The 72,089-nt window shown below is 36.6% G+C and overlaps 1 protein-coding gene across 1 annotated transcript; it reads right to left on the reverse strand.

Moving 5' to 3' along the window:
* Nucleotides 1-24,898: 24,898 nt before the first annotated feature.
* On the reverse strand, nt 24,899-27,397 carry LOC149677869 (uncharacterized). Its single transcript, XM_089837395.1, has one exon. The coding sequence runs from the start codon at nt 27,395-27,397 to the stop codon at nt 24,899-24,901; it is 2,499 nt and encodes an 832-aa protein (XP_089693521.1).
* Between the last annotated feature and the right edge of the window lie 44,692 nt (nt 27,398-72,089).

The raw sequence follows: 72,089 nt of genomic DNA on the forward strand, positions 1-72,089 counted from the left end.
CTGGCCTGGAGTAAATTAACTGGTCCGTGGCCAATGACCAGAGCACGTAGTGTAATAAACTAAAGAAGTGGATAATTAAAATATTAGAATTTTATTGCTTGGACTCTGGTTACACTTGTATGTTCTTAGTAGTCTCGTGGACTACTGACCTCCCTCCAATTTTATTTTTGAACAGGACAAGGCAATTTTTATACCGGTCATTTGTCCTGTGTCACCGCCTTATTTCCCACGCTGACGCGAGTTGCTTTGCGCAGTGCCATCTTAAGGCATGGGCTATATGGGCCATAGCCCAGGGCCCCGCATGAATTAGGGGCCCCAATGTTCATCTTCAAGAAGTAGGAAATAAATAACTATGACCGTTACGATTCGAGGAAAAATTAAATTGTGAAAAAACTTTCTAACCAAAATCTATGCGAACCCCCATTTCAAATGAGGCTCATAGCCTACACTAGGTACCATGGCTAAATCCACCCTTCTCCGATAGACACATGTGTACAGAGAGTAACGTATGCCTAGCTCAAGCTGCAGCCATATCATCGTTCTTTTCTCTTACTCCGTTGATTTTAATTTGGGAGATATGAAGTTTTTAAGTGTTCCGACCGACTGAAAAATCAAAACCATAGTTCCCGTTCGTAACTTCAAAGAATGACTCTTATTAGTAACAGGTCACCCAATTTTGCTTTAGCCGAATTCAAACGGTTTATTAAGTCCAATAAACTCAATGTCTTACTCCTAACTGTCTTTTGACTTCACTTTACCTAATCTGTTAAATTATACGTTGCCTACGTTAATCAAGGCCTGTGCACGGTGCCGATTTTTATGTTTCGTTTGGGGCAATTGAAGTTGCCGAATTCTCTAACCCGAAAGCGCTGTTAGCTGGACTTAAGAAATTAGAAAATTTCATTTTAGCACGCTTGCAATTTGAAATGTTCATTTTAGCACGCTTGGAATTTGAAATTTTAATTTTTGCACACTTGGAATTTGAAATGTTCATATTCGGGCATGTTTTGGTCCAGTTCTTTATGCCATCTCACGGAAAATGGAAACATCTGGGTTTTGAAACTTTTTGGGATTTACACTTGGAAGTTGGAAACAATATTGTAGGGTTTGAAACAACTAGCATTTGAAACCAATTTGGGGTGGACATATTTGAGATAGTGTGATTTGAACAGTTTTTTTTTTGAGATTGCAAATAAATGCAATTTAAACTAGTGTTTGGATTTGGAATTATCCTGGATTCAAAATTGCTTTTAGAAAATGGAAATACCTGGGATTTGGAACCGGGGTTAAACACACATGCCGAAGCAATCAGAACTTAAAAATTGTCAAACGTGATTTATGGCAACTCTCTGGCGTCCAGGTTTCGAAGCGCGCATTTTGGGGTAAAATCATGTTCTATCGAGGTACCAGCACTTTATGTTTAAAAAAAAGGTGCTTCTCTGTCGGGCCGCCTTAGTTGCGGTCCACGTTAAGAGAGAATGAACTACAATATTTGCATGTAGTTGATGAGAGCCACAAAGGTAATTGAATAAATAAACTGTTTCAACTGAACGCGAAGAACGTTGGAACTAAAACTGTTATTATACTATGATGTGATAAACTGCTATAATATATTATTAGCAACTAGATATAAAGAATTCTCTTTTCCTGAAACAGATAAATTTTCGACCTGACAAAAATATACTTCCTTACACTGTAAAAAATAACCGTACTGTCTAGAACTTTTAAAGGTATTTTTCGATGCATCCCGAGTTGTACCTATAAAGGTACTACAAAATACCGTTGTGTAAAGGTACTCTGAAATACCTCCTAAAGAAGGTAGTTTTGAGGACTACAAGGTATTTTGTGATCCCTTAATGGGTATCATTCAAACCTCAACAAAGGTAAGGATTAAAACTTTAAAATTTAGAAATTACCGAGAGGGGTACCTGTTAACACTCAAAAAGGTTAGAAAATAAAGGTATTTTGTGCTACCGAATACGGTGTCAAATAAACCCCACAAATTAACAGGTCTAAATTATACTTTCGCGCCATCAAAAATATTCGCGGCACACTTGAAACTGGTAAGCTTTGACTTCATTACCCCGGCCTTGAATCATTTTCAGGCAAGGTAAGCAATAGACGACTTCATGTAAAAAGAACGAAAAAACACGAGAGCAAAATTTTGCGTTCCATCCCGCCTTTTAGTGTCTGCACCGTAGGCTTGCGGGATCGTGAGAGTTCGCATAGTAAGCAAGGGATTAACCACTCTAGATTTTGCTTCCCCTTGTTAAGGAAGGTGTGATACTGTTATAGTTTAAAGGTAATTCAGGGTCACATATACATGGATATTTTCTGAATAGCAACTGAACGCGCAAGCTCGGATTCAAACCTTTACATTAATTATGTATGCCTTATATCATAATTGTATTGACTTTAAATGATGTAACGTAAGCTAGTGTACATAACTGTCAAGGAAAATAATTAATATTAATTATATGGAAATAAATATTTAAGAAAAACCACTAGCTAGGAAACTTGAGATTGAAATTTGAATCTCGGGTAAAAAACCACCACCCAATTCTAACCTACCGAACCTATTCCTTATGTTTATCTATAATATTCCAATAGAGATTTCTTTTACGCTGCCATTACTAGTGCTAATGGTGAAGTAAACAGTCAGTTTTAGAGAATTTGGGATAGAAGTATTATAACATGTATTTTACTTCAGTAGTGATAGTTATAATCAGCACGCCGGAGCTAAACAATCTCTCTAAAGGAATCTGTTAAGTCCTTTTCTACTTGCAGGGTACGATAACATACCACCAGAAGCGCTGAAACTCTAAAAGGTTTCATTATATAACTTGTATTTCCAAAATACCTCTTTCGAAATCATTTAATACCCGCACTGTGAGACACCTGATAGAATACGTTCATGGGTATCAGGTCGTCGAAAATAAAGCTCCATCACAGCCCCATAAGGATATCATAAATAATTATTAATTTGTAAAATTGTATAATTTTATACCAGAAATGTTTTTTGTATAGTTTTTAATTTTTGTATTTTCACTAATTGGGGTTTTGTCTGCAGACATTTTTTGTGTATGTTAATTGTAATTAGTTTTATTACGATTAAAATAAATTTGTCAATAATAATTTTCTACTTTATATTATGGTCTTCCTTTATAAGCTTACAAAAACCTAAACAATCAATCAATTAAATATTGACAGGTTGTGAAATTCTCCAGAAAAGAGGAGACAGAACGTAAAAACCTGGCCCTCCGCCTTAACAGTGGCCGCCATCTTGGATCGGCATACTGGCGTACTACTCTCTGATTGAATGGAAACTGGTGGAATGAATAGTTAGTAACACTTTGTTGTGATTATATGTTAACTCAAGTAAAGTAATTTCTTGATAGTTCAAAAGCAGATTAATACTTTATTAATATTTTATTAGCTTGGTTAAAACTATAACGCTTGTCGTACTGTACTGTCCAAATCCTCACTCCGAAGTGCCCCTCTTCCTTCTCCCTAACCCCTTGGTCCCCTATCTTGCCAATCTCGTGTCGCCCTCTCGGGTCAGTCCTGGTAAACAGATTTTGGCGCGTTATACAATTTTATATACTTCAATACCTTCCCTCTAACAAATTTTTTTTTTTTTTTTTTTTTTTAAGTTATAACATTGTCAAAGCTGTACATAATTATTACTTAAAATATATTATAAAATTGTAACTTGTCATTAAAACATTTCGCTAAATACGACATGGTCAATATATTACATTAAATTAAATTAAGACATTATTATGTGGAACATTCGAGAGATTTTTTTTTTTTTTTTTTTTATAGTTCATAGTCCATATCTCTCCGGTGGTCGCTTGATTCGGATTGGCCTGGCAGTGCTCTGAGGCTCCCTAGTATCTGATAGTTGTACCAGACTTTTAGGTACATCACTGGCGTTGGACGTCAAAGTGATTGGAACTGTAGTGGATTTCACGGTGATAGGAACTGTAGTGGATTTCACGGTGATAGGAACTGTAGTGGATCTCTTGGTAATAGGAACTGTAATGGATTTCTTAGCAACAGGAACTGTAGTGGATTTGTTGTTGTCCGCCAACACTGGATCTGTGTTTGAATTTTGGCTTGACATATTGACTGAGGCGGTTTCCAACTGGTCAGTGATATGTCTCCGTGGATGTCGGGGGGTAAAAGTCAAATAACTCTCTTTAGGTAGTGTAATAGCCTTATGATTTCTGTTATTGGTCACGATTGACTCTGGTTGGTATTGTGGGGACGTCGTATCCTTCTCTTGTTGTAGTAGTCTAATTTGATTAAAGTGTCTTCTCCAAATTCCTTTAGATGTATCGATTTGATACATCATCTCCCCTAGCTTCTTTATAATGGTGCCGTGTATCCATTTCGGTTCTCGCCCATAACTTCTAGTTGTGACTGCGTCGTTGACTTCATATTGTTTCATGGTTATACTTGGGTCATTGATCTCCCGACAATTCTTCGAATTTTCTGATGTTGACGTGAATATGATGGGATTACATACATCTAACTTTGTAAGGATGTTTCTACCAAACATCATCTCGGCCGGTGATTTTCCGGATTTGTTGGGTGTGCGGCGATAATTACTTAATATTTTGCATAAGCGTGCCTCTAAGGAACCCTGTTTGTATGTGTTTAGTCCCTTATTGATCACATCAATTTCATGCGATGTGTCTCCCGTGATTTTCTTCAAGCTTGTCTTCATAGTGCGTACACTCCTTTCTGCCTGGCCATTAGACGATGGATGATATGGCGCGGTTGTTAAATGATTTATCCCGTTACATCTAGTGAAATCTTGGAATTCTTGACTCGAGAAACAAGTTCCATTGTCCGTTACCAATGTCGGCATGATTCCATAACGGGCGATATGTTGCCTTAAGTTTTGAATGACCGCTGCGCTGGATGTAGATTTAGTTACATCGAGTTCCATCCACTTTGTATGAGAGTCTACGGTCACGAGGATGTATTTATTTTCTATGGGGCCAGCAAAATCACAATGTACCCTTCTCCATGGTTCATCTGTTGTTGGCCATGGTTTGAACTTTGCTGGAGGCATAGGTGCGTGGTCCTGACATCGACTACAACTCTTCGCCGCATTTTCCAAGTCTGTATCTATATTTGGCCACCATACTTTGGACCTGGCAGTAGCCTTCATCGCAGCAATTCCTTGGTGCGTGCTATGCAACTCCATGATTATTTCCTTTCGGTGTTTCGCCGGGATAATAACCCTGTTTCCCATGAGTAGAATTTCGTCAATGTTGGACAGGTTTTCCCTTCTATGGTAGTAACCGTGTATCTCTGCATCCAGTTTTGATTTTTGTGGCCATCCATCTGATAAGTAATTGCGTATTTCTTGGAGAATAGGGTCCATTTTGGTAGTATCGGCCAAAGTTTTGATCGATATAGGGGAGTTGTCTAAAGATCCAACCAGAAACACATACTCCGCAGGCAATGGTGTCGCGGATACTGGCTTCACAGGTAATGGAAGGCGACTTAATGCATCAGCGTTCGCATTGTTAAGTCCCTTTTTGTAACGCAATTCGTAGGTATACGCTGACAGCTGTATAGCCCATCGTTGAAGTCTCGCGGCTGCTAGGGCCGGAATTGTTCTGTTAGCAGCGAGTATGTGTATGAGTGGCTGATGATCGGTGTAAAGATAAAATTTCCGTCCATAGATGTAATCCTTAAATTTCATGACTCCAAATATGATGGCCAACGCTTCCCTTTCCAACTGAGAGTAGTTCTTTTCAGCCTTTGTCAGACTCCTGGACGCAAAGGCAATTGGCTTCTCTCCTCCTTTCTCTGCGTGGGATATGACTGCTCCAATACCCCACGGTGACGCATCACATGCGAGATGGACTGCCTTGTTAAGATCGTAGTGGGTTAGCATGTTAGAAGTCTTCAGAGCTTGCTTGGCGTCGTAAAATGCCTGTCGTTGTTTATTTCCCCATGTCCATTTTGTCTTCTTGTGAAATAGGTCATAGAGTGGAGCTAACTTCGTTGCAGTGTTAGGAATAAACTTGGCATAATACATAAGTAGCCCAACAAAGGATCGTAGTTGTTCCAGATTTTCAGGTTCTGGAGCTTTCATAATCGCCGTCATTTTAGATGCTTGAGGTTGAATGCCTTCAGCGTTTAATACGTGTCCCAGAAACTCAACGGACTGTTGCATAAATTTACATTTATCTTGACGCAATTTTAGACCGTTTTCATGTAAAGTCTTCAGTACTTGATCAATGAGGGATAATAGTTCATCCTGTGTTTTTCCTCCAAGTAGGATGTCGTCCTGAAAAGGTGATACACCCTTTTGGTTTCGAAAGATCATTTCTATATGACGCTGGAAAATGGCCGACGCCGACGCAATGCCGAAAGGTAGCCTCTTGTATCGGTATAACCCCATCGTGGTGTTAATTACAGTGACATTCCTAGAATCTTCATGCAAAACTAACTGGTTGTATGCATCTTTTAAATCTAAGCGAGCGAAGTATTTACAGCCAGCGAGGGTTGCAAAAATGTCCTCAGTCTTTGGTAGGGGATATTTTTCGATGTCCAATGCTGGGTTCACTGTAGTCTTAAAGTCTCCACATATTCTGATCTTTTGTTTAGTTGTCGCATTAGTCTGTTCACCATTTAAATCTTGCTGTTTTACTACCGGCACGATCGGAGATGCATATTGTGAATGAGGTACGCTTTCTATTATGTCGAGGTCTTCTAGACGTTTGATTTCTTCCTCAACTAGGCTTTTCATTGCATATGGTACGGAACGGGCTTTGCAAAATGTGGGCTTATGATCCTTTTTGAGGTAAAGTTGTACCTTTACGTCTTTCAGTTTCCCCAAACCGGGTGCAAAGAGGTCCTTATACTTGTGTAGGATCATCTTCAGATCAGGCTTTGGTGTTGTTGAAACCGTGTTAATCCGTGGTGTTTGCGAACCCCTCTTATCAAAAACCGATGGTATAACATCTAGCTTGGAATACAACCATGTTCGGCCACAAAGACTTTCTTGCGTCCCATTAACTATAAGCAGTGATAACTGTTCCTCTTTGTCTTGATATTGTACGTGGACTTTGGATTTCCCAATGATGTTTAAGCACTCTCCAGTAACTGAGCGTAGTCTCTTTGAAAATGGTTCGATTCTTGCTTTATTTGGTATGAGAGCAAACGTAGCTTTCGAAATTATGGTATGACCCGACCCAGAATCAACTTCAAATGAAAATGTCCTGCCATTGACTTTACATTGGATTATCTCCCTTGGAGGTGTATCATCATCGCCAACTCTGTTGCAGTTGTGATTCTTGCTGTGATCTTGCACTGTCGCTAATACTGGATCTATATGTATAGCGTTGACGGAGTATTCGTCAATATGTACCGAATAGTCCTCATCTGTCGAATCATCATTCGTATCAAGGTGTTTTACATCAACTCTCGTTCTATTATTGTTGTGTCCTCGTAACTTGTCTCCCTCGGTGTGAGTTCTGTGTTTCGGATCTCCCTGACATGCGACCGCTAAATGTCCCGTCATTTGGCACTTGTGACATGTCGCATGTATAAACGGACACCTTGAGTTCTTATGATCCATTCTATTGCATCTTGAGCATGATTGTGGATCATTTCTTGTCATATAAGTGCGATTATGTTGAGGGGCTGTCGAGTGTTGATGATATTGTGTCCTCTGTTGATGAGCTGTCGAGTGTTGATGATATGGTGTCCTCTGTGGATGATATTGTGTCCTCTGTTGATGAGCTGTCGACTGTTGATGATATTGTGTTTTCTGTTGTCGATTGTGAGGGCTTATATAATTAACGCTGGCTTGCATCCCATTAGAAAGAGAATGAGCTTTCATCTGTTCCGCATTATGAGCGGCTAATTCAATTTTCTGGACTAGGGCAACGGCATCCTTTAATGTTATGTCGTCCTTTTCTTCTGATAGTCGATGACGCATATTATCATCGTTTATCCCCAAGACTAACTGATGCATAATCATTTCATCATTGTGTTTCCCAAATCCACAATGGATTGATAGATTCTTCAGTTCTGCGACATAATCTGCGATAGATTCTCCAGGGCTTCTATGTCTTCCATTAAATTTTAATCGTTCCACTATCTTAGACGGCTTAGGGTTAAAGTGCTGATTAAATAACGCAGATAACGTAGCATATGCTGAGGTCATGACAGTTTCCGGATAAACTAGACTATTCAATAACGTAAGTGTCGGTGCTGGCAATACTGATAGTAAGATTGCAGGTTTTTCCGCTTCAGTTATTTTATTTATTATGAAATATGCCTCCAGCCTTTGAGAGTATTGTGACCAGGGTTCGACTTCCTGATCAAAAAATGGTAACTTGCCCATCGTGTGTGTCCGTGCAGGTATCCCTGGTTCCGCAATAATGTGACCTGGAGTTTGTGAGGGATTCGGATTTTGGGGATCTTCTATCATTGATAAAATTGCTGCGTGGAATGTGGATCCGCCGTATTTGTTGACCAAGGCTTAAGTGTCCCTTAAATCGCTGCGTGGAATCTTGGAATGTGGATCCACCGTATTTGTTGACCAAGGCTTAAGTGTCCCTTGCCGTTGAATTAAATGTACGCACATCTCGCCTCCGTCGCCATTGTTGTGATTATATGTTAACTCAAGTAAAGTAATTTCTTGATAGTTCAAAAGCAGATTAATACTTTATTAATATTTTATTAGCTTGGTTAAAACTATAACGCTTGTCGTACTGTACTGTCCAAATCCTCACTCCGAAGTGCCCCTCTTCCTTCTCCCTAACCCCTTGGTCCCCTATCTTGCCAATCTCGTGTCGCCCTCTCGGGTCAGTCCTGGTAAACAGATTTTGGCGCGTTATACAATTTTATATACTTCACACTTATTATTAAAATATACGAATGTAAAATAAAGATGATTAAAGCTTTCTCATGTATCCATTTATTGACAATTTACTACGAAAATAATTCCAGAATTAAAAATAGTCTTCAAGCCCGGTAATCAAAGGCATTAAGTTCATACACACTAAAACCTGCGTAATTTTGCTATTAGTAACATGATACTTGATGTAAAGTAAATTTACCGAACATAGAGTACAACAGTTCTTTCTACATAAATGTTTTGGAAATTTGGTCGATTGAACACATTTGTGGGCTAAAATCTTACTAAGGTCATTGAATCTAAAAAATATCATCTAAAATTGCTATTTTGTTTAAACGAAAAAACTACTGAGTAGCTTTTGATTATTTCTAGCTAATCGTATTTTTCCAAAAAATCGATCAGAAAACCCAGAGCCCTAACAACAGACACAAACAGATAAACGACCGTGACAGAACCTCTTCGTGACATACGTGACCTGTAAAAGTAAAAATAACGATCAATATCGTCCAAATTGAAACTTATAACAGCGTTATTAGAATGATGTTTTGAAAGGATAATCGATCCACATCCAAGTATTATTCGCGCACCCTTGCGTCATTATACTGGGCTATACAAAGGTAAATAGATGAAAGTAAAAGGTATTAATATAGAGAAATATCTACCAATAAAAGGTGGAGAAATAAGTTCATTTAAAACCAAGACAATAAGAATACTTTTGAAAAAATATGCAGTGAGGAATTCGTTGCTCCGAGCTTGTTTCAGACAATTTCACTGATCATAAACAGGATTAAGTAGTTTTTTGTCAGCTTTAAAATTAAAACATTTAATACTTAAGAGCCAATGTTGTCCGGATGTTGAAAGAAACCCTAAAGTTTAGCTGGGAAAATTTTCTTGCCTATAGAGACACTAAACAATGAATATTTTAAAGTCCACCTCAATGAAATTTCTACAAGGAAGTGGTTTTTAATTATCTACCCTTCAAATTCAATAAAACTTTGCTTTTTAAGGTATAATCGTGAATCCAAAATGTTACGGGTCCAGAATACGACGTTCTTATGAGCCTTAATCTCTTGGGTTTCATCGATCCAATCTTGAGAAATTCTATTTAACCACTTTACCCCAGTTTTCATGATATCAACCGTGCAGATTTGTCAAATAAGAGATTTTTATGACAATATTCCATTTGTCAGAATGAATATATCTGTTCGTTATGTTATAACCTGAAAAGAACGAAACCTTTCAAATAAATTCTTTAAGCATAATTTAATTTTTGATAGAATACATAGATGCTAGTTCTGACACCTTGTTATAAACTAATTGCGATAACTACCAATTTTGAACAATTTTCAACCAATAAAAATTTTCTTTAAAATATGGTAAAAAACTGGACAGCAGCGAATGTTTTCACCCTATACAATTTCTAGTCGTGTCCATATAAGAGTATTTTTAAAGGAATGTGTCCCCATATTTATTATGATATAATCCCTTCTGTTAAACCCAAAACCAAGTTTTTAAGTTTTAGATTAAAAAAGAGTGTTTTTATATTAAATCGGTAGAACGGTTTCCATTGAGGGCCCTTTTTCTAAATATTGATAGCCAAGGCCAACATAGGCTAGCGTTCTTATCGGGTATAAAACCATATTCCCCACTAGATGTAACAATTTACATTCTTTTAGAATGCATTTTCAGAGAATTAATTTTGATTTTATTTAATAAATTATCATCGATGTATAAGAATATATCTTGGCAGTGAAGTTCAAAGGCAGATGAAGGTGGTGATGTCGATATGAAATATATTTTTAAGTGAAAAATGAAAAATATTATTAAGAATTTAATTTCAGCCATAACATTAACTTTACGAAAGTATTGTTAACCTTTTCTGGTAAAAATAAATTTATGGGTATACTATTCCTTTAAACTTCACCTTCATGTCTCTTATATTCTTATAGCTGAATAAATTATTTATTTTTGCACGGCATGAATTTAGCAAAATAACCTTGGAGCAAAGCCTTCATAGTTTTCAAAACATTTACTCTTGGCAATAAATTCAATCGGTCCGACATTTCGGAGAGATTTTTCCATTTCGCGACATAATCAAAAATCCGTAGATAAATAAATGTCTCGTGGTTTTCTCATCGACTTCGAATTTTATCATAGATCTCTAAATATATTTATATATTAACAGGATATTCTTTTTAACTCTGGATTTGTCTCCAATTCTCGACCTTGTAATTACTTCAAAGATTTCGAAATTTTTTGTTTGAAACATCACTCAATTTAACGAGAAACGTGTTGGATTTCGTGTAAATAACGGACTACTCACATAAAAGTCATTCAAATAGTATTGGAAGTTTTCAACGTCGTGTCTATCGTTTCCTTGCTAAATTACATTTTTTGACGAACTAAGACATCTTCTGGTAAGTGTGAAAATTTTAAAGATGAACAAGATTTCTTTAGAGATGGAATCGTATACGCGGATCCCATAGTAGCAGTCCTCATAAAAGCGTTTAATAGTGGTTTCCCGAAAAAGCAGTTTACCCCTTACGGCAGTTCCCTATACAGGGGTTCTCGTAAACGCGGTGTACTGTTACAGCAATTACCCAAGGAGCAGTACAGTCCCGGAAAACATTTCCTGGACATTTTTATTTGGCTGACACTTTGTTTCAATTTGAGCTAGAGTAACAAAATAGTACTTCTTATATAGGTTGACTTAACAAAGTTATTTAAAAAATTAGATAAGACACGGTGGTGGTCGCCCGTTTCCGCACAGTTTTATTTTCCTGATCATAAAAACCTAAATCCCCTTTCCGCTCAATTTGCAAAAAAACATTTCTATTTTCTTGTTGATAATAAAATTTTCGATGGTGTTAAAAGAAACATATTTATAACGCAGCTTCTACAATCGGAATTTAAAAATTAATATTTTCCTTTTATTTTTTAACATAAAGACACTTGTTTTAATGCTTAAGTCTATCAATGCATTTTTCTATATCGATAGTGATAATGCAATGGTCAAATCACAAGTTAAATGGCAAGCTTCTAATCTAACCCTAACCCTAACCCTAACGGAACCAAAACCAAACCGAACCCTTAATCTTTGCGGAAATGGGTTATGGTAAAAAATTGTGAACTAAAATTTTGAAGTAAAAACTGTACGCAAATGAGCCGTAAAAATTGTGCGGAATTGGGCTATGGTCATCCTCGGACACGGTGACACTGATAGAGCGTTAGCCCTAGCAGAAATAGTAAAGACCGCCAAAATGACGTCCCGAAATAATACCTCAAATAGCTCGACAAAGCTATCATTACAAGCGTCATGTCACGCAACTGTCAATCGGTTCAGAAAATCAAAATGTATGACACAAAATATGGCATTCAAAGCATTGGGAAATAAGCCTAACTATTATCTCTTTTTATCCATATCAACTTAGCTCCGTAGTAAAACATAACGATCAGAAAACATGATGTTCAAACCATAGCATAGTTTGAATCTGAAATTTCGAGAATTACGTTCAGTAATGGGGCGATTTTAAAGCTAATTGTCAGTAAGGACGATTGGATACCAACTTAGGAGGAAATATTTCGGATGGCGCTTTGGAAAGCAGAGATGTTGAATTTGTGTACTGGAGAGTGTTTAGGCAGTAAATTTGTGATTACTAAAGTTTGGAGAATTTTAGCAATTAAAGATTTTGAAAATATTCTATAAATCACGTAGGTTTCGTTAAATTCTTCTGTGATTTTCCGGTAGTAAATGTTTGTGGGGGTTTTGGCTGTCTTTTTTGTAGCAGTTTTTGGTTGAGTTACTTTTCGGTAATAAATGTTCGTGTGTCTTTTCGTTAGTTAATGTTGAGTGCTTGGAGAATAAATATCCTGGCAGATTTCCACTTTGCAGAATAGGTGTTCTGTCTACCATATAAGTGTAGCAGTGAATCAGGAATGAAAATTCACCATGACATGCATTAGAGAATTGTGTAACAACAACAAATTTTTGAAGAACGATGAGAATGGAAATTCTTATAACTCTCTGAGGGTTATGGTTTCAACTATTAGAGTATTTAAATATAGTATTTCACTTATTCTTATGACATTAAAATATTTATATGGTTAGGGTTCCTATACTTCCTCTTTTTTTATGAAAGTTTAATTTTCCACAACCTTTGAAATTAGACAACTATCTCTTTAAATTTTAGAATGCCACATATTTTTCGGTGAAATTTAAGTTTAATTGTGTAACGTAGTATTTAAAACAAAAGTCCCGATTTTCGAAATTCGAATGATTTTTCCTCCTTGAATTAATATCAGTCCCCATAGATTCAGTTACAACTCCGGACTCCGTTATAGGAACTGTGGCCAGAAAATTAAGTAATTAGACAAATTTTATAGATGTGACTAAAGTACTGAACCATCTGAACCGCTGAATTACTGAACTTGGTATTACAATCTCTACATGGGTGGAAAACTACCATCCACTCTCATAGAGAATTCAAATAGGAGCAATAAACAAACGTTTGAATCTCAGTGGACTGAATTAAAGTGAATATTTTACTAAACTCTGAACCGCTGAACCATACTTAATATTTCTATAGCTTAACATGGTCTGAACTGGATTGACTATTTTACTGAACTCTGAACCGCTGAACCCAATTTAATATTTCTATAGCTTAACATGGTCTGAACTCGAGTGACTATTTTACTGAACTCTGAACCGCTGAACCATACTTAATAGTTATGTAGCTTAGCATGGTCTGAACTGCAGTGACTATTTTACTGAACTCTGAACCGCTGAACCCATTTTAATATTTCCATAGCTTAACATGGTCTGAACTGGATTGACTATTTTACTGAACTCTGAACCGCTGAACCCAATTTAATATTTCTATAGCTTAACATGGTCTGAACTAGAGTGACTATTTTACTGGACTCTGAACTGCGAACCATATTTAATAGTTCTGTAGCTTAACATGGTCTGAACTCAAGTGACTATTTTACTGAACTCTGAACCGCTGAACCATACTTAATAGTTACGTAGCTTAGCATGGTCTGAACTGCAGTGACTATTTTACTGAACTCTGAACCGCTGAACCCAATTTAATATTTCTATAGCTTAACATGGTCTGAACTGGAGTGATTACTTAACTGAACTCTGAACCGCTGAACCCAATTTAATATTTCTATAGCTTAACATGGTCTGAACGGGAGTGACTATTTTACTGAACTCTGAACCCAATTTAATATTTCTATAGCTTAACATGGTCTAAACTCGAGTGATTATTTTACTGGACTCTGAACCGCGAACCATATTTAATAGTTCTGTTGCTTAACATGGTCTGAACTCGAGTGACTATTTTACTGAACTCTGAACCGCTGAACCCAATTTAATAATTCTATAGCTTAACACGATGTGTTTTCTGTGTGAGCCCCTCAGTATTTGTTTGGCTCAACTCGAGCTCGGGCTCAGTCAATTTAGTAAGCTTAAGCTCGAGTTGGCCACATATTTCCGGAGAATTCTTTTTCAAACAGTGTAGATGTTGAAATAAATAAATTTAGAGCTATTTTTTTCGCAATAAATGAAAAACTGGAATATTTATTTACCCTCAAAAAGTCTTGCAATGGTTTTGTATTAAAAAAACTTCAAAACTTCATCTATCAATAAGCTACACTAGTTTCTGTTTCCAATAAATGTGACGCTGAGCGCAGTCTCAAATCAGTGAGCCCTTTCGAAATGAGCGAGCTCATAGATTTAAATCGGCCTCGCTCAAGCTCAAGAAGGCCAAAAAATTTGTTATAGGGCTCGGCGCAAGCTCTAGTTAATTTTTCACTTATATCTGGGCTAAGGTCAAGTGTCACTTTTTTGTGATATATTGTGAGCCCCTGCTCAAGCTCAGAAATGTTTTTCATAAACTTTCAGGCTCGGCTCGGCCTCGTAAGCTTATCAATTATTTTGAAGAGCCTCGCTCAATTCGCTCTCGGGCTCGCTGAAAAAAGATGAGCGCGGTCAGCTATGCCAATGTAAGACATCAAGTTGTATTTTACATTGGAAATTTCAATTTAAATCGTAAGAACGTCTACGAAAAGCTCGGTAGCTAGGTTTAACATCTACAGTAACATTACTTACAATTTGTCTGGTAATCTACTACAGCTTTACCGAGAGATTTAAAAATTTTCTGGTACGTTAATCTTAAGTAGGAGGCGAACAGTTAGAAAAATATGTTTCAACCCCTCACTATCTTGAAATAAATGGCGGCCCGAAAAGTAAAAATCTTCTTCATAGAAATACGTCCACGTGTTTCAACCGAATCAGTAATATTTATTACTGGTTCCAATATTCTACAGGGCCGGTAGGCCCTTGTAGATATGACTTGATACCGTTTTGTAACGTTAAAGTAATATTCACCCGCTTTTGCTAATTTCCTATGGAGATAAACATGGGTTTTTCGTGATTTTTCCCCACCTATAACTTAAAAACTACAGCGAAGATACTTTTCGGAATTATCTTAAATTAGCAATTAAGTATTCAGGGTGTGCTATCGGTCAGCTTGATCAAAACAATTAAGTCTAAGTATGTTAATTTTAGTTAATTACAGAAGTACGGCTTTGACCATCGTGATTGGACATAATAATTAGCTAGATCACTTGGAAAACACAGTGTTATTACGTATCTGTAGTGTGGTGGTTATCACGTCCGCTTCACACGCGGAAGGTTCCAGGTTCGAGCCCTGGTAGATAGATGTATTGACCATCGTGATTGGACATAAGAATTAGCTAGATCTCTTGGAAAACTCAGTGCTATCACGTATCTATGGTGCAGTGGTTATCACGTCCGCTTAACACACGGAAAGTCCCAGGTTCGAGCCCAGGTAGATACATGTTTAAACCATCGTGATTGGACATAATAATTAGTTAGATCTCTTGGAAAACTTAGACTTACCACGTGTCTGTGGTGTAGTGGTTATAATAAATATTTAACAATTATTTCACTTCACTTGGTTTAATAATGTGACATAGGTAGCATACTTTTTTCCTACTTTTAAAACCATTAAACTAAGTAATATTAGAAGTTCAACAGATTATCAAAAAACGCAACCGTAAATGGTGCTTAAATGCCTAATATTTCCTTAATACTTGCAAATAATACTAGTAAATGGCGTGAATTGATCATAGAAATGGGGTTAAAGTACACCCTAAATGATGTCTTTTTTGGCACTGGAAAAAACAGCATATATGGTGTTTGAATGCACCATTATATTTTAGAGTGCAAATGTTTGACGGTAAAGCAAACATAATTATTCAAAATTTAATTACATTTAGACTGAAGTGACAGATATTATATAAAAACGTCTTGGTTTGGACCAAGGCCGAAAAAACAAACGATATGTGTGAGGTTTATCAATTGACTGAAGTTTCAGATATTGAAATGTTTTTCTAGTTATTTTTATCCACTCAATCCTTAATCAATTATATAAAAAAGACTTGGTTTGCCCAAGCCTTAAAAACAAAAGGATTAGAGTTTTTCCAGTTGTCTGAAGCGCGGATATTTTTTCTATTGAATTTTAAAGACAATCCGTATTTTACTACTCTTTAGAATTTAATTCAATCACCTGATTTTACTGCTAATGGACTAGTTTCCTAAAAATTAATTGAAATAAAATAATTACTTATCTCAGATTTTTAACAACAATTCCATTTTCCTGAAACATTTTATCATGAATTTTCTTTTCTTTTCAATGGAGAACGTACTTTAATTTTTAAATAATATTCTCATTAATTATGTATTATATGCGGTCTTTTCGAATACAAAAGGGGGCTGTTATCACCTTTCTTATATTTAATAAAGAGGTTCGTTTCTTCTTTAAGCACAGTCACAATTATTGAACTGTGTATATCAGTACTTGCGGGGAAGATTTTAGAAGTGTTGGTTGAGTTTACACGATATCCCTCAAAATAATAAATGCATGATTAAATGTTTCAGGAAAATGGAATTGTTGTTGAAAAATCTGAGATAAGTAATTATTTTATTTCAATTAATTTTTAGGAAACTAGTCCATTAGCAGTAAAATCAGGTGATTGAATTAAATTCTAAAGAGTAGTAAAATACGGATTGTCTTTAAAATTCAATAGAAAAAATATCCGCGCTTCAGACAACTGGAAAAACTCTAATCCTTTTGTTTTTAAGGCTTGGGCAAACCAAGTCTTTTTTATATAATATCTGTTCCTTCAGCCTTAATTTGTATTAATCTATTATAAAAATAATAATATGCTTGTCAAACGTCATTAATTCGATGTTCCAGTTGGCTCACTCCAAGTGCCTCTCATTATTTTATGGGAAAGATTAAAATTTTAAATCATTTGGCAGGGAAGTGGTAAATTAATTCACAATTGGTAGAAGGGTGGTAAATTAATTCACCATAGATAGGCGGGTGGTAACTTATTTCACACAAAAAGGCGGTTGGTGGCTCAATTAAGTTTAGTTGACCTTATTGTATAGGTTTAAAAAAACGTTATTTCTAAACCACGCGCCAGCACGCGCCTATTTCATTGAAAGTTTGTTATTTAAGAATTTTCCCTTTTATATACTAAGATTCTTCATCAAAAATAGACAACGCGGTTTCCAAGACTCGAACCTGCAATGTTTTGCCTCGAATGCAAACGCGTTATCCATTACGCCACAAGCCCGTATTTCGTGACAAAAAAATTATCCAAACATTGTATTTATAGGATTGTAGGACGCGTGTTTAAAAGAAGAGACGGTATTCAGAATGCGGTAAAAACTAAAAACTAGATTTATTTTGCTTTGCTTTATATATCAGATTGATTGCATGAAAAAAATATAAACATCGTAACATTGATAAAAAACATTTCCGTATAAAAATTAAATAATTAGTTTTTTCTTCCCTATGACCGGGACTCCACATTACTCCCCTTCCAGTGTCAACGCTTAAAACTAGCAGGCTTGAAATTTCGACCCGAACGGGTTCGGTGATCACTGGTCGAAGTAGCGGTAGGCATATCCGGAAATGATACTTTCTTTGCTATCTTCTTCACATCAAGAGCATTTGGCAGTTTCGCTGTGACAGTACATGGCTCATCTACCTCGAGAAACGCAGGTTTTAGACGATCAATAGTAACGGTGTCTGTTCTTTTTCCAATTTGAACTTTGAAGTATTTAGCACTCCGCTCGAGTACTAGGTAAGGACCATCATACTTCGGTTGAAGGGGTTTTCGGACCGTGTCATTTCTAATCCAAACGTGTGAACAGCTTGTAAGCTCCTTGTGTACGAAAACCTTCTGTTTGGAGTGGTTTGACGCAGGTACTGGCCGCACAGCATCCATGATCGTGCGCAAAGAACTCAGGAAATCTTCTGGGTTTTGCCTTGCTTGACTTGGACGAAAAAAATCTCCAGGCAGTCGTAATGTCTCCCCGTAAATCATCTCAGCCGCTGACGACTGAATATCTTCTTTTACTGCTGTTCGTAGTCCCAAGAGCACCGATGGCAAAGTTTTTGTCCATTGCTCATGTCCTCGAGCTGTGAGAGCGGCTTTGAGAGACCGATGCATCCTTTCAACCATCCCATTTGCTTGGGGATGGAATGCCGTGACTTGCTGGTGTCTTGCGTCCAAATGTTGTGCGAGATCTTTAAATAAACACGAAGTAAACTGCCTTCCACGGTCTGAATATATTGTGTCGGGACATCCGAACCTTGCAACCCATCCATCATAAAACGCACGACATACACATTCTGCGGTAATACTGGTGATTGGGAATGCTTCAGGCCAACGAGAGAAACGGTCGACGCAGGTAAGAAGGTAGGAGTATCCTTCTGATGGCGGTAACGGTCCAACAAGGTCTACATGTACGTCCGTGAACCGTTGTGAAGGCGTGGTGAATTTGCCATGCAGGCTGACAGTGTGCCTGTTGACTTTACTCCTTTGACACGGGATACACGCCTTAGTCCATTTTGCTACATCAGCATTCATAGATGGCCACACAAAACGTTGTGCGAGAAGCTTCCTCGTTTGCCGTACTCCCGGGTGAGATAAACCATGGATATTATTGAAGGCTTGCTTCCGGAAAGGCAGTGAAATGTAGGGTCTAACTTTGTCCGTTGAAATATCGCAATAGAGACCAATTTTGGAATCCGGTAGGTCTATTTTCTTCAGCTTCAATGCAGTCTCCGAAGATAACAGTGTAATTAATTCGTCGTCGATTACTTGTGCTTCAGCCAACTTCTGGAAATCGAAGGTCCCAGTGTTTACGAAATTTATCTCGATGCGTGAAAGGGCGTCTGCAACCGTGTTGTCCTCGCCTTTAATATGCCGTATATCCGTGGTGAATTGACCAATGTAATCGAGTTGCCTCGCTTGTCGAGGACTTGCTTTATCCAGCTTCTGCATGAATGCGAACGTCAGTGGCTTATGGTCCGTATACAGAATAAATTGTCTGCCCTCAAGCATATGCTTGAAGTTTTTGATAGCTGCATAGGCCGCAAGAAGTTCTCGGTCGTACGCGCTGTACTTTAATTGTGCTGGCGATAATTTCCGGGAAAAGAACGCAAGGGGTTCGCAATCGTTTCCAATTCTCTGCTCCAGTGCTGCTCCGATTGCAAAATCGGAAGCATCAACTTTCAGAACCAGAGGGGCATCCATCCTCGGGTGTGCTAACAGTGTGGCATCTTGAAGGGCTTTTTTGCAATCCTGGAACGCTCTTTCCGCTTCCGTAGTCCATTTTATTCGGGTTTTATCGTTCTTTTTCGCTCCCTTGAGGTATTCGTTCAATGGTGCTTGAATAGTCGCGGAATTCCTAATGAAGCGATGATAGAAATTTTTCATTCCCAAGAATCTTCGAAGGTCAGCGATGGTTTCTGGCTTTGGATACTGAAGTATTACTTTGACCTTGTCTGGCAATGGTGCGATGCCTTTTGAATTGACCAAGAATCCAAGGAACTCTATTTCGGCCATTCCCATCTGGGATTTTCCGGGATGTATTACGATACCATATTCCTTAAATCGGTCGAAAAGGATGCGGAGGTGTTTCTTATGCGTCTCTGAGTCAGCTGATGCTACTGCGACGTCATCGACATACACGAACACGAAATCCAACCCCCGGCACACTTCATCCATGAAGCGTTGAAAAGTTTGCGCCGAATTGCATAAACCGAAAGGCATGCGCAGGAATTCCCAAAGCCCAAATGGTGTGATGACCGCCGTTTTGTGAACATCATCAGGGTGTACTGGTATCTGATGGAATGCCTTCACGAGGTTGAACTTGGAAAAGATAGTGCATCCTGCGAAATTTGCCGTCATGTTGGTTATCAATGCTAGGGGGTATCGATCCGGACGAGTGCAACGATTTAAAGCTCGATAATCTCCACATGGTCTCCAGTCTCCTATTTTCTTAGGCGTCATGTGGAGTGGACTTGCAAAATTACTTTTTGAGGGTCGACATATACCTTGTTCGGCCATAAGCATGAATTCTCTCTTCGCAATTGCAAGTTTTTTTGGGTCGAGATTCCGGACACGTTCTACGACCGGTGGTCCACTAGTCTCGATATGATGGAAAACGTTATGTTTTGGTGATTGCAACGCTGCTGACGGACGAGTAATCTCAGGGTACTCCATTAGGATTTTGTGATAGCTTGTTGTGCCACTTATGGTTGTTATTGTTGTTGAGGGATGCTGAATTACTTTGCAGAGTGTTGATAGCTGAGTTTTGCTGTCCACCAACTTCTTCATTTTCAGATCAGGTAGGAGGTGAAACGTGGTAATAAAATCGGCTCCAATAATCGGTTTGCCAACGTCGGCGATAATGAACTTCCACTTGAAAGACCGTCGAAGTCCAAGATCCAGCTGAAGTGTCTTCATCCCATAAGTTCTGATTTGTGTGCCATTTGCAGCGAAAAGTTGTAGTTGATAACCGTGGTTTCGTCTATCTGGCTTGGTAGGTGGGATAACAGATACATCAGCTCCGGTGTCTATTAGGTAATTGCGTTGTGACGTTCTATCGTAGATAAAAAGGCGACGAGATTTCTGGCCATTACTGTCGGTCGTCGCGAGTTCCGACGGGCCGGGTAGTTTCCCTGGTCCGATCGCTTGGATGACGCCTGATTTCGCTCCCAACTGCAAGGATCTTGACATTTTTCCGCCTTTTCACCAAATCGGAAATGGTAGAAGCAGAGTTTGCCACGCGGATTGAATGTACGTCCACGAGACTGGGAACGGCTTTGTCTTCGTCCTCGGCTTTCGTTATCGTATCTGCGGGCACGACCACGACTGAACGTGTCGAATTTCTTGTGGAGCTCTTCTATTTGTTGAGAGAGACGTTCTATGGTTGATGCCTCGTCGATTATTGGTCTTGGTAAAGTGACGGTGGATATGGTACTTGGACGTATTACTTCAACGATTTTATCCGCTTGGGCTGCAATTTTCTCCAAATCACTTTCATTGCTCATAACAAGGATACCACGAACTTGCTCGGGCAGTTGATCCATGAATAGGGATTTGAGGATAGCGTCGTTTGCTTGAGAACCGGCTTGCAGTCTCATCGTCTGCAGGAATAATGATGGCTTCTGGTCCCCGATTTGCATACCACTGAGTAACTTGCGTAGTCTTTTTTCGTCGGTGTCGCAAAAAGACGAGATAATTCTAGCCTTGATTGCCGTGTATGGGTTTTCTGGTGGTTTCTTCAGTATGTCCGCGACGTAAGGAATTATACTAGGATCCAAAGATTGCAAAACGTAGTCGAACCTTGTTTGTTCAGTTGTGATATGATGAATTCTGAACTGTGATTCAATAGTTGTGAACCATAGATCCGGACTGTCCTTCCAGAATTGTGGTAACTTGATGGAGACGCGAGCGATTTCCTAGCTTCCCGTCCTATCCTCTTCAAATTGGTCCTTGTCTTCCATTGCTTGGTTAAGCTTCTCAGTTAGTTGTTTAATTTGTTCTGATAACGCGGTAACGTCGTCTCGTGGGTCAACGGTATTTTTAAACATAATTAAAACTTAATATGTAAACGTCTGGGTCACCAATTGTAGGACGCGTGTTTAAAAGAAGAGACGGTATTCAGAATGCGGTAAAAACTAAAAACTAGATTTATTTTGCTTTGCTTTATATATCAGATTGATTGCATGAAAAAAATATAAACATCGTAACATTGATAAAAAACATTTCCGTATAAAAATTAAATAATTAGTTTTTTCTTCCCTATGACCGGGACTCCACAGGATTATATCATTTATGTCGAATAAAAGATCTGTTAAAATAAACACCGAGCTTGCCATGACTCGAACCTGCAATGTTTTGCCTCGAATGCAAACGCGTTATCCATTATGCCACAAGCCCGTATTTCGTAACAAAAAAAATATCCAAACATTGTATTTATAGGATTATTTCATTTATGTTGAATAAAAGATCTGTAAAAATAAACCCCGAGCTTGCCAGGACTTGAACCTGCAATCTTCTGCTCCATAGGCAGACGCGTTATCCTATGCGCCACAAACCCGACGAAGGCTGAATAAAATGCTATGCAAACAGTGTAATATATGTAACGGTTTTACCATGATTTATAAATTAATTAAAATAAAATACTTAGAATTAATTGTTCTTAATCAAACTTCAGAAGTTCAACATTCAATAGTTGCTGGATAATTCAAAAGTGTTCCGAACCTTAACTTCGAAGTAGTTTCTGAGTTATTCGATGGAGTGGACCACCAAAAATCCCATGCTTTTTCCATGGGACGCTAAGCCTAAAATCTGTGAATTATTTCTTTAACATTACGGGAGGGTGTGGGTTCTTATCTAGAAGGGCCTACCGGCCCTCTAGAATATTTAATTCAATCAACTGATTTTACTGTTAATCGATCTAGTCCCTCTAAATTAACTGAAAAAAATTACATATCTACGCTTTTTCAAGAACAATTAATTTCATGATAAAATGTTTTCGGAAAATGTAATTGTTCTTGAAAAAGCGTAGATATGTAATTTTTTCAATTAATTTAGAGGAACTAGATCGATTAACAGTAAAATCAGTTGATTGAATTAAATATTGATTAAGGATTGAGTGGATAAAAATAACTAGAAAAAATTTTCAATATCTGAACTTCAGTCAATTGATAAACCTCACACATATCGTTTGTTTTTTCGGCCTTGGTCCAAACCAAGACGTTTTTATATAATCCTTAAGACTGACTTTATGCCAGTTGGAGCCTTACTTAAAAATGGTGGCCTGAAATGTAATAAAATATCTCGACACCGCATGCCTTTTTTGCGACTCTGCAAATACTGAAAATGATTTTTTTCTAAATATTCAAGGTGGAATTTTCAGTAAATATTCAAGATGTACTTTTTTCTAAACATTCATGATATGATTTCTCTAAAACCTCTTCTGCAAATTTAATAAAAAATAAAATAAACATTTCCCCCCGAAAAACCTCCTTCCCAAACCTATGGGAGGTCAAGTAAAGAGTATTTAACTCTACATTGGCGCCCATTAAAATTCTCATTTCAAGTAAGCAATTCAACGCGCCTTAGATTACTGTGTAAATCTTAATGTCCTGCTAACTAAATAGAATATGGAATGTAAACTTTAACCTTATTGCGCGTACTAATCTATCGCACTATGTTTAAAATTAACTTGGCTCGAAATTAACTTAATTTAAATCACAGTTTTTATTTGCATTCGAAGTTTGAACAAGTTACAACCAAGCACTGACTTATTGGTTAAGACTAGGAGATAAAAGAACTGCTTTACATCATATTCATAATGCTTTTATAAAAATTTAACTTATTTTTTAATTTAAGAAATTCTATCATTAGATAATGGGTCGAGTTTTTTATTAGTTATTTTTTAGCGGTCTGTAACATCCTCCGCGCCAATGACGCAGTCATTTAATTGATTTCCAAGTGGTATAACATTTGAATGGCTCTTCTAAGGATGGTCCCACATGGCAATTTCAAGGAGCAACTTCTGATTTTTGGTCACATCCAGGGTAAACTTGTATAATGCGGCCCAGTTTCCAAGATTGTCTTGGAACATGTTGTTCTTCGACAAGGACTATGTCATCTAATTTGAACTCCACTGGATTCTTGACGTGTGGACTACTATGGGCTGAGCGAAGCTCCATTAGATAATTCGATCGCCAACGGTTCCAAAATTGGTTCAGGATCCTCTGTCGGTATTTGACTCGTTTAGTCAACGATTCTCGACTGGCGGCAATTGGATGGTTTTTGAAATTCCGGTCTGGCAAAGACGTAAGTCGTTTTCCTATTAGGAAATGGCCCGGTGTCAAAGCTTCAGGTTCGCTGCCTTCCGTAAATGTGTGCGTCAGAGGTCTCGAGTTAAGGACAGATTCAACTTCGGTTAACGTAGTGTAGAGTTCTTCGTAAGAAGGAGCTGCTTTTCCGAGAGTGCGTTTTAGACAGGTTTTAACAGAGCCTATTAACCGCTCCCAAAAACCTCCCACCAGGCGGCACGTTCGATGATATAGATCCATTTGATGTTGTGGTTACTACTGTACTTCTGGACTTTCTCATTTCGGATGTTTCTGTATAGTTGTCTGATGTCATTTTCGGCTCGTTTGAAAGCTTGGCGTTATCTGAATATATCGTTCCGCAAACACCTCTTCTTGATATGAAACGACGCAAGGCTAACATGAAGTTGTCGGCACTAAGTTCGGAGACAATCTCCAGATGGATCGCTCGTGTGACTCCACAGGTGAAAAGAACAATATAGACTTTGTGATTTTTGAGGTCTCGAACGTAGAGTGGCCCGGCGAAATCTATGCCTGTAACTTGGAAGGGTGGAGATTCAATGACTCGGTCGGCTGGCAACGGCGCAATGACTTGGGTCCCAGGCCTAGCCTTGAAACGTCGGCAGACACAGCATCGTTCTACGACCCTTTTCACCAGACGCCGTCCTTGCAATATACATAATTCGACTCGTAACTCTGTCATGGTGCTATTTAATCCCCCGTGCATGGTCCTCCAGTGAGCATCAACGACCAACAGTTCTTATAGTCTATGGGTTCCAGGTAAGATATACGGATATTTTCTTTGGCGTTCTAAGGACGAGAACTGTAGACGACCGCCCAATCTTATTATTTCGTTGTACAAAAACGGGCTGTATTGTGCTATTGGTGATGACGCTGGTATCGGTGCCCTTTTATGCAAGAACTTCAGCTCTTCAGAAAAGAATTCTCCTTGAACTTGTTTAATCCAATAAAGTTTCGCCATCTGGATCTCATCAGCTTGTAACGGACCTTTAACTCTGTCTTGAATGGCACATTGTGAATTGTTGATGAATCGGGATACCCAGGCGCTAACTCGAAAGACTTGTCTGCCAAATTGAAAATGTACCAGATTTAATAGTGGTTCTTTGATCTCTACGGCACAGGCAAGTTGTACTCTTCGGCGTTTTTCTTTAAGAAGATCTTCGGGGCGCTGGATGGATTCTTGAAATTTGTTCTTCGGCCATAAATCTTCATGTAAAGATAACCACGTTGGACCCTTCCACCAAGTCTCGTTTTCGACAAGTTCTTGAATTTGGCAACCTCGAGATGGTAAATCAGCTGGATTGTCATGGCCGGTGCAGTGGCCCCATCTAGCTGGATTGGTTAATTTATGTATTTCCGATAATCGGTTGCTTACGATCGGCTTCCATTCTTTCGACGAACTCTGAATCCAATGAAGGACAATTTCCGAATCGAACCAGCAGTGATATTTTGTTATCTTTCCATCGAAGACGTTCAGGGTATATTTCAGTAGCCGAGATCCGATTAGAGCAGCCATAAGTTCGAGCCTTGGAATGGTTAGCTGCTTGAGTGGTGCGATTCTTGTCTTTGAAGTTATCAGAGATACGCCAATAGTCCCTGTGATCGTCTTATAGCGTAGGTATATCACCGATCCATACGCCTTTTGACTAGCATCGCAGAACATGTGCATCTCGTACTCGGTCACTTTCGGATCTTCACTTTGCGAACGGTAGTATCGAGGAATGGCGATCTTCTGAACCATAATTAGGTCTTGACACCACTGGTCCCATTGCTCTTGAACTTCTGCTGGTAACTTTGCGTCCCAGTCAATTCCCAACGACCATAGTGTCTGGAAGAGACATTTTGCGCGGACGAGGAATGGTGAAAGGAGTCCAATTGGGTCAAAGACTCTGGATGTAGCTTGAAGTACTCCTCTCTTTGTGTCCTTCTTGATTAACAGGAACTCTAATATGTCCGAGATATTGAAAGTGAGTGTGTCGCTTGACGGATCCCATGATATTCCAAGTACTTTGATGGGTTTGGTGAATTGATCTTGTTGAATTGTTTCGCTTCGTGTCTGAGCTTCATATGTCCATCGTTTTGCGAACTCCTTCGAATTCATGACCCATTTGCGCAAATTCATGCTAGCTGACTTCATAACCTTGGTAGATTCCTTATATATCTGGTACGAGGCCTCCATGGTTTCTGCTCCAGTTGGAAAATCATCAACGTAGATTAGCTTGTTCATAATATTGCATATCTCAGGATACTCGTTTTTCTGCTTTTCAAAATGGAGTCGCAATGTCGCCGCGAGCAAGAAGGGACTAAAAGTGACTCCAAACACCACTCGAGTCATTCGGAGATGGACGAAATTTGGTTCCTCGTTGCGAGATGGCAAGCTGTCAATCCAGAGGAAACGAACAAATTCTTTGTCTTCAGATGCCATACCAATCTGCAGGAAAGCCTTTTCGACATCCCCAACCAGAGCTATTCGGTGTCGTCGAAAATTAAGTAATACGTTTAATAGATCTGGATTGAGGTTAGGTCCGGATGCAAGGCAGAAATTGAGAGATGGTGCTCCAGGTTCGTGGGCTGAAGCATCGTGGACCATACGGCATTTGGTTGTCTCTTTATCGTCTCGTACTACAGCAAAATGAGGTAAATAGAGGGCTTCGCCTTCTTGCTTCACTATTTCGGATTCTGGGATGTTCTCTACTATTAGGAGTTGAATATATTCGGTAATGATGTCTTGATACTTCTGGTACAACAAGGAGTCCTGTTGAAATCGAGTGATTAGGGTCTTCATGCGTCGTCTTGCAACCGGTAAGTTATCTTTCAGGCGAGGATGGTTGGTTTTCCATGGTAGATGTACTATGTAACGACCATTTTTCATTGTAGTTGTCAACTTGTGCCTGTCGATAATTTCTTGCTCCATCGTTGACAGTGACTTTTCTTCTTCGATTCCCAAAGCATCCAACTCCCAGAATTTACGGAGGCTCGTGGATAAAACTTGATCTTCCTTGATGGACATCATAATAGCAGCTGAGCGTAGTGCCAGATTGACGGATACTGGAACGGGACCTTGTACGGACCAACCGAAGAGACTTTCCACGGCTACTAGGGAATCGCCAAGTCGAACAGTGTTACCCGGAACTACTGCCCAATAATGATCAGCTCCGATGAGGATTCCAAGTTCAGTTGGTGCTTTGATGCCTCGTACCTCTGGAAAGTCGGTTAGCGTAATTCCCATTTCCTTCATGGTAACTCTTTTACGTTCTCCAGACACGTTGACCAACGCTCAGCATATAGTTGGAACTTCTAAAGCTTCCAGTTGCACGCTGATGCTTTTATTCAGGATACTACGAAGCGTTATTACAACTCGTCTCTGATTACGCAGAATTCCTTCCTTGGTTCCGAATGGATTAACTACCACAGTCTCTTCGGTGACAATGGGTAACTTTAATGCTCGTGATATGTCTTCTCGGACGAATGATTGGTGCGCTCCATTATCGAAGATTCATCTTGCTAGTACTTGGTTAGATTTTCCCTCTGCATTCAAAACAACGGTCTGTAGTAAGACTTGTTCTCTGACTTGCGACACAGGAGGGAAGATTGTTATCAAATTTGCAAGATTTTTACTGGATGTAGACGACTATTCGCTTTTCTCCGCTGTTAGATTTTCTTCACTATGACCTTCTTTGCATATAGTTGTATGATGTCTTCTCTGGCAGGTTTTACATCTGACGTGGGATCGACAATACCGGGCGTTGTGACCAGTCCGAAGACAATTGAAACATCTTCGCTCGTTCGTAATGGCTTGAATCTTTGCCTCTAGTGTCTTGTTATGACATGCTTCTGGTTGGTGTCCCGCTTCTTGACAGTACAGGCATATACTTGTAACCGCTGTACTTAAAGCTGCTGCTGTTGGCTTTCTTCTGGGATATCTGGGCTCAAACTTGTTATTTATACTTATCGTGCTCTCGCTGGTATGAGATTCTTGTCGCCGATCGCTAATGCTTTCGTCTGATTGATATACAGCGGCTCTCTCTCGGCTCTCGACTTCTTTCCTTACGTGTTCCAGGAAACTCATTACGTCCCAGTTGTCCTCGTTCTCCAGTTGTTTACTGCATTCCAGGTAGATATCGGATGGCACCAGATTCATAAGTATTGAGTAAAACATACTACTGTATGTTTCCAACGTTACTCCCAACGAATCCAGACTTTTTACTTGCATATCACAACTGTCATATAGCTTGGGAAGACCATGAACGTCTGAGGATCTCTTCCCTGGAACCATGCTAGTTAGCTTGAACATGTGACTTCTCATTGCAATGGTTTTCTTCCCGAAACGGTTTTTAGGGTTTCGATGGCCTTGGCGTAGTTTTGCTCAGTCAACGTTAAACCTCCAATAGCGCTTGCAGCGATTCCTTCCATGTACGAACGTAAGTAGTTAAGCTTGTCGACATCTGCTAGGCTCTCGTTATTATGTATGGCACTCTCAAATTGACTCCAGAAACTTTGCCATTGCGTGACATCACCAGCAAACTTCTGAATGGTTAATCTTGGCAGCTTGACCTGAGCTCTTGTCTCTCTCCTTCCCTCTTGCTGAGCCGTGCCTCTGTCGGACCTCACTGATCTTGCGTCATCTCTGGTTCTGATTCTTTTCAAGGCTCGTCTCTTGATCTCTATTATGTTCTCGGTGTAATCTTCAGTCTTGTTGATCTCATCCTCTACCTCTTCTTCGTCTAGGATTTGCGCCATTATTTGCTCATTGAGTTGATCCAACTTGATTTTCTTGGCTTCTAGTTGATCCATAAGTTGTTCTATCTCTTCAACATCGATCTCGTCCTCGGATATACTCGCATACAATTTGTCCATTATAATGGCGGTTCTAGCTCGCAGAACCCTCTATTCTTCTTCAACTTTTCCATAATTACCACAGATACTTGCCAGGCTTGATTCTTCTAACTTCTTATACGCGACTGCCCGTTATGTCTCGGGTTTCCTTAAACCAAAAAAAATATATTGCGCGTACTAATCTATCGCACAATGTTTAAAATTAACTTGGCTCGAAATTAACTTAATTTAAATCACAGTTTTTATTTGCATTCGAAGTTTGAACAAGTTACAACTTATTGGTTAAGACTAGGAGATAAAAGAACTGCTTTACATCATATTCATAATGCTTTTATAAAAATTTAACTTATTTTTTAATTTAAGAAATTCTATCATTAGATAATGGGTCGAGTTTTTTATTAGTTATTTTTTAGCGGTCTGTAACAAACCTGTAATAGAATCAGAGAGAATTTATGATAGGGAGTAGAAGCTCTTGCCCTTGACAGTGCTAAATACAATATAGCTCAAACAAGTAGGCTCCGACGTGAAACTGGCCTGGTAAATTTCCGGTCACATGACACTCCTTTAATTTTAAAGTTTGCCCTCAATCACTATTTGTTGTACAATAACCCAATAAGGGTTCGCGATTTCGAGTGCGACACTGCGACTGGCGCCATTTGTAGTTATTTTAAGTCGGACCGTTCCCTTTCCCTAAAAAGGTAGTGTCCATCTCCTCTAGAGACCCTCCCGCAACATTCTAGACCCACCCTAGAGAGGGGGGCCACAAAAAATTATACCGGAAATAGACCTGGCCAGTTATGTTGATCACGTGATTTTTGATCTACATAATATTCCTCAGTTTCCACTCCCTATCATAAATTCTCTCTGATAGAATAACAGCAAATTATTTCCAGGTTATTAATGGAAGCAAACTCTCTGTAGTTTTCTGCTACAGTCGGTGGGGATCTTAGCTTGCCGATTGAAAAATATAGATATTAAATTCTCACTGTCACAAACCAAGGCGCTTACCGACTAAATAGGCTAATAGCTGGAAAAGTGATGTACATTGAAACTGGTCTTTTCTATGCGAAACAATATATACGCACAAAAACAATACAATTGCAAACGAGGCCCTGTTTATCGTTTAGAGAACCTCTCTTTTTTAGATCTATTTTCTAAAACTAGCCTTAGTTTTCCAAAAAAAAACCAAATTCTTAATTAAAATTTAAAATGTGCTGGGAATATGAAACTTGCAGAGTAAAGCCCAAAAACCGGAAAGTATGTTAAAATTATGCGATTCATAAAATACTATCATGTCATAAGAACATGCGAATAATCTAAGCTTTAGAAATATTATTATAATTCAAACCATTCTCATCGGACATAAACATCCACTTTGAATTGAGTAACCTGATTTTTCAACCTTCCTCATGAATTTACCGCCAAAATACTACTCCCACAATATTATTTTCGGAGCACTTCTCAACATCCAATTCTCAAGCGTCCAAACCATAATTACCGATCGTCAAATAAGTTCTGTTACACCTGTATTTTTGTCATGGCACTTATTTTGCTCTCCAGTCTTTCTCAATGTATATCCTTGAAATACTACAAATAATTCAATACCGTGGCTCGTTCAACTTTTAATACCAATTTCACCCAAAACGCCATCCTCCCTAAAATTGCCGTCATATTATCCCCAAATTCTCCCCCACTGATGTTGTAATTGAAAGAAACCAATTACAATAAATTTATTCTCTGAATGCTAGCCATAAACAAATCCAAGTCTCTATCTAAATATTTAGACGTTTAAAAACCGCCACCAAAAGCTTCATTAACAAGACCAACTTTAAATCATTATCGTCCCAAATCGGTATTTCACAATCTTCGTGCAACTGGCCTTCAACATATACAACACCAAAAATCAGAATATAATTCGCAAGTTCTCATTTCCCATACTTCAGCGTGAAACTAAAGTTTCTCTGGTGTCAACATTTTGTTCTACTGTTCGTAATGTTTACTACAGAGCTAAGTTAATTTAGATATAATAAAATAATCGTTCGGCTAATTTGCCAATGTTTTGAACGTCAGAGTTTTTTCATTGCTTTATGGTAAGCGAAATCTTGTCCTTTTTAATTTTAGAATAATTTTGTGAAGTCATACAATCTAGGGAGTCCTATTTTGTTACTCTAGTTCTTATAGGAAAAAATGGCAGCCAAATGAAAATATACAGAAACTTGTACAAACGCGTTGTATAAAACGGTAGTCGTTTATGATGGTGTAGGCTGTGTTATTTTAACTCAAATAGTACTAGGTCAGATGAGGTTAATTAAGTTAGGAAAAAGTTCGATTTTTATACCTAAGTTGTTAATGGTTTTGATATTTGAACCTCAATAGTATTACAACAGGTTAGGTTTTGTTATTTGAACCCCATAGTGTGAGGTCCGGTTAAGTTTTTTACCTAGAACCCCAGGAGTAATAGTCATATTAGGTTAGGTTTGGTTATTTGAACCCCAGTAGTATTAGGTCTGCTCATTTTTTGTTGTTTGAACCCCCAATACCAATCGTCAGCTTAGCTATTGTTATTTGAACCCCAATAGTATAAAATCATATTAGGGTTTTTTGTTTGAACTCCAATAATATTAGGTCAGGTCAGGTTTGGTTAGGTTAGTGTATGATGATGGAGTTGTAAGGTATGGTAAACTTAAGGGTTAAGAATTTTTCAAGACTCAAGTTAAACTGCTATTTCCCAAAAATTCCAGTCGCTTTTTCTAAAATAACAGTTCTGAACAACGCCGATTTTTTGCAATCGCGATTGCTATTTCGGAAAGTGCTTTACAGGGAAATGCTGATTAAAGGAACAGCCATTTCTGAAATATATTATTTTATACCTTTTACGAAATTTAAAATGTTTTTTTGTGAATGATCTTTGAGAGACTATGGAAAATAACAAATACATACATAAAAATATACACTAAGTTGTCTGTTTCATAAAGGTAAATTGACAACAGTTCAGCTGCCGAAACATTTGCAGACATTGTAAGTTCAATAAGGTGAAAAACAAGCTATATCGATGTTTCGTATTTTGCAAACAAAATTAAACAATTCATTCAACACTTGCCTTACTACGCACTACGATTTCAATTCTGTGAAATATGAGCAACGATACTCTCAACGTTGCAATTTATCAGGTTGGATTTCATCATTATTGATAAGTTTTTGGGAATAAAATCAGAACCACTTATTGGTCAATATGTTCAAAAAGCGTAAAACGTTGGCTGCATGGCGATATGGAGAATTTGGTTCAATTTTTGATTGAGTAGAATTCTTAAAAGTAATGGTTGCTTTCGAAGCTTTAAAGGAGAATTTTAAGCATTTAGAGGGTCTGTTCACAAATTACGTAACGCGTATCCCGGGGAGAGGGGTTTAAGTATGTGTTTCTAAATTATACATGGGGTGGGGAGAGGCTTTTGAATACGTTACGTAATTAGTCGTAATTTAGTACATAGCACCTTTGCAGTATATACATTTATTTCTCATAGCGGCCAATCTAACAATCTTAATATATATTCTTGTTATAGTTTTATCTGCTGTCATATCATAGTTTTATTCTTTCATGTACTAGACAGAGCCTTTTATCCTCTGCAAGTGACGTATATATAATATTAAAGAAAATATATAATATTAATTATATTTATTAAGATATTCTTGTTTCTCATCTCAAAACTTGTATAAAAAAAAGTTAAAAAGCAGTCTGTGCTTGACTGTGTGTGTGCGACCGTTGTTATACTAGTGCACCGCGATAGGAGTTCGCCTGGTGATGCGTAAAGGTATATTCCTATTGCGCTGAATTCTATTAGACCGAATCTGGCCAATGTTTTAATGAATTTAGATCAACCGCGGGTTTGGTATTTACAATTCAAACGACGCTATTTGTCGTTTTAAGCCAACCAAAAAATGCTATGCAGTTTAATTTCTTTTAATGAAGTTTTTAATGAAAGTGTTTTAAATACATTTTACTGCCTTAGAAACGCCACTATTTGACGACTGGCTAGGTTTGGTTAGGTTTGGTTTGTTATGAGGACGTCTGTTCCTCTTTGGAGCGGTTACACACTTCAAGTACAGCTGGCTTTATAAATTTCATTATGAATTTTCATAAAAAATTAATCAATATTAGCAATTGGTTTTTTTATGTCACATTTTGCTGATATATTTTATATTTTGTTATTATAATTCAGAAAATGTTTGGATCTAGTGTTCACTTTATGTAGGCCTTAAATTGTTTTAATTTAATTTAATTTAGTAAAAAAGTGCAGGTTTTTCGGTGCAAAGGGATTGTCCCATTGCACAGAATCGTAAATCCGCCAAATGGGACTGGGTTCGGTTTATAGGGATTCGTTGCAATGCTACTGAAGCATATGTAAATACATCCTACAAAACCTTATTATTTTTCATAATATAAAATTAATATATGAAAATAATTTTCGTCATTTCGATGCCATTAGTAGTTATAAACCTCCGTTTCATTTTAACATTCCAAGAAATTTTTCTATCATTATTCGTACCGGCTGCTTATATATAACTTAATCTATAATACATCAGTATATAGTATAAACCATGCTCTAGAGATTACAAAGTCGCCAAGGCTTAGATTCAGTCGTTCAAACCATGTTTTAATTGTTAATAGGCCTAGTGAACCAAAAAGTAAACAATTGAGGCACTAAAGTAAAATAAGAATATGGTTTTGTTTTTCGTGACCGTAATGAAGACAGATTAACGATTCAGAGTGAGCCGAGGGTTAAATACACATTTAAATTATCAAGTTTAGATTTAAAATAGAAGTAAGCGTCATGGTGGCAATCAGATCAGTGAAACGTCTGCTCGTAATTGGGTTATAGCCTCGGAGTTTTCATTCATTACATTATGGTGTGCATTCACTTTAAAAGCGTCAGCACAAATCAACTTTGGTGTGATGGAACGTTAACAGTCATGATGGTGAACTAAGAATATCGTTGAGGTGAAACGAGAGGAAAGTTTTTACACGGAAACCCAGTTGTAAATGTAGTTTGGATCTTAGATGGGATGCAGTTGAGGCGCGAACAATTGGGCCTTTACAAACACATAAAAGTAATATCTTTGCAAAATTTATGCTCTTCATTTCTTGTTTTTCCCTATTGACTGATTTCCATGTGTACAAGCCTTGTACTACAAGGCTTATGATCGTAGATATTAAATTTCTGATCCATGGTATTTTAATATTTCTAATGTTGTTAATTTCAATAAGGACTGCTACTTCATGGAGTAAATTTTATATGTTTATTTAAAATTTAAATGAACATATAAAGACTTATGATCATTGGATGTTAAATGACGTCTGCTTCACTGTTTAGTCGAGAAGATTTGAATTCTGCTTTTATAATTCATAAATTTTAACTTCTGCCATAGTTGGTTTAAAAAAAAAACACTTGTGGTCCTGGCCATCTTGTTGAAATGTTGCAATGTCTCTACGTCAGGTGACCTAGATGTATTGTAGGATACCATTCATGTTTCCAAAAATATTTAGGGGCCAGTAGCTTTGATCAGTCCAAGCTTTGGCGTTTTATAAACTAATTATAGTATTAAATTGAGCACTGATTTACATTATCTTATTCTAATTTTATAATGAATATGAATAAACTTTGCTAGACAAGGCTTCACGAATTTACATCATCGATTAACGTACGTCACGGAGAAGCTCTGTTCTCGACTTGACGGTCTATCTGTTGATACACCCCAGGGGATCGTGTTCGCATTTTGTAAATCAGAGCAAAACATGTTCTCAATATCCGGACCGTATTCACAGTTCACGGAGATCTGGAAAATTGCATTCCATTTAAGTTTAATAACGCAGTTACACTGGCCACTATTCCATTAACTGTCATCACCAATCTGTTTAACAACAACCCTTTACGGTCTTTGTCTATCCGACAAAGACACCAGTCTTTCCTTACTGGCTTCTAAACACCACCATATTCTAGTAATTTCCATCCCACCTGGTCACCAATCTGTACTTGCAGGCTTCAAAACATCAAGTAAAAGCGCAATACTATGAACTTTCTAACTGAGATAGCTCAATTAAATTGGGATTTGATGAAGTTTGCAGACACTATTGATACTAATTTCATGCATTTCATGGAAACATAACCCATATATAAAACGAATGCTTTCTCAAAATCGACGTGTTTTGAGAGGACTTTACACAATTGAATTAATAGTATCATCAAGAAAACCAATGAAATTAAGGAAAAATAAAGTATGCTGGACCTAAAACAGCTTCCGCGGCTAGCAACAAGCCAGCAACCCTTGCAATAATCTTACTATACTCGCATATTTAAAGACTCTCTCCTACAGAGGCAATCCCAAATGGGAAAGCCAAAACAATACCTCTCCGAGTCGAGAGGAGAGCTATACTTAAAACTTATTTGCCTAGATTTGCAATTATTGCTCTTTATTAATAAGCGATTAAAGAAGCTACAATTATCGAATTATGAAAGCATTAATAAAAGCATTGAAACAGTTTAACAAACAGACAACATTAGTAGTGAACCCACCGAAATATGGAGTGTTAATTAGGTCATTTAAGTGTGCCGCAAGCCTTCTAGCGCGCTAGACTCGCGCGTGTATACTCGCGTGAGTCTAGAATGGAGTAACACTGGTTTTTTATCCGAGGGGTTTCTCTGAGTTCGTTTATTGGTCGAGAGTGGGGGTCGCCAATTGATTAGGTCTTTGTTAATTGGTTAAGGGCGTGAACTTCTTTAGTCGTGACGTAATCGCCAGATAGAGTTTGTCTGATAAGACATTGCTCTCTTTATCTCGGTTATTCGCCTTGAAGAGAGCAGTGACTTCTAATGGATCTCTTCTTACACACTATGCGTTATATAGTGACGTATCAACGATTCAAAGGGCGCGAGGATTTCCAATATATGGTCGCGTATCTTTTACATCAATGCACTATGTATACAATATGTTTCGAACACCGAGTATCTGAAAGTGGGAAAATCGCTCGTGTTACTAAGAAATGCACGATATATGAAGATAAACCTCCCGAACATCAAGATATAGAGTACCAGAATCAGGTGGAAATTTTGAAACGATTAATATTTGATAATAGTGACATTATTTTGGAGGATTTACATGACGGACTTTTATTTACCCGATTGGGTCACGGTATAAATCAAACAAGAGTTAAAGCCCCGGAAACGTATTCGCCGGCGCCATTGTGTTCAGAAGAAAAAGCCGAATTTTACGGAAATGACTTTATAAAATGTTTACGGGAAGAATTGAGGAAATTAGGGACTCTCGATAGTATCAACGAGGAATATTTATTTTTATTTCCCGGTAGTCGTTAATGTAATCTTCTCTATAAACGCCAATTGATTAGGTCTTTGTTAATTGTTTAGGGGTTTTTTGGACGTTTCTGTACTTTTCTTTAGTCGTGACGTAATCGCCAGACTTATATAAGAGAGTGTTCGCTTATGTAACGTATGATAACTTATTTATTATCTGTTAACGTCTCGAATTTCACTCGAGACGGTTTTCTTTACGCCTATCCGTTACTCGGTCATTGCGCTAGAAAGATATTACTATCAGAAAATTGACTAAACAAGATGTCGCGAATACGTTTAATGGTATTGACAGCGCTGTGTTGAAGAGAATCCCTATTTTCATATATAAAATAACGTAAATAAAGGCCTTTTTCGGCGATAGGACAAGTTAGTTATAAAATTGTCGATAAATAATTTTATCCCTAAGCTTTACAACGAGTTGGATAAAAAATTAAGAGAAGCAGATATCATTTAAGGTTTAGAAAATGAAAGATGAAATTCAATATTATTGTATCTATACAGACTTAATGACGCAAATAAAGGCGTTCATCGGCGATAGGACAAGTTAGTTATAAATTGTCGATAACATAATTTAGCCCTATGGTTATAAATGAGTAACTGGATAAAATTAAAGAGATATGGTTGAAGACTTGGAAAAATAAAAGATGAAATTTAATATCACTGTATATGTATAGATATAATGATGAAAAATAAACGCGTTTATCGGCGATGGGAAAATTTTATAAATTGTTTATAACTAAGTTTAATCTTGACCCAAGGTTTCACTCGAACTAGTTGGATAAAACTAAAGAGAAGCAGATATGGTTGAAGGTTTAAAAATAAAAGATATACGAATGAAAATTAATAAATCCATACCACAGTAACGATAATAAGTAATATGACTCCGTTTAAATGTAACGAGCTATTCACACCCCTTACATTAAAGAATAGATCTCTTTGACTTAAAGCTAGAAAAGACAACACCCATTAAGTATAAAAGATCAGACTTAAAGGACGAGATTCATTCGTACCGAAAAAATACTTTACTAACAACTATAGAAGATGCGTTCTAACAGTTAATCACATACAGGCTCCGCTCCAACTTGGTGCTATTTAAATATCTTAACAATGGATTCATTTTTACGGTTCGAGCCTCGTAACCAGAAAAGGTTCCATTGAGGAGAAGGAAAAGGCCTGGGTTTTATTATTGGTTAGTAACGCCCATGCCTTTTCCTTTTCCCATACGGTTCTATAATCATCTCTTCGAAAACGGTTTTATCGGGGAAGATATTAATCGTAACAGTGTTCCAAGATCTAAATAGAAGGTGAGTTCTAACGGTTAAAATATATAAAAGCGCGGCATTAACGGATGAAATTCATTCGTGTCGAAATAACGATACTATCAACTAGTTTTTAAGATTGGTGAATACTAAATATTTATCATTGGATCATTAAATTTCTGGGAAAATTGGTATTCATTTGCTTTCGGAAAGAAATATAGTTAGATTTGAAGTGCTTTCCCGCTAAAAAATGTCGGACACTTCATCGTCGGACACTTCATGGTCAGACGATGAGGTTAAACCAGTCGATTTATCTACTAAATTTCGACCAGAGCTATATTATACGATAGATAAAACATCAAACCGTGTATCTAGGAAATATAGATGCGTTACAACCGAATATAACGTTAAATTCCGCAACTTAGAAGAACTTAAATTAATAAATATTCACGATCAACTTTCCCAAATTTTGAATTCTCTCATAACTCATGTTACGCGAAATGCTGAAGAATATAATTTAATAAGATTCGCCCTGAGCTCTGACGCTTTAGAGAACCCTATCAATTTAAGATTCATGGCTATAAATGAATTAACTTCTGATCGGTTACTAGCTAGTATTGAAAAGGTGGCGCAGTCTAAGCGTAATCTTATACTTCAGGGTACCCTAAAAATTGATGTTATTCTTCTAAAATGTAAAGTTCCAATGGCAGGTACCTTCCTTACCTAGTTTTTGGGCTTATATGTTAAAGATATTTAAGCCATCTCGACCCGTCCGCTACCACAAATGAAAAAACGGACCTCTAAACATCGGGTCACGTTTTCCCACCTTGTTAAAGTGAGAGTGATACCGTACGAATATCGAGTCAACTACGAGTTCATAGACGATATTAGAGAACGTTTTAAAAATGGAGAACGGGTTAGAGTATCGCCTCCGCTTAGAAACACCGATGACCATTTTACTGGCTGGCCCAAGCAGCTCGGGGAAAACAACGTGGGTAATAAATTTACTCAAATATAAAGACATTATCATGGACAAACCTCCTGATAGAATAGTCTATTGCTATAGTGTTTATCAGGACATTTTTGATGAACTGAAACTCTTTTTGCCTATTGAATTCCACGAAGGACTAATTCCTAACGATCCTGATTTTTTGGATAAGAGAATAAATAATCTTTTAATCCTAGACGATCCAGCTAACACCTGTACCAAACAGGAGTTTATAAGTAATCTTTTTTGTGTCGGGAGTCATCATTTATCTTTAAGCATCGTGCTGCTGTCTCAAAATGTCTTTAACCCAGGTAAATATTCTAGAAATATATCATTGAACTGTTCTTATATCGTTATGTTTAAAAATCCTAAGGATAATAACCAGGTTCGCTATTTAAGTCGTCAGCTTTTTCCTACAGACACCAAACGCCTAACAGAAGCGTACGAAGAGTGTACCGAAAAAGCGTATTCTTATATATTAATAGATCTAAAACAAAGTACTGATAATAGTTTAAGACTTAGGTCCAATATATTCCCCAATGAAGGACCGATGGTAATCTACGTTAGAAAATAATAATCCATAAAATATAAATCTCAATATATTTAACCTCATTTCGAGACATGCCTTTACCCGTGTCGGTTAGGAATCAATTACCCTTTTTAAATCTCTTGCGTAAAAGCGGTGTGAAACAAAGAAAACTTTTAATATCAAAGTGTACGCGACCCCAATTGGATTGTATAAGCGGTATTTGTTATAATTTGAAGAACGGAGGTATTCCATTGAATCGCCATAAAAAGAAAAGACTTCAACGTTACCAAAACGTTATAAGGTATTTATCCAAGAGAGGTTTAAGCGACAAAAAGAGGCGACAGGTGTTAATTAAACAGGTAGGAGGATTCTGGCCGGCGTTGCTTTCAATGTTAATACCGACAATAGCTTCGGTCTTTACTAGATAATGAAAAAGTGCGTTTTAGTACCAGCGGCTTTACTGACGGACAATCAAAAGGAAGTTAACAGTTTAGACAACGCCATTAAAGAGGTACTGAGAAAACCTGGTTCTGCCGAGGAAATATTGAAGGAGTACCTTTTAACTCTTCAAAAATATTTATCTTTAAAGAGTTTAGCGGAGCCACCAAGCGTTACTATCTTGCCACCTTCAACGAATTCGTCTTTTCCAGCACCCGGAGTGTCGAGTAAAATACAGCCTCTAAGTCCTTCATGCTCGTCTTGGATTCCTCCATCGTGGCCAACCCCTATCCAGAATATACCTATTAATATCTCTACCCCCTCCCAAAATGTCCCTACTAATATCGCTACCCCTCCCAAAGTATCCCTTTTAATATCTCCTCGAGTCTGACTACCCCACAGCCTATAATGAGTAGTACAACAATGGGTCAAACACCGGCGATATCGTTTACTACGCCAGCGTCACTCTCTCGAACGACCAGTATGCCAATTTTAACACCCATGGGACCCGTGGTACCGAAACAGTCCGGGACGTCTCAAACGCCGAGTATGCCAGTTTTAACACCCATGGTACCGAATCAACCCGTGGCGTCTCAAATTCAACAGGCCTTATCAACGAAGGGCGCTTCTGGTTCAAAGTTCCGGAAACTTAACCCTAACGATGAGACTTCGCCGAAAAAAAGACTCGCGAAAATTCCATCTACGAAACCAAAACCGTACCCTACACAAGCCAAAATAAAAAAGATCGCGAAGCTAGCTTGAAAGAGCTTCAAAAGCCCGAATCTAAGATCGAATGGGTAACTTATAGAAAGGCAAAAAAATAACCTTAATAATGATTATTACATTTTATATAAAGCATCTAACTCATTATATTGAAAAACACGTATCTGATTATATAAAAGCATGTATCTGCGTATATAAAAAATCATGTATCTGATTATGTATAAAAGCATGATAATTACAATTTATATAAAAAATTATAATCGAATAATAAATATTTTTATTCTCGCATTCAATACAAATGTATCTGATTATTAAACATTACAACTTTAATATTTTATTCATTACATTTTTCATATCTATGTCTTAACAAGTGCAGGCAGATATTCCATAAAGATATGGCGTCGTTAATTTCCGTTTTATTTTCATACATTTTCAGAACTCTTTGAAACGAATTTCCCAGACATCTTTGAATAAGGAAGAATATACAATGAGGTCCGCAACAAAGGGAGAACATATCTTGAATTAATTTATCGTTATAGATCCATCTGGACGCGTATTTAACCACTTTAATTTTATACCTATCCGGGCTCTGCCCGTAGCTGCAGAAAAAATTACCTTCATCGTTTTCAACGTAAATGGCTACCCAATGAAGCCCAGGATCCTCGGCTCTCTCCGTGTTCAGAACAAAACAAAATTTCTTCTTTTTAGGTTTCCTGGGTAGCATGTCTCTAGGAAAAGTACCTAGATAGTAGGGTTTTGTCCTCTGGTCGCATGATAATATTTGATTTATTTGTAACGTATTCATAACACTTTACATAGTTCGTATTCGTAAAACGTTCCTTTAATTATCTCGTTATTTTTGTCTTGAACGACGTATACTGGAGGATTACGGTATAAAACCTTATCAATAATAAAGATCTCTTTAGTAAAGTAGCCTTTATATCCCTTTGAAAAGGTTTTTTCAAATTTACTCAACCTTACTAAATCACCTTCTTTTAGCTTTGGTTTTGTCCCAGATTTAACGGTACCGAAAAGACGGTACCACACCTTATGCTCATTTTGTAGGTTAACATTGACTGGCGCGGTACCCGTTGAGCGGTGTATCGAGTGATTGTAAGCCTTAACTTTTTTTGGTAACGCACTCAGATAGCTACGAGTATCCGCGCTAGTCATGAATTTGTGTATTTTCTCTTGAACCGTTCTGTTAAATCTCTTGCAGATCGCAATTTTTTTATTCCCGTAAGCTACGTAGTGATGAATACCTTTCTCTTTAAAATATTGCTGAACTGGTTTAGCTAAAAATTCAGAGCCTGCGTCCGTATTTATATTCGTGGGTACAACATCTTTATGTATTATTTTGAAAGCTCTTATAACTTCCGGGGAAGTCTTGTTTTTAATAGGTATAACGTAGGCGTATTTACTCAAAACATCTATATTACTTAACAAATATTTCATACCCTTGTTGTATCTGGAAAGTTTATCTAAAACTATTAAATCAGCCTGATGAGTTTCATCCATAGATGTCACTGTAATTTTGTTGCGAGGAAACTTTAATCGACGATAACGATGAATAGTATAGGTGGGTTGATTTAATAGAAAACTCTCAACTTCTTTCCTCGAAGACTGAGGAACTCCTTTAATTAATCTATCCAATCTGGAAAAAGAGGAGGGATTTTCGGGGTCGTAGTACGCGTCTGAGAGAGACATTTTTTCTAAACAAGATCGAAAATGATATCTGATAATATAACGTAGTTGTAGGGTATTATATAAGAGGGAGAGATACAGTTATCTGGAATATTTTCTAAATAAGGAAAAAAATTGATATATAACGTAGGTATAGGAAACGCAACAATAAGAGTAATTTATATTTTATTCGGTTACTTAAAAATTAACAATACATTGTTTTTTAGACCGACAAAATTTCCAAAAATATATTTTAAATAGATACATCATTAAACACTGGATCATTTAGGACATTAGCTTCGGTAGTGGTTGTTCTCTGGCGAATATCTCCTGGTCCCTTGGTACCGTTTATCGAGTAATTTCGATATTAAATTCATTTTGCTCTTCTCCGAGGTAACGCATTCCAACGATTTCAAACCCTCTCGGAATATTTTCAGACGCCTTAGAGTAATCCATGACCCAATACACGCGAGATAAGAGTGATATATATTTTTTAACCGTACATTAGTTCAGTTTTTAGACCGACAAAGTTTCCGAGAATATCGTTAAATAAAATAGAGACGTCGTCTTCGTAATCTCCGTATTCCTCGACAAAGGATTCTAGAATTCTTTCGTAGCTAAGCAACGGAATAGCTCTAATTAGGTTTTTCTCCACTCTCTCGCTCCAATTAGTATCCGTGGGTAAACAAGTGATATCGTGGGCGATTTCGTTATGACAGCTGGTATTTTCGCACGAATCAGTTAAATTAAATAAAATATTGGTCAAACTGTCCAAGATAATCTTCTTCATTATTTCTCTGGCCTCTTCTTTTCGCTTTAATTCGCTACCAATGACATTTTTCAAGTTCTTTAACCTTAACCAACTGTCCTTATTTAATGAAAATCCTTTCGATGTTGAGAATAGAATATTATATCTATTATTCGATCCTCTAATATATTGACGAATATCAACTATTTTTCCTCGCTGACATACGAAGCATTCTAGTTTAACTCTCTGAGTACCGTCAACTAACCAAGTCAGAAATCGTCCCGTTATTCCGTTAAAGAAAGCGTCAATATCCGCTTCGAAAGTCCATATACTATTCCAAATACAACTGTCGAAAGACGCTTCGGTTTTAGTATCGAGTCGTTTGACATTGAAGACGGGAAGAATTCCGCTTCCAACGTAAATGTTTTGCTTCTCCGATTGTTAGTGTACTTGATTCATCTCTAACCGGTTATGAGAGAATGCTTCTTAAATCGGAGGTTATATGTTTACCGTCACCGTTAAGTTTTCGTCCAAAAAGTTACAGAATAGACTTTTTCACAAAACGGTTTTAGCCGACCGTAATCTTTACGGTTCATGAAAACTTTACGGCCAAAAACGCTTACAGAATAGGGTCCCTGGTCTGGAGGAAAAATATTCAACATATTATCACTGCCAATTAGATTAGGCCTTAGGAAACAAAGGACTTCGAGAGACAAACGAAGTATCTTATAGGGAATCGTATTATTCTTATACAACAACAGTCTGTTTTGTAAGAAAAGCCTAGCTTTAACAAGCAAATTTGTTTTCATAAATATTTGTCAATAGAACAATTGAATGTATGCAAGTGTTTGGAGAGGATGGATTTGTGTACTTTAAGGGAAAAATCCCTGACAACTTTAGTATTTACCCTGTATACGCTTGGGGGGAAAACACTTTACATTGGGTCGTCCTTTAGCGAACTTTGCTAAATGGTTTGTAAAACCCACTTATATTTTGGTGTGCCTTTATCCAACTATATACATGGCTTGAAAAAAAACCTTTAACTTATGTGTGCCTGTATCCAACTATATACATAACTTGCAAAAACACTAAGAGTAATAGTGTTTTAGCCTCTAGTTAAATTTCAATATGACTTGCCTATGTAATACAAGTGATTTTGGCTCTACTTCACTGATAGTTGATTCGAAACTGTTCAGTAAGGTGAAAATACGGAAATAGTTTCATTTCTAAAAGATATTCTACAGTATTATATCAAAAGCACGAATTCAGTTTACCTTTCTATTACCATGATCAAACGTTAATAGTGATTAGGTGTACTTAGTAGTAAAAATCAAGAAATTACTGTTTAAATTATTTCCTACTTTTTTAATGCATATGTAATTGGCACTCTCTTACTAAAATATTGGAAATATAGGTATCGGTTGAAGTATTGGGTTTTAAATTAGAAGGTCAAATATCTAATATTAAATTTTAAAGTGCAAGACAGCATTGACCAGGCTTTTTGAAACATTTGATATGTATTTCCTACCTGGGACACTATTCTGTAATCATCGGTATCGGTTCCTGATTGCACCGGTATCGATCGGTAACGGGTTAAGCCAGGTATCGGCCATCTCGAAGTAAAACAATTATTTTTAATTGATCAATGCAAAACGGTATTAATAGTCATACAAAATAGTTCTTGCAATAAAATTTAAAAAAAACTTTCTGCAGACATAACGTTTAGAGTTTTCATAACCAATCAAACAGGAGAGTAGGCGCTATTAACCCAAATGTTTTCTTCTCTATGGGCGAGTCAAAATTCTGCTACTCCATTGCATCAAATAATTTCAAGTCTATTTCTAAATTGCAAAGGGGTGGTAGATCAGAAAATAGGTTTAGCAAGGAAAACAAAATTTTTGTTCTAAATTCTGGTATCTTAATTGTCACCTCTTGGACAGCTTTTATTTAAATTTTACATTGTATAACCCATTTTCCTTGCCAATTAAGGAAACTCTTAAATTGGGATTTACAAATCAACCAAATTCCAAGGCACAAAGAAACTTTCCTGTACTTTTCCTATTGGTCACTTTAAATCGACTTAATGACGTTAAAAGTATTTACAAAAAGGAGTAAGCAAGATTGGACAACGGAACCCAGATTGCGAGGTCACGGGAAAAAAATTCTAATGACAAAAGAATCGTTAGCTTTAACGAAAAATTGGAGCGAAATAGGTACACCGTCAGGGAATTTCTACGCCTGGCAAGTCACGTAGTGGCAGAATTGGACCGTCCCACTTTGCCGATTCCAGGTGCTATACATGCGCATACTATGAAACCCTCCGCTACGGCAATGAGACGATTGTAAGGTTTAGTTTGTTGAGATTTGGTTCCCAGCCTGTACGAGCTATGAGTCGAGTCGTGGATGGTTTCCTACTTCTGATATAGTGAGATTTAAATAATCCAATGCTACGTCGTTGTAAATAAATATACGGGTCACGCAATTTGCCCCGCACCTCCACCAATTTATTTTGCGGTGTTTTAGGTGGTTTGAGAAACCTTGAACTTACTAAACTACATAAGAGTTTGAAATCAATTAAATACACGACGCTCGTAGAAATAGAACCTTTATTCTCCACGCTCAAGCCAAAACTGACTGTTTCCCCTTTCCCGTCTCTCGCACCCCGAAGACCCAGGAATGGTCTTGAGCCAATCCCTCTTTAAATCTATGTGGTCCTTCTTAAACTATCTCCAGAAATCTTGGCGACACACAATAAAGGAGATAGTCCTTTCCCATAAGAAAGGAAAGAGTCCGTGAGCCACGGAGCCACGCTACAAAACACAAGGAGTTCTTTGACCTTGATCTTTTGCAAAACTTTGCAATTACAATATTGATTTATATATTGATTATTTTGATAGTCCTCTTAAGTTAAAAGCAGCCAGGCAAAGGAATTGGAAGGGTCACGTCGAGGTTTAAGTTACTTGGCAGTGATTGGTGTAAAACATTTTTTTTTGATTGCTGGAATCTTGCAAAAGGTAAAGCCCCCCCATCTTCAAATACAACAATATAATAAGTTAGCAGTCAAAAAATATATTTTGAAACTGTAAATATCTACGGGTTAAAACTAAAATTGAATTGCAGGAAAGAAAAAACTTATTATTTTGCAATGGAAACGTGGCACTTTAAACCATGTTTAATGGTTGCGATATCAAGCTACGGAAATGTAGAGTTAGCGAAGGCCAAGTGGCTTTCTGTTCTTCGTCATATTACGAATCACCATACCGGTCATGGCAGGTTATTTCCAGAGTGTACACACGGTGAAAAAACTATACAAAAAGAATGTCTTGAAGAATGTAAGAAGATAAATCATGTATAATTACCCTTGAAAATTTAAAGCAATAATAATTGCAGTAACCGAGCCATACAATATACTAACTTATATTGTTAAGCTCGCAAGTGGTGACATCGGTCAATTATCACCAACTGTGCAAACATCAAATGTAGAAGCACACCACAGCGTTGTGTTGAATTTTGCAAGCAAGAGTGTTTATTACCCCTAAAATATAATGGAAGCTTGGTATTTCCTTTGAATGCCCATTATTGTCAAAATCAATATAATTTATGGATGATTTCCTAGATTATACTTGTCAGCCGTGCATTTTAAAGAAAATTCAAATAAAGCTCAAGTTCGCAAAGGACATGGTACTCTAAAGTAAAGCATTTGTTTTCCAAAAACAAAACAAGAGGAGTATAGCATTAAACCTGTCAAGGAGCCATCTACTTACGGTAATTTAATCAAATTTAAATGGAAAATATATTATTGATAATATATATCTTGAGCGGATTTGAGTATGAATGAAGCGAAATATATCCAGTTCCGGTGCCACGACCATTGTGTGCTCAATACTATCATTCTGAAGAAACCAAGGCGATTGGATCCTACAAGCAAAGAAACGTTTCAAACTTCATGATAATTAAGGCACATTTATGATAACCCTGATATTGATCAATATAGTGTCGAACTTTTGATATTGTTCCCTAACAATTAAATTTCTTTATTAAAAAATGTTAAAATTAAAATATATTAGATTACTGATATTTTAATTATTTTCCATGAATTTGTGGCCAATGTAGCGAAGAATTGGAAGTCATTGACCCTAGGAGGTGAACAATTCTGGTTAGGGTGCATTTTATTAAACAGTAAAAAAACTAAAATTATTCATAAGACGATTATTATTATTGACGATTTTTTTTTTTCAATTTGCCTAAACAACATCCAAATGAGATTAAATCAACTGAGCTATTATTTTTATTTTATTTAAATAACAAATAAAGAAATTAAACTACGGGATCTAGTAGAAATGTTTTATTCAAATTTGAAAATAGTAAAAAGCCAATAAAACACGAAAAATATAAATGAAGTAAGGAAGGTAGGAACGCCAGGATTTTATTTACCACTCTAGACATCCTCCGCTATAACTTCGTTAAGTCTAAATTCAAGACGAAATTATATTTCTTAATCCACAGGAAAAAAATATATTAAAAACCATTAAAAAGACAATGAATTTTAGCAAACGTTTAAAGGATATGTCTCATAAGATTGACACTTCCTATAATGCTGTAGGGAGCTAACATTTGGGTCATGGAGGAAGATAGTCGGACGTCATAAAGCTCGCACTCTGCTTGGCAAATTTGTACATGGAAAGCTGTACTTCAACCAGTGAGAGGGATGACACCCAAGTAAAAGATAGAAGGGTATGACGTTGCAAAGTTTAAACTGTTAGATCCCTATAGCTTTACTGAGAGTTAGTTCGAGAACGGTGCAAAAACAGACTACACGAAGTTTTGCAGTCCATCTCTGTATTTGGTCTGTACTTAATTTTTGACAGCGCCTCATCAGGCGTGACTTTACGAGAAGCAACGACTAACTTTCAGCTACCATCGAGCCAGTGGCAAACTGATGGAAAATGTCTTATAAACTTATGATTTCAGTTTAAACCGAATTTATTCATCAATCCTTGGGTAATGAAATCCAGCAAATTCTTGCGATGAAAATGCATTTCTTACGCTTGACAAAACGCAGCTATGAACTGAACGTCTTCGACCTCGTCCTAAGCTCTTGTATATCCATCTTGTGAATTTGCGATAGGCAATGAAGCGGTAGGACCTTAAATTACAATTTAAGATCTGTATATTAAAAAACTTATTAATTGATTTGAATAAGTGGAGTTCGTATACCTGTGAATTGTGGCATCATTTGGCATAATAAAGTTGTTGTCGCAATACCCATGAACACCAGCTTCCAAGCTATAAATATTAAGGTAAACATAATGCCAAATGAGTTAGAAAGCTGGAAGTTGTAGGACTTCCTAGGATTAACACCGTGCCCTTGAGGTGCAAATATGAGTGGTGTACTATTCCCCAGTACCGAGTTACGAAGGGGTGAAAATGAGGCTGAAATGTTTCGGGTAAAGGATTGCTGGTAGTGCACGACAACTTAGCGGGTGCACTGCCGTGCACCCAGATAAAGCAAAACCATGGTTGCATGGGTAAGATTATAGTTTGTGGGTAATCAGCCATAATATAATCATACCGTTGCATGCTCCTGAGATACCGGCTGGACAACCACGATACTGATCCAAAATTGAAGGTGTTGATATTTTTAAGGCTGCACAAATTGTGTTGGGGTTTTCGACCTTTCTTTGACTTTTGTAGCATGTCGACTTTACGAAAACTCTGTCATTTTCACTGAATTTTTTTTATTTCTGGTCAGTTAAGTTATAATTTATAATACTGAATAATTTCCTTCACTTACAGTTCGGCTTTGCTCATTAAAGAATCGGAAACAATGCATTCTTCAATAAGAAATTTATAGCTCCTACGGTAGTGTTGAGTTGATTTGGTTTTAGACTTGTAAAATGATTTTATATCATTTTTAGTTATTACGGGTACATCTTTAATAGTCTTATGATACCCCACAATCCACCTTATTCTCAATCGCCGGAAGTTAGGCTTATCTCGGGATTCATGGAGGGGAGTAACGGGAAGAAAGTCGTCCGTCGTCTGCTACAAAGGCTGCGATTCGGGAAGTTGTTTAAAAGCGGATAAACGCGTTTGATTATCAACTTAAGAGTTTTTTTACTTGAAAATAATGGTTGGATATAGTTCAGGTAAATAAAAATTATTAATAAACCTATCAATATACTGTTGTTTATAACTGAAAAAACCGGTTTTAGTCGGCTTATTATAGTATGTCCATGACTATACCTGTATCTTGATGTTATAGGTTATTGATGTCTGTTTTAGTTTAAAAACTAGAATTACACAAGGTATGGAATGATAATAAATCTCAAAAGTATAGTGAAAAACATTATGTTGTATAAATATTTCTCTTCTTTTAGGTTTAAAGCCAGTAATGTCTATTGATTTTTCTATGCCATTTCTAATATGTCTGTAGCTTGATGTTATAGGTTGTTGATGTCTGTTTTAGTTTAAAAACTAGAATAACACAAGGTAGGGAATGATAATAAATCTCTAAAGTATATGAAAAACATTATGTTGTATAAATATTTCTCTTCTTTTAGGTTTAAAGCCAGTAATATCTTTTGATTTTTCTATGCCATTTCATGGATGGGCCCTTTTTTATTTCAAACAAGTTTATAAACTTGATATCATTAAAGTATGTAAAATATATGTAAAGTTAAAGCTTAAAAATGTTTAAGCAAACAATGTAATATGATGAATTCTTGTCTTTTGCTGCTATAGCGAGTTGATGGTAAAACTTTAGTTTAGAAAGTGTTTGCAATAGTAAAACATGGTTCGTGTGTGTGCTGTCGGTGGTTGTTAAAGCAGCAGTAAAAACTCAGATAATTTATCGTTTCACGAGTTCCCTAAAAATGAAGAGAGAAAAATTGAATGGGCGAATGCTACCCAGATTGACATTACACATATTAAGAAGCAAACCCGTACAAAAATTTACGGCTGCATTTTGCTGTTATTTAGATTTTTTAGAATCTGCAATATATTGCAAATAAACTGGAATATTCTGGAAAAATACTGGAATAAACCTGAAAAAGGTTCAACTTCAGACAAAATTAAGGTGCATTCCAGAGAGCAATGCAGAACATTTTAGACGTTTTGCAGAAAAAATATCTTCCGTTGGAAAACTCAGTACAGCAGTATACAAAATTTAGCTACTCTAGAGTCATAAAATAGCTACCTTACAGCTAGAAAACAGAAGGGAAATAGTAACTACCGTAAGAAATCAGGATGTTTGTAGGCTCATTACAGGTACTGTACCTTCCAGAGGACATTGGAGGGCCAATTATACCGCGGTGTCACGTGTCGAACGTTAAAGCGACCTTCACCATTATACACACCATGACCTGCTCAAGCTGGCAATTTTTGAAAACTCAACTTTGAGGAACTTCCGGTCTCTTTAGATATACAGGGTCTTTCAGTAGTAGAATTACAGTAGTTAGTCTCGTTTCCTAGCAAAATGCCAACCTGTTCTAACCAGGACAAATTGAATAGCACGTTTATTTTGGGTGAAGGTCGCGGTAACGTTCAACTAAAGGCAATGCTTTATGCGGAACGGTCTCCACACCGACAGCATTCGGGTGCAAGCACCTTCGTGATTTCGGTAGTGCAAGATCGTGAACGTAGAAGAGACTGTATAGTCTGTAATGAGGATAGAGACTTTGACGTCGTAGAAAGTTTTCAAGCCAATCTCATGCTAGTATAGAGCGGTGGAACAAGAAGTTGCACTAAGCCATTCTACTGTTCGTGCCAGTTTACAAGGGCATTACTAACGGCATTATCATACCCCCTACATCAAGCCTTAACGTAGTCTTACCATGCGTCATGAGTTTACTGCTTGCAAATGTATTGCAAGACATGGACAGTCGTCTGGAAGAGTGCCTCAATCACAATGGTAGGCTAGACACTTCGAATATTTACGTTGAGCTGTTTGCCAAACAGTTTAGAGGTCGAAATTTGAGGCCCAGGTTCTAACACTAATCGTAGGACTGTGCTTTAAAATATTTTGTTGCATTCGCAGGCATATTCTCCAGTATTCTTTTTGTACCTTGTCGCTCGTTGTCACTTGAATACAATAAAACATGAATTCTAAATATTTATTTACACCCTGTATAATTTAGTATGACATCACCCGTGGCATTATTGGGGGTTGTACATAAAGGAAGCTGTTGGTCTGATCTCGACAACACTGTATGTGTATACAGTGTACGAAACAAATATTTTTCTTCCATATTTCAAATACCGTCGTTTTTAGCCTCATCGTTTGATGTACATCTAACAATGGGGTATTAGTTTGGCTTGGTCTGAAGAAGAAGAAGATGAAGTATCGTTCGTATTTTTAAAGGGAGAGTGAAAAGGGGCATTTTTGATTTTCAAAGGGTGGCGATTATGATTTCTCTATAACAATGCATTACGAATGCATTATGCACATATGAATGAACGCACTTAAGAGTGAAAAGGGATAAATTGTGTTTAGGTGATATTTTTCATTCACTGGTTATTTTAAAGGTGGAAAGGCTGATGATTTATCTATAACAGTACAATGCGGATGCAGTGTGAAAATAGTTATGAACAAACAGTAATATATGTATATCTTTTATGAACACCACAATTTGTCATATTGCCTTACCGTAAATGAGAGATTTCATTCTCTCTTTAAAATTTGTCACACAATTAAGCCATGAATATTCTAAGAATCCGAACAACTTTCTATAGAATAAAAAGATCGGGGTTTACACAAAGAAAGAACTCAAGTCCCAACTTTTACCGAATTCTATCTCTTTCAAATGCTTCCGGGCATAAGTCCATGTTATAAATCTAAAAGAGTCTATGTTGTAAACTCATCGAGTGGATAATCACTATAACCAGAAGCTACAACTTTTGCTATAACTATCTGTTTTTTAGCCACATCGTTTGATGTACAAGTAGTCATTGCCAATTTTAAAAGGGATTGGGATTATTTAGTGGTTCCAAGCAATCATTTTAGCACTGTTAAAAGCAACGCGTCGAGGGGCTATTCACTAATGAAGATTTTCTTTCATTGGTGATTTTTATTGATGCTTTTAAATGTGATAGGAATTTATTGATGATTTAAAATGGATGGGGATTAAGGGTAACTAATACCTATTCCAAAGATAGAATGTCCTCGATAGATGGAGCGTTACAAACGATGGGGCTCTAATTTGGCCGGGGCCATCTTGTTAAACTTCTTTCATAAATAAAGTACAACATTATATGCTTTTGAAAATCAATGTTATGGGATATAAGTTAAATGTAATTAACTATAATTAAGTACTTCTTTAAGCAATTGGAAATAGATCAACCCCAAATGTATGACAGTAAAGCAAAAATAAAATTATTCAAATTTTAATTACATTAAGACTGAAGGGACAGATATTATAAAAAAATGTCTTGGTTTGGACCAAGGCCGAAAAAAACAAACGATATGTATGAGGTTTATCATTTCAATTAAGTTTCAGAAATTGCAATTTTTTTTTAATTATTTTTATTCGTTTAATCCTTAATCAATATTTAATTCAATCAACTGATTTTAATGTTAATCGATCCATTCCCTCTAAATTAATTTAAAAAATTAAATATCTACGCTTTTTCAAGAATAATTCCATTTTCCGAAAACATTTTATCATGAAATTAATTATTTTGAAGGGATATCGTGTCGATACTCACTAACTTGTAAGCACCTTGACGGACATAGTTTAATAAAGGCTGGCTTAACAAATTTTCAAGTTTGCACCAAAAAATTTTAAATCTGTTGTAAGTTGCTGAGAAGATTTATGTTCCAGAAAATATGATAAAGAATTTATTTTGCTCAAACTAATTTATTAACTAATGTTGTCTACTTAAGACGAAGCAACAACCTTGGTACTCTGTGGTTTCTTTTAGTAGGTAGCTCTCCTTTTATACACTGGAAAAATAGGATATCGGTATAAATATGACCAAAGGTAAGGGTAAAAATTACATAAATAGAAATACGTCTCAGTAACAATGGTTTGTTATATTCATTTTCTGTGGAAATAATATGGTTCAGCACATCGTACCTTACGAGTTGTGCGAAGTCACACTCAACTCCGACCTCCCCTCTTCCTCTATTTTCCCAATACATGAAATATATGATTCCAGTGTATGAGTCATCTGAGCCGTCGCACCGCACTTAGCCCATATTACCATATAGGTAGAAACCTTTTCACATTAGTAAACGGTACATGACTTTCCAGACCTAACCTTAATAAACTAACACTATAAAAAATACAAGTACATAAATGATTATTATTATAGCTTGACACTCGTTTGCGTCAAAGGACCGATCAGTTAGGCGGTGTATATTTATTAGTGTTTACACCATTTTGGAAATTACATACAGAGGAGATAAAACACAGGGGCGATGCTGCCATTGGGGTCGCGACAAAGAAATGTAGCATTTCGATATTCGAAGTTAAATGTATAAATTCGCGTCAAACTGTATATGCGTCTACTATTAAATATTTACATTTTACTTTCGAGTTACATCAAAGTTCGTTTGCTCTTTTTAGACACTTAGTATAATATTTCAAATATTCAATATTGAACCCTCAACACGTACTCCCTTCAAAATAATTAATTTCATGATAAAATGTTTTCGGAAAATGGAATTATTCTTGAAAAAGCGTAGATATGTAATTTTTTAAATTAATTTAGAGAGAATGGATCGATTAACAGTAAAAGCAGTTGATTGAATTAAATATTGATTAAGGATTAAAGGAATAAAAATAATAAAAAAAAATTGCAATATCTGAACTTCAGTCAAATGATAAACCTCACACATATCGTTGGTTTTTTCGGCCTTGGTCCAAACCAAGACATTTTTTTATAATACTATTACCGTTACTACAACTCTTCTCCTTTAATTCAAAAAGAATGGTGAAGTTAAAGATTCCTCGGTAGTAAAAATATTTCCGGATCCAACTCACATTTTTGATAGCTATGATACTCTCTCAAATAATGCAATGTTTGTAATATTGCCTGCTGTTCCAACAATGTTTCCTCCGAAGTTTCATTTCCAGCCTCACTTTGGCTTTTTACGCTTAGTTCTTCAATGGTTAATCCTTCGATGACTAACGTGGTCAAGCTTTTTGGTTCAAAAGCTGCTGCAGACTCTTCGTTTACATCCAAGATAGGAACAACAAAAGCAGATTGTATTGGATCTTGAGATTCTCCAGACGTTTCGGGTCTTACAGACCACCCGTACAAAAATTTACGGCTGCATTTTTGCTGTTAATTAGATTTTTTAGAATCTGCAATATATTGCAAATAAACTGGAATATTCTGGAAAAATACTGGAATAAACCTGAAAAATGTTCAATTTCAGACAAAATTAAGGTGATTCCAGAGAGCAATGCAGAACATTTTAGACGTTTTTCAGAAAAAATATCTTCCGTTGGAAAACTCAGTACAACAGTATACAAAATTTAGCAACTCTAGAGTCATAAAATAGTTCCCGTACAAAAATTTACGGCTGCATTTTGTCTGTAAAGTAGATTTTTTTCGAATCTGCAATATATTGCAATTAAACTGGAATATTCTGGAATAATACTGGAATAAACCTGAAAAAGGTTCAACTTCAGACAAAATTAAGATGCATTCCAGAGAGCAATGCAGAACATTTTAGACGTTTTGCAGAAAAAATATCTTCCGTTGGAAAACTCAGTACAGCAGTATACAAAATTTAGCTACTCTAGAGTCATAAAATAGCTACCTTACAACTAGAAAACAGAAGGGAAATAGTAACTACCGTAAGAAATCAGGATGTTTGTAGGCTCATTACAGGTACTGTACCTTCCAGATATATTGTATGCATGTTACAGTCAGAAATTGCTAAGTTTGTAGGATAATGGCAGGCGCGTTTCTGATACTTTGTAGGATAATTACAGGCGCGTTTCAGATTCTTTGCAGGATCATTGCAGGCTCTTTTCATATACTTTGTAGGATAATTGCAGGTGCGTTTCAGATACTTTGTAGGATCATTGCAGCTGCGTTTCAGATACTTTTTAGGATCATTGCAGGCGTATTTCGGATACTTTGTAGGATAATTGCAGGTGCGTTTCAGATACTTTGTAGGATCATTGCAGCCGCATTTCAGATACCTTTAAGGACCATTACAGGCGCGTTTCAGATACTTTAATTTGTACGATAATTGCAGGTGCTTTTCAGATACCTTTTAGGATAATTGCAGGCGCGTTTCAGATACTTTGTAGGATAATTGCAGGCGCGTTTCAGATACTTTGTAGGATAATTACAGGCGCGTTTCAGATACTTTGTAGGATAGTTGCAGGTGATTTTCAGATAATTTTTAGGATCATTGCAGCCGAATTTCAGATACTTTGTAGGATAATTACAGGCGCGTTTCAGATACTTTGTAGGATAATTGCAGGTACTTTTCAGATATTTTTAGGATAATTGCAGGCGCTTTTCATATACTTTGTAGGATAATTGCAGGCGCTTTTCATATACTTTATAGGAAAATTGCAGGCGCTTTTCATATACTTTTCAGGATCATTGCAGGCGCGTTTCAGATACTTTTTAGGATCATTGCAGGCGTATTTCGGATACTTTGTAGGATAATTGCAGGTGCGTTTCAGATACTCTGTAAAATAATTGCAGGCGCGTTTCAGATTCTTTGCAGGATCATTGCAGGCTCTTTTCATATACTTTGTAGGATAATTGCAGGTGCGTTTCAGATACTTTGTAGGATCATTGCAGCCGCGTTTCAGATACTTCGCAGGATCATTGCAGGAGCATTTCAGATACTTTGTAGGATAAGTGCAGGTGCGTTTCAGATACTTTGCAGGGTCATTGCAGCCGCGTTTCAGATTCTTTGTAGGATCATTGCAGGTGCGATTTAGATACTTTGTGGAATAATATCAGATGCGTTTCAGATACTTCGCAGGATCATTGCAGGTGCATTTCAGATACTTCGCAGGATCATTGCAGGTGCATTTCAGATACTTTGTAGGATAATTGCAGGTGCATTTCAGATTCTTTGCAGGATCATTGCAGGCGCGTTTCAGATGCTTTGCAGGGTTATTGCGGGTTTTCCTATCAATTATTGTGAATCAGTCGCCTTATATACCCAAAATTTCCAAAAAAGTTTAAAGAGGCTTACGCTTGAGTTCAAACGTCAACAATAGCTATGTTTAAAATTATTTTAGGAATAAAGTTCCTTAAAACGATTTAACTAGAATTAAGGTAAATTAATTACGATTAAATTAATAAATATCAATTATATTTTTTTTTAATATTTAAAAATAGCCTCTAAATTGCGTCTCCACTTGGAGAGGTTTATTTTGGATTCCCAACTTGTACTCATCCCTTACAAAAATACTAAGCTGTAATTTATCTGAATACACGCTTTTGTGACTTGCTAAATTAACATCTGAGATGTTCCAACTGTTTAGGTACATGTACAAGTTCTTACCACATCTAGCTAAAAAGGTCTTTTCGTCTATCTAACATCCACAACATACACACTCACAGAACATAATCGAAAAAGTCTTTAAAACTTGTAGCTAAAAACGGATAACAACTGAAGGGAAGGGTCCCAACAGGCTTGTTTTACGTTTATTCGCAACCAGGAAAACTGCTGTAGACTTATAAAATAGCGCTAAAGTACTTTGGTTAGCAATTTCCTTCACATTTCGAGCGCCATGGTGATAGTAGATCTTGTCTTAATCGGTGAAGTTGGACTGCAAAACCGAGTGTATTCAATTCTCGAGTCATTCTCGAACTAGCTCTCAGTAAGTCTCTAGCATTACGAAGTATAGGCAGTGTCATACTTATTGAAACATATCTGATAAACGTTTGATAACTGTATATACAATACTGGCCCTTTTAAGACCAAAAATGTTTCAATTTTCTATCTTTTATGGTGGTTTAAATATATTTAGGATCGAGACGTGACAGTATTAGATCAAAAGATCTTATTGAGATGAATGAGTAAAGCTTTTTTAAGATGCCTTTTTAGGCCTAACCAATTGTTTATTCAAAGTTTAGGAAAATAAAAGCAGTAATATTAAGGCCTAACAGAAGCAGATAAAAATTTATGAAGCGCTCGAAGTTGACTTCCCGTACAAAAATTTTAAGCTGTAATTCATCTGCATACGCGCTTTTTTATCGCTACCACGCTGTAACCATTAAGGCTACATTTCTGCAGCTCAAAAAACGGGAAAATTTCACAGCAATTCTAGAACTGCAAATTGACTGCCGTTTCTACATTTTCTGTTTGTTAACTGTTAACTGTCTAGACTGGCAGAAATATGCAGCGCAATTCTGCAAACGCTATGCAAAGGTAGAAATACCAGCTGTTAGTTTAAAACTGTAATTTGACCGTTTTTATAGATATGTTACAGGTCTGCAAAAGTGATGGAAAAGTAGAAATCCAGCTGCTAATTTAGAACTGTAATTTGACCGTTTTAATAGACATGTTACAGGTCTGCAAAAGTGATAGAAAAGTAGAAATACAGCTGCTAATTTAAAACTGCAATTTGACCACATTTATAGACATGTTACAGGTTTGCAAAAGTGATGGAAAAGTAGAAATGCAACTGCTAATTTAGAACTGTAATTTGACCATTTTTATAGACATGTTACAGGTCTGCAAAAGTGATAGAAAAGTAGAAATCCAGCTGCTAATTTAAAACTGCAATTCTACCACATTTATAGACATGTTACAGATCTGCAAAAGTGATGGAAAAGTAGAAATGCAGCTGCCAATTTAGAACTGTAATTTGACCATTTTATAGACATGTTACAGGTCTGCAAAAGTGATAGAAAAGTAGAAATCCAGCTGCTAATTTAAAACTGCAATTTGACCACATTTATAGGCATGTTACAGGTCTGAAAGAGTGATTGAAAAGTAGAAATCTAGCTGCTAATTTAAAACTGCAATTTGAATACATTTAAAGACATGTTACAGGTCTGCAAAAGTGATGGAACAGTAGAAATACAGCTGCCAATTTAAAACTTTAATTTGACCTAAATTGACCATTTTTATAGACATGTTACAGGTCTGCAAACGTGATGGAAAAGTAGAAATTCAGCTACCAACTTAAAACTGTAATTTAACCACATTTAGAGAGATATATTGCAGGTATTCAAAAGTAGGAAATTCTACTTTTGAATTCCTGCAATATGTCTACAAATGTGGAATAGTTACAGTTTTAAATAGGCAGCTGGATTTCTACTTTTCCATCACTTTTTCAGTCTTGCAACATGTCTATAAATATGGTCAAATTACAGTTTTAAATTGGCAGCTGGATTTCTACTTTTCCATCACTTTTTCAGACTTGTAACATGTCTATAAATATGGTCAAATTACAGTTTTAAATTGGCAGCTGGATTTCTACTTTTCCATCACTTTTTCAGACTTGTAACATGTCAATAAATATGGTCAAATTACAGTTTTAAATTGGCAGCTGGAATTCTACTTTTGCATCACTTTTTCAGACTTGTAACATGTCTATAAATGTAGTCAAATTACAGTTTTAAACTAGCATCTGGTATTTCTACTTTTCCATAAGTTTTGCAGACCTGTAACATGTATATAAATATGGTCAAATTACAGTTTTAAATTGGCAGCTGGATTTCTGCTTTTCCATCACTTTTGTAGACCTGTTACTTGTCTATAAATGTGGTCAAATTGCAGTTTTAAATTGGCAGCTGAATATCTACTTTTCCATAAGTTTTGCAGACCTGTAACATGTCTATAAATGAGGTAAAATTACAGTTTTAATTTGGGATCTGGATTTCTACTTTTCCATCACATTTGCAGGCCTGTAACATGTCTATAAATGTGGTCAAGTTGCAGTTTTAAACTAGCAGCTGGTATTTCTACTTTTTCATCACTTTTGCAAACCTGTAACATGTCAATAAATATAGTCAAATTGCAGTTTTAAATTGGCAGCTGGATTTCTACTTTTCCATCACTTTTGCAGATCTGTAACATGTCTATAACTGTGGTCAAATTACAGTTTTAAACTAGCAGCTGTTATTTCTACTTTTGCATCGCGTTTGCAGAATCGCGCTGCATATTTCTGCCAGTACAGACAATTAACAGATAATAAACAGAAAATGTAGAAACGGCAGACAATTTGCAGTTCTGGAATTGTTGTTAAATTTTCGCGTTTTTCGAGCTGCAGAAAATGTAGCCTTAATGTATACCTATTACAGCGTGATAGCGATAAAAAAGCGCGTATGCAGATGAATTACAGCCTAAAATGTTTGTACGGGCAGGGAAATTCGGAAGGCAATGCATCGCTTTTCAAATACCGCTTTTTGCCTTTTCTTTCCTTATAGTTATCCTCCTTGAAATGTAACGAACACATAACTGTTCCCGTACAAAAATTTTAGGCTGTAATCCATCTGCATACGCGCTTTTTTATCGCTACCACGCTGTAATAGGTATACATTAAGGCTACATTTTCTGCAGCTCGAAAAACGCGAAAATTTAACAACAATTCCAGAACTGCAAATTGTCTGCCGTTTCTACATTTTCTGTTTATTATCTGTTAATTGTCTGTACTGGCAGAAATATGCAGCGCGATTCTGCAAACGCGATGCAAAAGTAGAAATAACAGCTGCTAGTTTAAAACTGTAATTTGACCACAGTTATAGACATGTTACAGATCTGCAAAAGTGATGGAAAAGTAGAAATACCAGCTGCTAGTTTAAAACTGCATCTTGACCACAGTTATAGACATGTTACAGATCTGCAAAAGTGATGGAAAAGTAGAAATACCAGCTGCTAGTTTAAAACTGCAACTTGACCACATTTATAGACATGTTACAGGCCTGCAAATGTGATGGAAAAGTAGAAATCCAGATGTCAATTTAAAACTGTAATTTTACTTCATTTATAGACATGATACAGGTCTGCAAAACTTATGGAAAAGTAGATATTCAGCTGCCAATTTAAAACTGCAATTTGACCACATTTATAGACATGTAACAGGTCTACAAAAGTGATGGAAAAGCAGAAATCCAGCTGCCAATTTAAAATTGTAATTTGACCACATTTTTATAGACATGTAACAGGTCTACAAAAGTGATGGAAAAGCAGAAATCCAGCTGCCAATTTAAAATTGTAATTTGACCATTTTTATAGACATGTTACAGGAGTGCAAAAGTGATAGAAAAGTAGAAATACCAGATGCTAGTTTAAAACTGTAATTTGACTACATGTATAGACATGTTACAAGTCTGAAAAAGTGATGGAAAAGTAGAAATCCAACTGCCAATTTAAAACTGTAATTTGACCATATTTATAGACATGTTACAAGTCCGAAAAAGTGATGGAAAAGTAGAAATCCAGCTGCCAATTTAAAACTGTAATTTGACCATATTTATAGACATGTTACAAGTCTGAAAAAGTGATGGAAAAGTAGAAATCCAGCTGCCTATTTAAAACTGTAACTATTCCACATTTATAGACATATTGCAGGTATTCAAAAGTAGAATTTCCTACTTTTGAATACCTGCAATATCTCTCTAAATGTGGTTAAATTACAGTTTTAAGTTGGTAGCTGAATTTCTACTTTTCCATTACTTTAGCAGAGCTGTAACATGTCTATAAAAATGGTGAATTTAGGTCAAATTAAAGTTTTAAATTGGCAGCTGTATTTCTACTGTTCCATCACTTTTGGAGACCTGTAACATGTCTTTAAATGTAGTCAAATTGCAGTTTTAAATTAGCAGCTAGATTTCTACTTTTCAATCACTCTTTCAGACCTGTAACATGCCTATAAATGTGGTCAAATTGCAGTTTTAAATTAGCAGCTGGTATTTCTACTTTTGCATAGCGTTTGCAGAATTGCGCTGCATATTTTTGCCAGGCTAGACAGTTAACAGTTAACAAACAGAAAATGTAGAAACGGCAGTCAATTTGCAGTTCTAGAATTGCTGTGAAATTTTCCCGTTTTTTGAGCTGCAGAAATGTAGCCTTAATGGTTACAGCGTGGTAGCGATAAAAAAGAGCGTATGCAGATGAATTACAGCTTAAAATTTTTGTACGGGAAGTCAACTTCGAGCGCTCCATAAATTTTTATCTGCTTCTGTTAGGCATTAATATTACTGCTTTTATTTTCCTAAACTTTAAATAAACAATTGGTTAGGCCTAAAAAGGCATCTTAAAAAAGCTTTACTCATTCATCTCAATAAGATCTTTTGATCTAATACTGTCACGTCTCGATCCTAAAAATATTTAAACCACCATAAAAGATAGAAAATTGAAACATTTTTGGTCATAAAAGGGCCAGTATACAGTATAGGGTATATACAGTTATCAAAAGTTTATCAGATATATTTCAATAAGTATGACACTGCCTATACTTCGTAATGCTAGAGACTTACTGAGAGCTAGTTCGAGAATGACTCGAGAATTGAATAAACTCGGTTTTGCAGTCCAACTTCACCGATTAAGACAAGATCTACTATCACCATGGCGCTCGAAATGTGAAGGAAATTGCGAACCAAAGTACTTTAGCGCTATCATATAAGTCTACAGCAGTTTTCCTGGTTGCGAATAGACGTAAAACAAGCCTGTCGGGACCCTTCCCTTCAGTTGTTATCCGTTTTTAGCTAGAAGTTTTAAAGACTTTTTCGATTATGTTCTGTGAGTGTGTATGTTGTGGATGTTAGATAGACGAAAAGACCTTTTTAGCTAGATGTGGTAAGAACTTGTACATGTACCTAAACAGTTGGACCATCTCAGATATTACTTTAGCAAGTCACAAAAGCGTGTATTCAGATAAATTACAGCTTAATATTTTTGTAAGGGATGAGTACAAGTTGGGAATCCAAAATAAACCTCTCCAAGTCGAGACGCAATTTAGAGGCTATTTTTAAATATTAAAAAAAATATAATTGATATTTATTAATTTAATCGTCATTAATTTACCTTAATTCTAGTTAAATCGTTTTAAGGAACTTTATTCCTAAAATAATTTTAAACATAGCTATTGTTGACGTTTGAACTCAAGCGTAAGCCTCTTTAAATTTTTTTGGAAATTTAGGGTATATAAGGCGACTGATTCACAATAATTGATAGGAAAACCCGCAATGACCCTGCAAAGCATCTGAAACGCGCCTGCAATGATCCTGCAAAGAATCTGAAATGCACCTGCAATTATCCTACAAAGTATCTGAAATGCACCTGCAATGATCCTTCGAAGTATCTGAAACGCATCTGATATTATTCCAAAAAGTATCTAAATCGCACCTGCAATGATCCTACAAAGAATCTGAAACGCGGCTGCAATGACCCTGCAAAGTATCTGAAACGCACCTTCAATTATCCTACAGAGTATCTGAAATGCTCCTGCAATGATCCTGCGAAGTATCTGAAACGCGGCTGCCATGATCCTACAAAGTATCTGAAACGCACCTGCAATTATCCTACAAAGTATATGAAAAGAGCCTGCAATGATCCTGCAAAGAATCTGAAACGCGCCTGCAACTATCCTACAGAGTATCTGAAATGCACCTGCAATGATCCTGCGAAGTATCTGAAACGCGGCTGCAATGATCCTACAAAGTTTCTGAAACGCGCCTGCAATGATCCTGAAAAGTATATGAAAAGCGCCTGCAATTTTCCTACAAAGTATATGAAAAGCGCCTGCAATTATCCTACAAAGTATATGAAATGCTCCTGCAATTATCCTAAAAATATCTGAAAAGTACCTGCAATTATCCTACAAAGTATCTGAAACGCGCCTTTAACTATCCTACAAAGTATCTGAAATTCGGCTGCAATGATCCTAAAAATTATCTGAAAAGCACCTGCAATGATCCTACAAAGCATTTGAAACGCGCCAGTAATAATGATCCTGAAAAGTATCTGAAACGCGACTGCAATTTGCCTACAAAGTATATGACAAGCGCCTGCAATTATCCTAAAAAGTATCTGAAACGCGCCTGCAATTATCCTAAAAAGTATCTGAAACGCGCCTGCAATTATCCTAAAAAGTATCTGAAAGGCACCTGCAATTATCGTACAAATTAAAGTATCTGAAACGCGCCTGTAATGGTCCTTAAAAGTATCTGAAACGTGGCTGCAATGATCCTGCAAAGTATTTGAAACGCGGCTGCAATTATCCTACAAAGTATCCGAAACGCAGCAGCAATGACCCTGCAAAGTATCTGAAACGCGCCTGCAATTATCCTAAAAAGTATATGAAATGCTCCTGCAATTATCCTAAAAATATCTGAAAAGTACCTGCAATTATCCTACAAAGTATCTGAAACGCGCCTGTAATTATCCTACAAAGTATCTGAAATGCGGCTGCAATGATCATAAAAATTATCTGAAAAGCACCTGCAATGATCCTACAAAGCATCTGAAACGCGCCAATAATGATCCTGAAAAGTATCTGAAACGCGACTGCAATTTGCCTACAAAGTACATGAAAAGCGCCTGCAATTATCCTAAAAAGTACCTGAAACGCGCCTGCAATGATCCTGAAAAGTACCTGAAACACGCCTGCAATTTTCCTACAAAGTATATGAAACGCTCCTGAAATTATCCTGGAAAGTATCTGAAATGCGCCTGCAATTATCCTAAAAATTATCTGAAAATCACCTGCAATTATCCTACAAAGTATCTTAAACGCGCCTGTAATTATCCTACATAGTATATGACAAGCGCCTGCAATTATCCTAAAAAGTATCTGAAACGCGCCTGCAATTATCCTAAAAAGTATCTGAAACGCGCCTGCAATTATCCTACAAAGTATCTGAAACGCGCCTGCAATTATCCTAAAAAGTATCTGAAACGCGCCTGCAATTATCCTAAAAAGTATCTGAAACGCGCCTGCAATTATCCTATAAAGTATCTGAAACGCATCTGCAAATATCTACAAAGAATATGAAACGCACCTACAATGATCCTGCAAAGTATCTGAAACACACCTGCAATTATCCGACAAAGAATCGGAAATGCATCTGCCATTATCCTACAAAGTATCTGAAACGCGCCTGCAATGATCCAATAAAGTATCATAAACGCGCCTGCAATGATCCAAAAAGTATCTGAAACGCGCCTGCAATTTTCCTACAAAGTATATGAAAAGCGCCTGCAATTATCCTACAAAGTATATGAAATGCTCCTGCAATTATCCTAAAAATATCTGAAAAGTACCTGCAATTATCCTACAAAGTATCTGAAACGCGCCTGTAACTATCCTACAAAGTATCTGAAATTCGGCTGCAATGATCCTAAAAATTATCTGAAAAGCACCTGCAATGATCCTACAAAGCATTTGAAACGCGCCAGTAATAATGATCCTGAAAAGTATCTGAAACGCGACTGCAATTTGCCTACAAAGTATATGACAAGCGCCTGCAATTATCCTAAAAAGTATCTGAAACGCGCCTGCAATTATCCTAAAAAGTATCTGAAACGCGCCTGCAATTATCCTAAAAAGTATCTGAAAGGCACCTGCAATTATCGTACAAATTAAAGTATCTGAAACGCGCCTGTAATGGTCCTTAAAAGTATCTGAAACGTGGCTGCAATGATCCTGCAAAGTATTTGAAACGCGGCTGCAATTATCCTACAAAGTATCCGAAACGCAGCAGCAATGACCCTGCAAAGTATCTGAAACGCGCCTGCAATTATCCTAAAAAGTATATGAAATGCTCCTGCAATTATCCTAAAAATATCTGAAAAGTACCTGCAATTATCCTACAAAGTATCTGAAACGCGCCTGCAATTATCCTAAAAAGTATCTGAAACGCGCCTGCAATTATCCTATAAAGTATCTGAAACGCATCTGCAAATATCTACAAAGAATATGAAACGCACCTACAATGATCCTGCAAAGTATCTGAAACACACCTGCAATTATCCGACAAAGAATCGGAAATGCATCTGCCATTATCCTACAAAGTATCTGAAACGCGCCTGCAATGATCCAATAAAGTATCATAAACGCGCCTGCAATGATCCAAAAAGTATCTGAAACGCGCCTGCAATTTTCCTACAAAGTATATGAAAAGCGCCTGCAATTATCCTACAAAGTATATGAAATGCTCCTGCAATTATCCTAAAAATATCTGAAAAGTACCTGCAATTATCCTACAAAGTATCTGAAACGCGCCTTTAACTATCCTACAAAGTATCTGAAATTCGGCTGCAATGATCCTAAAAATTATCTGAAAAGCACCTGCAATGATCCTACAAAGCATTTGAAACGCGCCAGTAATAATGATCCTGAAAAGTATCTGAAACGCGACTGCAATTTGCCTACAAAGTATATGACAAGCGCCTGCAATTATCCTAAAAAGTATCTGAAACGCGCCTGCAATTATCCTAAAAAGTATCTGAAACGCGCCTGCAATTATCCTAAAAAGTATCTGAAAGGCACCTGCAATTATCGTACAAATTAAAGTATCTGAAACGCGCCTGTAATGGTCCTTAAAAGTATCTGAAACGTGGCTGCAATGATCCTGCAAAGTATTTGAAACGCGGCTGCAATTATCCTACAAAGTATCCGAAACGCAGCAGCAATGACCCTGCAAAGTATCTGAAACGCGCCTGCAATTATCCTAAAAAGTATATGAAATGCTCCTGCAATTATCCTAAAAATATCTGAAAAGTACCTGCAATTATCCTACAAAGTATCTGAAACGCGCCTGTAACTATCCTACAAAGTATCTGAAATGCGGCTGCAATGATCATAAAAATTATCTGAAAAGCACCTGCAATGATCCTACAAAGCATCTGAAACGCGCCAATAATGATCCTGAAAAGTATCCGAAACGCGACTGCAATTTGCCTACAAAGTACATGAAAAGCGCCTGCAATTATCCTAAAAAGTACCTGAAACGCGCCTGCAATGATCCTGAAAAGTACCTGAAACACGCCTGCAATTTTCCTACAAAGTATATGAAACGCTCCTGAAATTATCCTGGAAAGTATCTGAAATGCGCCTGCAATTATCCTAAAAATTATCTGAAAATCACCTGCAATTATCCTACAAAGTATCTTAAACGCGCCTGTAATTATCCTACATAGTATATGACAAGCGCCTGCAATTATCCTAAAAAGTATCTGAAACGCGCCTGCAATTATCCTAAAAAGTATCTGAAACGCGCCTGCAATTATCCTACAAAGTATCTGAAACGCGCCTGCAATTATCCTAAAAAGTATCTGAAACGCGCCTGCAATTATCCTAAAAAGTATCTGAAACGCGCCTGCAATTATCCTATAAAGTATCTGAAACGCATCTGCAAATATCTACAAAGAATATGAAACGCACCTACAATTATCCGACAAAGAATCGGAAATGCATCTGCCATTATCCTACAAAGTATCTGAAACGCGCCTGCAATGATCCAATAAAGTATCATAAACGCGCCTGCAATGATCCAAAAAAGTATCTGAAACGCGCCTGCAATTTTCCTACAAAGTATATGAAACGCGCCTGCAATTATCCTAAAAAGTATCCGAAACCCGCCTGCCATTATCCTACAAACTTAGCAATTTCTGACTGTAACATGCATATCTGGATAATATATCAAAAAATTCAAAGACGAAGAGGGTGTAGAACTGGATATCACTAAAGTAGAGAAAAATGAAGGTCTGAGATGCCTTAGCAAACTTATGCTCAACTCTTTATGGGCTAAATTTCATGATAAAATGTTTTCGGAAAATGTAATTGTTCTTGAAAAAGCGTAGATATGTAATTTTTTTAATTAATTTAGGGGGACTAGATCGATTAACAGTAAAATCAGTTGATTGAATTAAATATTTATTAAGAATTGAGTGGATAAAAATAATTAGAAAAAATTTTCAATATCTGAAACTTCAGTCAATTGATAAACCTCACACATATCGTTTGTTTTTTCGGCCTTGGTCCAAACCAAGACGTTTTCATATAATATTAAATCCAGACTTGGAGGTTGAAAGTTTATTAACAATTAACGAAAGCACAGAACTTGTAAAATACGAACACATTCTAGAAAACGAGCTTGTGCACAAACACATAAACGTAGTTATCGCTTGTTACACAACAGCTATGGCCCGATTACATTTACTAAATCATCTTGAAAAGGTCGGTGACCTTTGCTTTTATCATGACACTGACAGTTTAGTGTACCTTTCACCAAACGGCGCTCATTTGCTACCGACAGGCGATTATTTGGGGCAACTAAAAAATGAATTAGAACCAGTGGCGTCGCTAGGCCTTTTCCAAACTTAGCCCCCCAAAATAATTCGTAAACCCTACCAAAAAATTTCTGTTAGCAACCTAAAATTCTGTAGCAATATATAAAAAATTTTCCAAATCAAACAGTAAAATTTTGAAGAAAAAAACAGATGGAGACAAGTAAATGTTCTTTCGATGGGACTCCTAATAGTGTGGACTAAAAGCTAACCAAAACTAAAAATAAACCTAAAACGAGTGAAAATCCTTCATAATCTTTATCAATAAAAGGTTGTACATCTTTAAAATACGAATAATTTCACGTTGGCACAAATTTACGGATAGTTTTAAAGGTCTACATATTTTCCAAAGAACCCATTATGCAATTTCTAGCCACATCGTAGCATACGATAGGCTCTTAGTTTGACCCGAGCCGTAGTAGTAGTGGCCGGGGTTGTCACTTTCGTTATCGTCAGATTTTAGCTTAAATGGAACTCGATAGTACCTCAACCCCAATAGTGGTAGCTGAGCTCAGTTAGAGATTTTATTTTAATTAAAACATTTTCGCACAGCACCCGGGAATTGAACCCGGCTGGCTGGCGCAGCAGTAAGACACGCTACCACTGTGGGGTCGGACACTTCTGATTTTTTGTTTAGGGTCTTTGAATTTTTTTCATTTTATTTATGTGCTAATTAAATAGATAACGATGTGGCTACTATTAAGTCCCAGCCCTTGGGCCATCTTGTTTATATTAAGTTCTTATAATAACTTTAAAATAGTTTGCCCTGATTTAGCCCCCCAAATTTCAAACCCTAGCGACGCTACTGATTAGAACCTTATGGGCAAGACGCTTTTATCTGTGAATGGGGGAGTGCTGGACCAAAGAACTATTCTATGGACATTCTAGACCCTAAAACCGGCGCTAAAACTAACATTATCAAAGTTAAAGGATTTTATTGAAACGCCTCTACAGAAAATTATATCAATTTCGAAACAATGAAAAAACTACTGGGAGTAAACAATGAAGGTGAACCTCTAATGAACTCGGTTCAAGTCCCTATTGGCCCACAAATCAGACGTCTACTTGATCACACTCTGATCACGATCAACCAGACCAAAACCTATCAGGTCGTAGTGGATAAAGTTCGAAAAATATCTGATTATAAAACTACCCCATACGGTTATAATAAATAGGATCTTTGACATTTTAGACATAAGTTACTTGTATATATTTTAGATACCCAGTATCAGTATTTTAATTAGTATCTCAAGTATTATTTATAGTAATATTAACGTATTTCAACTATTAACCTGTAACAATATTTTAACGAATACGCAGCGTTTTTTGTAATATTTTTGCATTTAATAAGTTTTTTTTATTAATATATATAAGCACTTTAGTATGAAAATTAGTATTGAATTTATATTGTTTTGTATAAGTGTAATTTTTATTTTTTGATGATAATTATAGTAACGTTTTTTAGTAATATTTCGATATTTTTATCCGTAATCGTATATCAGTATTTTAGCGTGTATAGAAAAATATATTTTTTCGTCTATCCTGTGAACATTTTAGTTTAATAATTAGCCTAATATTTGTACCAAAATCGTATAATAACCATTGTAGCTTTTAAATCCTATTAAAAGTAGTATTGCTAAATTTTATATGAAGGTACATGGGTATATAAGTACTTAATAATCTCGCATGCAGTAATATTGCTATACTTTCGATGATGGCATATGCTTATGCAACTGTATGTGATTTATCATCCTGTACTACGATTTTTTTGAAGTAGTATTAATTTTGCATTTTAGTGAATTTGTTTGTTATCAAAATCAGTGTAATTCTTGCTTTTTGATGATGTTCTTTAGTAACGATTGCACATTTTAACTGTATATCAATATTTTAGCGCGTAGGAAAATATATATTTTTCAGTCAATCCTATGAGGATTTTTAATTTAATAACTAGTATTGTGCTTATTTGCCATGTATTCCATGTAACCCGTTTTTCTAATGTTTTTTTAATTAATATTTCGCATACCAGTAAATGTACTTATTCTCCAAATTCGTACTAAAACTAATGTGAATCAAATTTTATTTCTGATGTTTTAGCAGTACTGCTTCATTTTAACTACTTATCAAGTTTTTTGTGATTATAAATGTACTATTGTTCTAACCCTGTAACTTGATAACCAATACACAAAAGGAGTACACCTAGAACCGCATCATAGGGTTAGTTGATCATTTTTTCAATGTAAACCATATCTCACTTAAAACTAGTTCTTTTGTATATCATAAGCATACATGGAGAGACCTCAAAATCATACAAAGAACAACATTACTAGAAGGGTGGGTGTAGAAAGAGCCTACTGAACCCATAGAATTACCACTAAATCATACCATAAATGTACACACTATCCTAAAGATACACCCAAATAATAACAATACAAAACATACACCCTTACTCTAGAACTTAGTCGCTGCTTAATTTTCAATAAACTACGTTAACCTTATCTAGTTCTTTAATATAAGAATAACATAAGCTCACATGGAGATACCTTAAAATCGTACAAAGAACAACATTTCGGGAAGGGTCTACTGAACCTATAGAATTACCAATAAATCATCCACTAAATGTATACAATATCCTAATGATACACCAAAATAATACCACTATGGACACTGAGGGACGTCACCAAGTCACGTGACGTCATACCAATACACTAAAAATAAATTCAAATTTACCGCCAACAGGTGACGTCATCAATTTCACCTCCCGCAATCCCCCCTCCGGCACGACTAAAGAGAAGAACGAAAAGAGGGGAAGAAATGACCCCCCTCCTCCTCACAGTACCACCGTATACAGACAATATTGTCCGTATACGGTGGTCTATATTCTCTATAGGGTAAACAGCTGAAGCATAGACAATCGGGCCTTTACAAACACATAATGGTTATATCTCTCCAAAATTTATACACTTCATTTCCTGTTCTTTTCCCCATTGACTGATTTCCATGTGTCCAAGATTAATCCTTATTGGATGTAAAATGTCGTCTGCTTTACTGTATATTCGCAATGCTTTGAACACTGCTTCTATAATTCGTAAATTTTTACTTCAAAAAAAAAAAGAAATAATTCCATATCTAGGTAAATAAGTTTGTAGTAGTAGACCTCTTGACTCGGAGAGGTAACATTTTGGTTTTTCCAACTTGTTATTTTGATAGAGTTTGAGTAGGGAATATTGGTTCTTTATAATTTTATACAATTTATGATCTAAAAGTTATTGGTAACTAAACCAATATCTGTATTGTCGCAAAATTGCATGTGCAATGTTGGGGTACGACTACAACCTCACTGTCCATAATAAGTTGCCAATTTTGAAAAAGATCTGACATGTATAATATTTAAATGGGATCATGTTGCCGAGTGGAAAGTTAATTACAAGTCAATCGGAATTGCGAAATTGGTTCAAAATTTTACAAAATAATTCTCGTAAAAGTGAAGTTAAATAAATGCTGGTAAAGACAAAGTTACTCGATTCGGTTTTTAAAGCACAAATTAATATGGAAATTGGTGAATAATTACTTTTTAAAGCAAGATAATACTGAAGTTTATATTTCAAATATTTTGTTCAGGATTCATTTTTTGAAATCCAAATTTCGCTCCAAAAGCTCTCTCGTTTCTAGGTACATTTTACAGACAGCAGAAAGGAATTCTGACCAAACCGCGTTCGTGACTGTCCATGTTGTGAATAGCGAGAACGGAGAGGAGTTAAAAAGGACTTGGAGGAGATAAGGTTTGGTAGCAGACTGTCTACTCTGGAATAGAGCGGAATGAAGAGTATACGAGGGTAATGGTGCGAGTAGTACTAGCGTAACACTGGTATTACGCTACTGTTCCCTAGTGGCAGAAAAGGGACAGCTCCAAGAGCGTGATGAAAGAAAACCATCAATGTTATTGGGACACACGAGCTTAAGGACAAATGGTTGTATGTCACTATAAGAGAGAAACTTGAGAAGTTATTCTTTTTGACTTAAAACAGAGTGATCTAAATTTCTATACAATGTGTTTCTGATAAGTCTGACATAAATTAAGGGGGATGTTCTAATGTTAAAAATGGCAGCATGTTAACAAATTAGAATGCGCTGACGGACTAACGAGCAACACCGGGTGCCTTTGCCACAAGTTCTTCAAATAAAAATATTTATGATCAATTATCTCGCATTTACAATCCTATCTGATTGTCACCAAGTTTGCAGAACAAATAAGTGTTTGAGTTAGAATAGTTTGGCTTGAAACCTAAGTGTATTGATTACACCATAAGTTTATAAGATATGTTCTATAAGTATGTCATTACCTATACTTCGTAATGCAAGAGACTTACAGCTCGAGCTAGTTCGAGAACGGCAAGCGAGAATTGCAGACTACACTCGATTAGTTTTGCAGTCCTTTTCCTATTAAGTCTGTTCTAAGCGTTTGACAGCGCCTCATTAGACATCGCTTTACGAGAATCTATGACGTTTCATCTACGTCACTTCATGACAGTCTCTCAGTAACCAGTGAAAAACTTATGGTACATGTCTAATGAGCTTATGATTGCACAAATGGTTCTAATAGAAGGTAGTCACGAGCCTTTCATAATTTATCGTGTACGTGCTACTTGAACTGAAAGACATCTATATACGGCTCCTGTAGGACTGTCATTGAATGTCGCTTATATTTTAATGGCACATGACAATTACGGACTAAATTATTTAATCAAAGAACTGTATTAGTGCAACCAAGAATCCACATTAGATTAGCTAATGATGTTACCATTTCCAAAGTTAAAACACTTGAAATTAAGAATTGATCTGTCGCAAACTGTTGTTAGGGTTATTTATTGAAGAAATTATTGCACAATTCCTCGTGGCCTTGAAAAAAAACCTCGGTTTGATTAACTCCCTCTCATACCTAAAATTTTAAATAAGGTAACAATATGGACTTAAAGAAAAATTATTATTACAATTTACACCTTAATAGAACGTCCCTTTTGTAAATATAAATGGTAAAATATTAAAAAGGTAAATGATCTCTTATTAGAAAATTATTAGCATTTAATTAGTCTGAAAAATGAGGACTACTGCGCCATTCGCCATTGGTTTAGTGGG

The sequence above is a fragment of the Phalangium opilio genome, unplaced genomic scaffold, assembly GCF_054372755.1.
Source record: "Phalangium opilio isolate 3A_F unplaced genomic scaffold, DU_Popi_V2 ptg000043l_1, whole genome shotgun sequence".
Taxonomy (NCBI): Eukaryota; Metazoa; Arthropoda; class Arachnida; order Opiliones; family Phalangiidae; genus Phalangium; species Phalangium opilio.

Excerpts from the sequence above, each read along its gene's own strand:
- LOC149677869 (XM_089837395.1), bottom strand. The coding sequence starts at position 27,397 with ATGAAGGAAATGGGAATTACGCTAACCGACTTTCCAGAGGTACGAGGC.